Source organism: Phaethon aethereus (genome assembly GCF_964289735.1).
Source record: "Phaethon aethereus genome assembly, chromosome: 10".
NCBI lineage: Eukaryota > Metazoa > Chordata > Aves > Phaethontiformes > Phaethontidae > Phaethon > Phaethon aethereus.
The window spans coordinates 1,286,762-1,341,556 of NC_138586.1; the positions used below are offsets into that span (position 1 = coordinate 1,286,762).

Here is a 54,795-nt window from a genome sequence, read left to right on the forward strand (position 1 = left end):
TGGTCAGAGCAATAAAAATCACCATTACCAGAAATAACATGTCAGGCAAGATGAGAGCTTTGTGCAGTACGATATTCCAACCAATGTAGTTCTTACGGGAAGCAAGCAAGCTACAGTAAAATAGTAGGTGCTGACCGACAACGGCCACAGCAAAGGTTTCTTCCCCTCAGAAAGGGAATGATTAAAACCCTGTTTATGCTGAGATGTTCAGAATGGGATCTGCCCCTTCAAAGGTGGAACACAAAATTAGGAAGTCACCTCTTCTTGATTTGGGTTATTTTTTTAATAGAAGTAGGCTCCTGCAGAAACAAAGGCACATGCTTCCTTACAAAGAGAGGTCTAGCATGCCTTTCTCAGGTTTCCTTCTGATGCCTCAGTAAGAAGCCAAACCACCCACCTATCATGAAGGGAATAACAAAATTAGCTTCAATGATTCAAGAGATGGTGGCAGAACTCCTTTTTGACATGAGTCTCTCTTGTATAGAAAAAAGCCAAACCACAGAGAGGAATCAGTCATGAGAAGTATTTCATTAACCAGTCTGCAGCTATGAGAAAGGTGGCTGCTATCACCAGAGCAACAAAACAGAGGACAAGGGTGGAGAGAGAAGACGAAGGAATGCTGATGTGCTGGGCTGGGATTGAAGAGGGCACAGCAGGGTGTTTATTCATAGTCCATAGGGTTCAGCAGCTGTTTCAAAACAAGAAGTCACATCAAAGAAAAGAACTGTTAGCACAGCTCCTACGTGAGTTTCTTTTCAACCCAGATAAAGTCGTCTTGACAATGGTGAGGAGGAGGGGGGACTTCGGGAAAACTCCCTGTTCCAGAGGATTAGTGAAATTTGCTTCAGTGTTCATGTTAAGATGTCAAAGCAATCACAAATATCAAGTAGAAAAAAAAAAAAATCCATCTAGGACTTCTCAGGCCTTAGCCCGGCGTAGGTGGGGGTAGCTCTGCAGAGTCCTGTCTATTGCTTCATCCAAGCTCACCACTGGTTTGTAGCCCATGTCTCTTTTGGCCCGTTCACAGCTATAGTAGTGAAACGTTCCAGCGAGCGCTACCCGCATAGGGGTAAAAGTGGGCTTGATGGTGACCAGTGGAGTTAGCAGCCACAGCACTAGAGACAGGAATAGGGCCAGGTAATACGCCAGCCAGTAGGGAATATGGTACTTGGGAGGATCATAGTTCAAGCCAGTCAAGATACGGGACATGAAAGCCCAAAAAGGAACTGGTTCATCATTTGTGATATGAAATGCCTGAAAGAGAGGAAGACAAAAAGCCAGATGATAAAGTCATTAGAGTTTTCACAAATTTGTCCCTGTGATGGCCCATCTCATGCTCATGCTGAGGAGACTGACATCCCTGACTTGGCTGAGAACACATTTTCGTGAGAAACTGCTCTGCACCAACCACCTCTGTCTGAAAAGTGATGAACCCCTTCTCTGCTAAGAAAGCCAGTACTTCTGACACGCCAGAGGTTAACGCTACTCATAAATGGTCAAACAAACTGAATGACACAACACAACGCAAACACATTAAAGCATCCTAGCTGTAAGTACAGTGCGTGCCCAGAGCATGGTGGTGCCATGAAAATCTATAAAAGTTTCTCCTGTTCTGAACTCTATCATAAAGGCTAAATAACTATGTTTCTTATGCATGCATCTTGGCTGCCCACAATTCTGCCTGGATTTCCTTCCACAAGGAGTTTTATAGCATGAAGTTAAAGTATATTCATACATCTCAGCCCATGCGGTTGCACACAATGGTGACCAGATGGGCAACCATTCATTATACCCACAGACAGGAAAAAATTGACCCATTTGTGTGTGCTAGTTCCACTCATCTGCAAGATAGATGTTCAGCACAGACAAAAGTCAGCATGAACTACAGAGCAGGCACATGAAGCCAAGCGAGGCTTACTGATGAAGTTCAGCTAGGGGACACCCACTTCGCTCCCCTCGCTAGCTCCTTTCTTACCTTCCCACACAGGGGAGAGTCTTTCTGAAGATTTTCTGCAGCTAGGATGTGTCCATGGACCGCGTTTTCCACATAGGTGAAATCTACCAAGTTCTTTCCATCCCTGCACAGACAAAAGGAAGAAGTTTAGCCTGAAGGCAAGTTAGGCTGAAAACCTGCTTGTGGCAAAAAGAAGGGCTTTCACACAAGATAAATTTATTCCAAGTTTCCTCTTCTCCCACGCTGTTGTGCTGCAACTTCAGGCTATACCCTGTCAGAGAGATGAAATCCCTACATCTTATTTTGGAGACAGAGGAAAGGATGTTACTGTCACAGCTCTTGTCCAGGCCCTCAAAGTTTACATTCCTGCAACAGTACCATTTTTAAATCTCACAAGTTACCAGATTTCTAGGTGTTGCAGATCCTACAGGTCTCAGAATCAGCAGTGTGATCCACAGAAGCAGAACAAATAGAAACAGAGTGGTAACTAGCACAAAGAAAGTCATTTAAGGACAAGCTTTCAATTATGAATTTCTTGGCTCATGAAATTCTAACTTACTCCCTCAATGAGCCAACTTCAGCCCTAGCTGAAACAGATTTAACCCACTGTGTTAAATCTATTTCTACACAGGTACAGAAAACGAAAATGAATCTGCATACCACTTTCAAGAGCCCAGCTAAATCAAACAGTTTGTTACAAAACTACCACCATGCTCATTGGGCCCTAAAAACAGTATTGCTGCAATCCAACATTCTGAGAAAGAATCATTTTCATTTCCTACAGTCGTGGATGAATGGCTATTTTATTTGCTTTCTTGGAAAGGATATACAGGTCTGTATAGTGGTAGGAAAAACATGCATGCCTCATTTGAGTTGAGCTAGAAGAGAATGCAGACTTGCACAAAGTGCAAACCTTGAGTTTGCATAGGTTTGCTGCTCACAGATCAGTTTGAGATATCAATTCAGAAGTGAACTGCAACAAAGAATAAGAACAAAAAAAACCCCCCCAAAAACCACAACACTAAAAACCCCACAACACTATTCCATTTTTTCCTTCTACCCCAAGCACATAGTTACATGTGCACATGTACACACAAACCAGCTCCTTGCATGTAATAATTATTATAAATTAAAGAGCATATTTCTTTTCAAGAGCCTAATCCAACCAATAAAAATATCCTTAGTAGTAGCTTGAACTATTTCTTCCTCTAAAATTTCAGTGGTCCACTAGAAGCTCTGCAAGGCTCCATAACAAGGCAAGTATCTTTGTCTTATAATCAGAAATATTAAAACACTACCATATAAGCTTTTTAATTGCAAGAACTTCAAATACCAGAAATGTGTATTAATTAAATTAACAGCAAGTAATCTGAGCTCTCTCATATTTAAAAGGGCAGCTCTTTAGCTTGAGCTGTCTTTGCATTGTCTATGTCAGCTTTCCCTACTAATATTCTTTTTGCATTATGAACACTTACCATCTGAGTGCATGAGTCCCTAACACAGAAGGAGTTTTTAAAAAAGAATCCTGGATCACAAGTGAAAAATTAAAGAAACGTACTTTTTTCCATGCCACAACATTACTACTGATTTAATATTATTCCCTTCCAAAAGGACTTTGTAGGTTCAGCATCAATTTTAACAAAAGCTATAAAATGACTGAGCCTTGCTCACCCAATTATGAACTTCATTTTGCCACTCTTAGCTGCTTGGATGAGGATGGGAACCAGCTGAGGGTCTCTAGGACCAAATATTCCATGGGGACGAATAGCAGTAGTGAAGAAATTGTTGCCTGGGTCGTTTGCACTGAGCACTTCCTGTAGGGGAAAAAAATAACAAAATCAGGAGAGAAAGGCTGAGAAGAAAAGTGCAGCTTCATAATATATTCCAAGATCATCACTAAAGGAGGTGGGCATTCCCCCAGTTCCTTGGGAAGACATCAGTGGAAGAACTACTGTTCACCACATCTTACAAATGATCCTTCCTTTGTTCCCATCTCTTCTCCCACTTCTCTTTAATGATAAAACCAGACAAAAATCTGTTTTCATTATCGAACACTTGATGAATTGACAGGCAAGGAAACAGAACTCTCTGCCTCTCTCATTTAACACCACAGAAACCAGAGGAACTTTGGAAGTTCCTTCACTCCATGAATTCTTTGTGGACATGTTGGAGAAAAGGAGGACACTAAGCAATTCAATCTCTGTCTCTCTCATCAATCAACAGAAGATTTCCACCATGGGCCTTACCGATCTCATTCAGAAAGTGTGTGATCCCATTTTCCCAGCAGCACCAACTGCTAAGCAGATTTCCTAAGGCATCTTTGAAGATTTATTTCTATTGGGAGTTTCCAAACAATGTGTTCTACTAATTTTTAACAGCTGCCAGATTTTCTATTAAAAATCCAAGAATAACACATACAAATAAGCACTGAATACTTCCACTGTTTCACCCAAAACAAAGACATAGTTACAAGCATATTGGGCTAGACTTGATTGCTACTCATAAGCTTCCACTTTATTAGTCCACTTTACTGCAAAGTGGTTATGCTTGCGAATGAACAGACGTTTTTATGCTGTGTTTTCAAGTAAGCTCTTTTCAAGGAACAGAAGAAAAATTCTTAAAATACTCGACTTTGGGGGACACACTGTCAGCTTCAGTATTGAAGCAAGTCTAAATACTTCCTGCACAAAAAGCGTACATTCTTTTCACGACTGAAATGCAAGCCACTGAAAAAAGTTTAAAAAAATGTTTGCTTTGATTTAAAACATGGTCATACCATATTTAAACAACAAATACTGCACCATTAAGTACCTGAAATAGAACTGGTGACCTGCAAATGTCCGAAGGAGCAGACATTCAGATGTAGGGAAATTTTTAGATCTTTTTTTAACAATATTCTCAGTATATGGCCAATAGCATTAGCTTACAACATGTTATTAGGCTGACGTGCCCCTAAACTCAGTCCACATCTTCATCTCATCTCCTTCCCCAGTGACTTGTTCACAATCCCAACTGTAACTTCAGGCTGCAAATCAGGTAAATGTGGTTCTGAAACAGCCTTCCAGTAGGAGCAGAGAAGGCGAAAAACTCCCCTCAACTGCTCTTAAAGTTGGATCAGGTAAGAAATGGGATTATCACACGGCTCTTGCAATGAAAGCAACATCTCTGCCAGTTCTTTTATTCTTTATCTAGAAACAATCTCTGTAGTGTAACACACTATTTCACTCAACTTCACTGGTAATTTACATCACAGCTTTATTTTATTCTCTTTTTATTAAGTGAATATACTACTTGGGAGTTTCACCAGCCAAGGAAGACATAACTGACTACTTATGTACCTGGACTGCTAGATAGCTGCTAGGAAAGCATCCCCTGGACCAAGCCACCAGCACGCCTAAGGAAAAGGACATGGTTCACTTGTGAGAGACACAGCCGCAGCCACCTGCCATACTTCTCTGTAACAGCACAAATGAATCCACAGCTCACTAGCCTCCACACTGAGAGTAAGAGGGCTAAAATCTGACAGATTGTTCAGAAAAGAAGGGAATTTTCTATTTCAGTTATACTCTGAAAACTGGCAGGCATTGCTACATATGCATGATTCTGCACAGATTTTCTTTTCAACTGTAAGAACAAGGTATTTCTTTTTAATGAAAAAGAGATTATGGAGAACAACAGAGATCTGTTCAGTCTTGAAGAATCTGTTGTGTCCTGTAGGGCATGCCCTACTTTTAGAAGGGCAGTTTAAGCATCAAAAATAACAATGTTAACCATGTGATGACAGATACCTTCTCCTGTAGGATCTTCGTCTCTGTGTAATAGTCGATAGGTTTTTTTGCATAAGGGAGGTCTTCTGATCCATTTTTTATGTCTGTGCCCTCAAAAACTACACTGGCACTGCTAGTTAACACCAGTTTCTACAATAGATGTGAAACAAAAGAGTTGTTTAAAGCCCAAGACAAAAGCATCATTATATATGAAGGCTGAGTAAAGACAATAATAATATTTAATCAACTGATTCTACAGATAATAAACTAAGTCTGGAAGAACATGGAACATCTGAAAGCGCCGGTAAGAGAATTTCCACTCTTTTAATTGACTCTGTCACATTGTTTAGGTGCTACCTAAAGGAGATTAAAACATCCATGGCAGGCAGTCAAGGGGAAAACATCTCCAAGGAAATCAGAGTGCCCACTTAGCTTGGCACATTTTAGCACTTAACAGTCAATGAGTGTTTTTAAGATATATTTGCTCATCTTTATGATAACAATATCATGGTAGCTTAAACCAAAACAGAATTCTTATCTAGGATGTTTTTGTTGGATAAAAACATACACTAGTGAATTCAAAACAGGAAGTCAGTGATATATTTGAGTAATCAGAAACATCTGGTTTTAAACAAGATCTACACTGTAATAGAATGATGACTAGATCCAACAAGTTCCAACAAGACTTAACTCCTTGCTCTGACAGAATCCAGACTAAGCCTGAAGGTAAACACCACGTGGCCCATTTCCTACAACAGCTTATTACATGAGGAGGCAAAAAAAAAACCCAACAAACAACAGACTGCGGGGCTGGGAGTCCTATGTTCAGAATTAAATTATGTCTATTACATTATCACTTCTGTATTTGTACATGGACATGGCGCAAAATGCATGCTTTGGAGGCAACATCTCTGCCCAGAATAAGTAAGGGATCTTGACATGCATTGCACTTGAAAATTTGCTAAGAATTTAAATGAAAACTCATGTGATATCAAAAGAAAATAAGGAGAAAAAAAATCAATCACAACCTTGCCTGAACAGCAGCCTGGCTTCCTCTGGCTATTGCTTTTGTGGGCAAATGGCTTTCTAAACCAAATTATACTGAGATTATGGCACAAGTGTGTTCCTTGTCATTATACGTCAAAGAATTCACATAGGTAATAGATGCCATGAATACTTCCACTGCGGGAAAAGCTATCTTTAGAGCAGTCCCCTTATTAAAGCATGAAAGAATCCACTTGTCAATTGTGGTTCTCCTGTGGGTGATTCCCAGACGTCTAGTGGGACACAGATTTTAATGGATGCTTTTCCTGCAGTCAGGAAGATTGCAGCGTGTAGGTTTTCCATGGCAAACATGGACTGAGCTTACAGCAGATGCTAAACAGGACATCACAGAGTCTCTCTCTCCCACTAATTTTCAGAATTCAGAACAAGAAGGAATTCAGTAACCCCGAGACCTTTGCCCCTCTACCAGACTAGACTGAAATTGGTCCATGCTGCAATTGTTATAAAGTCACATCAGCGTCTTAGAGTCTCCATGTGCTTTTCTACGCTTACCTGCACTCCAGCTTCTTTGCAGGCTTCAATGACTGCTTTGGTTCCCATAAAATTCACCTTATAAAACAGTTCCCTGTTGTCACTTGAAGGTGCTGGTGATGCACAATGAAATGCCACTGACGCACCTTGTAAAGCTGGGAGCAAAGCCTAGAAGATACATCGTATGAGACAGCAATGAAGCAACAGCAATCATGCCTACTCAGGAAAAAAAAAAAGGAAGGAAACAAAAACACAGGTCTTTCTCTCGTGGGAACAAACCCATTACATTTCAAGCCATGTTTCTTCCATAAAGGTGAGCAACTGGAATAGGATTAGCATCCAGGATCTTCACAATGTCCTCTCCTTCTTGCTAGGCAAAAAATGCACTAGATCATCTTTTCTTTCCAGAGAGGAACCTGGGAACGTTCTGAGACCTGGAGGCTATCTAGACTTAACTACTTGCAATAGTCTCAAGCAGGTATGAGACTCCAACTACCTAGAGATAGGAGTTAGAGAACTCATCAAGCAGCAGGTTTAACAGCCATCAGTACCCCATGGCACTGTCTGTTTGAGATTACTGTCATAAAGCTGAGACATGATACTTTATACCGGTGGGGAGACGTCTCTTCACATTGCATACAAATGTTTTTGCCAAGGCTCACATGCATGACTGAATTAAGGCAAGAGGTCTTAGCGTGCCTTAACGGGGAGGAATAATGCATTCTGCCATTCTGATGCAGCTGAGGTTAGCTAGGAGAGCACCCACATGCAATTACCAACAGTGGCTGTAATTAGACTGTATATCTGAGCTAACAGTAATGCAAATCATAACACAGAAACAAGTCCTGTTCTTTTCAGCTTCAAGCAGATGTCAAGTATATTTCTTTAAATAGTCTAGATGAGGGTTCCACAGAAAACTGCTTAGGCTACAGACTTCACAGGGAAAGGCTGGGGGGCATACCTACATACCCTTTTACAACCTGTGCAATGCCTTCAGGTGTTTTAGTGCTTCAGGCAAGGCTCGGTGAGCTGTTTGAATGAACATTTATTTAAACAGACATCCTTTCTATCTACCCAAGTCATGTACTGTTGTTAGTCTGTACCTCTTTGTCACACAGGTCTCCCAGGAAGAACTGCACTCTGTCATTGTCAAACCTCTTCTGAATATCAAACACGTTGACCGCATAACCCTTCTCCAGGAGCTGCTCCACCATGTGCTGGCCTAAGAATCCTGACCCGCCGATCACCGTGCATTTCTTCCCAGCCTGCAGAGACAGGGAGAAAAGCACTTCAGCAAGCAGACATACACCAACAAACTGCGCAAGTAAATTGATCTGAACTTCCCAAGATCTTAATGTGCTGCAATTTTGCACAACTAGTCAGTAGCTAGTTTAATTGTAGGAGTCGAAGTTCAGATATCAAAAGAGTCTTCAATATGTCTGTGCTATCACAGTAACTTTAATTTAAGTTCAGACATGCTAATGGTCCACACAGCTCACATGCTGGTTTGCATTTTGGTAGGAGTCTGCCTCATAACCAAGTGGCTCATGTATTAGGGAAGAAAAAGAGGACTGCCTCAGACAAACTCTGCCCTGATGGTAAAGCAAACAGAATTAGCTTCAGCCAGATAATTCAGATATTTCAGAATACTAAAACTGTCACCGTTCGCAAGATCAAAACCATTTTCAGAGCATGTGAAACTTAGGCTTCTCCAAGACAAGAAAACAATCAGGTAAAGGCAAGGATTATCCTTTTTAGTTAGTCATTAGTTCTTCCTTTCTTTTTTTAAGCTTTTTAAAATCAATGGCTAGAGTCACTAATTAACAGATTCCAGTCCGGTCACTCGTCTAACTGGACTGAGACGGAAGAACTTACCGCCAGCATAGAACATAGAAGCAACGAGTCTGAGGAAGCTTTTGTACAAAGAATGCTCTGTCCTGGTTGGAAATAGATCTGCTCCTTATTATTGCTACACAAAACCCCACCTCTGCAGTTATATTATCGAGCTGAAGGCAATTTTAACCCAGTGAAACCACACAAAGACGACAATTGTTCAGAAGTTTCTAAATGCTACATCCTTAAACAAGGGCTCTACTGCAAAATGTCAATTATCCACAACAGAAATTAGAATAGTTCACTAAAGTTGCTCAGTTACACTAAAGCATAAACAGTTATTTAGAATGGTGCATGCAAAGTACAGTCTGATTGAAATAATTCTTAAAAAAGTTCTAATGGGTTGTCCCAGTGGTCTATTTGGTTTTGATAGTTGCAAGAGAACAGATGATATAGAAAGTATATGCGAGCCTAAGGACTCTCTGCAGTTCACTCTGCTTATATTCCCCCACTACAACAGGTTTGCGTTTGCTTTACTCGTCACCTTCCTGATTCTCTAACCTCCACCACATCCCTCCCCTCTGCACCATCCTCTCCTCGTTGAGGGGTCCAGCCTTTTCAGCTGCTCATAAGGCAGTTGCTCCGTTTCATTGATATTTTTACTTGCTTTCCCCTGTGTCCTTTCTCATTCCAGTGTTTTCTTCATAAAATGAGAGCACACGAACTGCACGCTGCACTTAGATGTGCTGAACCAAAGTTTTACAGCGGCAGAATGACGCCCTCTGCCTGGCTCTAAATATCAGAATCATTTTCTACCAGTACAGATGAGCTAGTCCAGGTTTTTCTGTATGATATTTTCCACTTGCCCAAGTAAAGGACAATATTCTAATTGGTGCTGAGAAGCAGCCTATTTAAATAATCTTTAGTGCACATTTATAATATGTAATCTAGTACACACACCTCTTGGGAAAGTACTAAATGAACCAACTCAATGACCAGAATCAGCACAATGGCAGCTAACAGTGTGGCACCTGGATTAATTAGCCATTTTAAAAAGTGTAGGGAGAAAGCCAGGCTACCCATGATTATATTGACTTTAGGATACGAATTACTACCTATCTAGTGTTGTGCTGTGAAGATAAAACAGCTTGTTCATGTTCTCTAATATGATGCTACACTGGCTGGGGGGTTTTTTTGGTATCTTTGTTTCCTAAATAGCTGAGATTCACTGGTTTTCCATAAGCTTCATATGAATTAATGAGAAAATAGTTCAGAAGGTAGAAATTTCTCTATAAACAAGAATCACGGGTAACGCAACAGAACAGCTTAATAAATTGTACTCCTGACAGTAACGTCCAAACATCTCTCTGAGCTAAGCAAAATGTTACTCTCTCCATATTCTAAGCTCCTGTATTCAATGCAGTAATTGTAGAAAGAGGTTACAATGGTCTAGTAGATCTCAGGGACCTCAACTGGGCCTTTATCTGCACTACACCATAGAATAATGTTATAAGGCATGTAGAAATGACACTGGAGTAACTAAATCTCCAGATCAATTGATTTGGCAGCACTGGCAAACCAGTGGTGTTCTGGGGGGGTGGTGGAGCATTCTTGGATTTCTTTGGAACTAAGAGCAGCAAATGATTCCTTGGAAAAACCATGTTTCCCCCACCAGTATCTCTAGAGTTAGTATTAACGTGGGAACAGTCTCATGTCTTCCCAAGTAGTCTTCAGAAGAAAGATCTATGAGAATATGTTTCTGCAAGACAAATCATGAAGCATCATTTAAGTCCTCAACTTACCGATCTGAGGCGTATGGCCATTTTTCAGATGATTCACTACCAACCTGCTTCCTTTAAAAAAGGAGAATATTATTTTATTCACCATACAATACTTCACTTAAGCATGCCATTAACACAAACCAAATTCTTTAAACACATTCCTAGTTACAGAAATTAAGGTCTGAAGCCATTATGCTAAAGCAGAAGCATGAAAAGAGTGAGCACATTCTTTCTGCCCTGCTGAACAAAAAAGCAGTACAAGAGTAACAGTGACATCAAATAGCCTTCTCAAAGGCATAATTTTAACATAATAACATACCCTCGATAACAAAGGCAGCACCTTATTTTTGCTAGTATTAGCTTCATGCACTTCCTTTAAGTGTGAATATTTACACTCCAAATAACATGAACACAATTGCAGGTTTTGGCAATGCCCTCTTCAAAAATATAGTTGCTCAAGTGTGTTACGATAAATAAAACTGAAGTTCAAGCATTTCAGCAGCACCATGCCTGCCTGGTCCACAGCAGCAGACAAGCACAGAAGAAATGCTGGCACTCACTGGTGCCCATCAGCAAAAAAAGGGGAGCCAGTGGTGAGATTTGCAAAGTTTTGATATCACAGGCTGCTGACGTCACTTATTTCATTAGAATATGCTCCTTCTCCCAGCAACAGCAAACACAATTCCCAACTCAGCTGGGATCCTACTGTGTGGGGTACAATTGAAAGACAGAAGACAATTTGCCTGTTCAGATCTATTTCCAACATAACGACAAGCTGCACACAAAGACTTCTGATGGCTTTACGGTCACTTTAAACCACCACTGTGATAAACTACTGCTTTAGAGGCTGATTTCATTCTCCTACTCATGCACTGGGATGGATCAAGGTTATGACTAACTGAAAATTAATAATTTCCTGCCTGGCTTGGTTTTCAGCCAAGGCAGCTCTCCCACCCATCTCACTTCACAAACACTAGTGCCAACACAACTGGATGAGATCCAGGAACAGCTACACCGATGTTGCTATAAAATGATCGCAATACCATGCCTCACACAAGCAAATACATCTCTTGGGCTGGCTCACTCTGCAGGCTACACAGTTAGGCACTCTTCGTTTTTTATTTTTTGGAAAAGTCCTTCAAAATAGCAAAGAAAAGGCCAAAAAAAAAAAAAAGCAAGCAGTACTGGTGCCTGTCCAGCCAGCAACATCAAGCTGGTTTGAAAATATGGGCACAGGGTGATCCATGCTCCAGCTGCTCCTCTTCTACCCTCATGTCTGCCTTAACACAGCCCTTATCCCTCTCCAAAAAGCAATTTATGAACTGCTCTGTCTCCAGTTTCCCTCCAGCTCTTTCAGCCTCCCCACCGCTTCTCCCTTCAGCCGCCCTCCACACACCTACAGGTTCTCCCACCCCCAGCTCTCCTCACGGGCCACCACAGCCTGCCCCCCCTCACCCCACCCCGCAGCCTCCCACAGACCCCAGCCGCCCACTCCACACACCCCACAACCTACCCTCAACCCCACATAACCCCTCAACCCCACATAACCCCACATCGCCTCACACCCCTCAGCCTCCCCCACCCCTGCCCCTCCTCACTCACCGCACCTGCGACGCCCTCCGCAGCCCGCCCTCAACCCCGGCACGGCTATGGCTCCGCCCCCGCCTCGATCGCGTCCCTCCCGTCCCGCCCGCCCACCAATCGGCGCGGACGGTTCCAGCAGACCCCGCCTATTCCGTCGGCTCCCGCCGCTTCTCCTCCCGCACTCCCTGGGCTGAGTATCGCGCTAGCCGGACATCGCTCGCTGATTGGTCCGCGGGCTCCTCCTTTCGGCCAATCGCGTTCATGGAAGGAGGAGCGGCTCTTGGATCCGCCCCAGCCACGTGTTGGCCAATAGCTTTCGCCTAAGCTCCTCCTGCGCCCGGCTCTCCATCAAATAGGAGTGAGGGTTGCCATAGCAGCGGCGTAGGGGCATTAGCCAATGGGAAAGGACAGTATTGAGTCTCGGCCTGCCAGGACTGAACTGCCGGGATGGTGAGTGCGGCCCGGCCCGGCCCTGACCTGCCGTGCCTGGTGTGGCCCAGTGCAGCGGGGCGCCTCTCTCACCGGCGGCGGGAGGGGACCTCGGGCCCTGCGCCGCCTCTCCCCGGCGTCCCGGCGCCACGGTCGCGGGGCTGCGGGGAAGGCCCCTGTCAGCCCGGAGCGGCGCAGGGACTGCGGTGTGGTCTGGGGGCTGAGGCGGCGGTGCGTGGCCGCAGCGGCGGCCTGATCCTTCTTTGCTCTTGTGTTGCTGTGCCAAGGCCTCCAGCTTTAAGAAGCCCTCGCTAGGAGCCGCGTCCCAGAGGAAGAAAGCGAGTGCCAAGCTGGAGCTCAGTGAGGAGCAGAAGCAGGAGATCCGAGAGGCTTTCGACCTGTTTGACACAGACGGCACTGGGAACATAGATGTTAAGGAGCTAAAGGTAAGAATTTTCCTAGTTCTACTAAGATTTTCTCGGTTCCACTGAGGTTATAAAGTAATAGGGGCAGAAACGCCTAAATGACTTTAAGCAGGAAAGGAAAGATTTATTTCCCCTCCAGCATAAAACCTTGTCAACAGGTACATTTTGCTTTTTCATTATAGCTTTTTACTGCTGTTATCAGGTCTCTTTAGGGCTGGGCTGGCCAAAATCCACTGTATTTTCTGTACTGTATCCTTTTCTCTTAAAAAAACATCAAAAAGGAGTTGTGTGTGTTAAAAAAGTGTGTGGGGGGGTCCCCTTCTTCTGTGTTGCTGACCATCGCATGCTTTGCAAATTAGGTTACCCAAGCTATGGAATACACCAATGTTACTCATTTTCATGCTTTCAGCTATTGCAGAACATTTTTGGTCCCTCCCCACCCCTGTCCTTTGGGAACAATAGTAATCAGTAAACTAGGACTTTTTTTGCTTTCAGAATTTGCCCTTCCTATTTGCTAGCTGGATGTCTGTATTACTTAAGACCATAGGGAGGAGACCTGATTTCAAACTTGCTGCTTGTCCCTTTACCAAAGGAGGAAAAATTAAAGCGTGTAGGCGTGCATGCATGTTTCTGAAAGTGAAGGCATCCTTGGATATGCTGTTTATAGGAGTGTTGAGTGAAAGGCACACAGTGTTTGAATTATGTTTTGCCAACACTCAACATAGATTTTTGCCACCAGAATGAAAAATTAACTAATTTAAGTTCCCTGTGGTCTATCACCTTAACACCTTCCATGTTTGTGCCATCAGATCATGTTGTTAGAGTTCGGTAGAGTTGCAGGTATGATGGAAACTTCTTTCATGGAGGCACTTGTCTTGAAATTATTTTGTTGGGACATTTCAGGGTCTTCCATTTAGCCATCTTGCTTGCAACAGGGCCTGAAATAAGCTTTTTAAAATTTTATTTATTATTCAGTGTCTTGTTTCTCATTACGAAGGGAACACTAGTGGCAATTCCCTTAACAAGAATGGAATAACATTCAATTTTCCAGTAGCCTTGGAAATTGCTATCCACAGTATTGCATGACAGTTTGGGATTTTTCCTTCAAAATATTAATCAATGGGACTCTTTTATGCTCTTAGTGCCCATCACAAGAATTTTAAAAAATATATACCAAAATAGGTATACTAAGACTTTATAAAAAGTCCAGATTTTCTCAGGCAAAACATCTCTCCCAGGATTCTGTTACGTAGCCTTACCCTCCAAATTCTTGCCAGTTCTGAGCTGGGGCTGGTGGATGCAGTGGTAAGAATGTGTTTAGGAAATTTCTGAATTAACTGAAGGACAGCTCCAGAATGTGACTGGTTGCATTCCTGTTTTCTGCGTCTTGATGTGCCCTTGCGTGAAGAGAAGCATTGCTCTAAGTCTGCCCCTTACCTTGCTGTTTCCCTTGAGATACAGAGTACATGTTTTAACATGATATGGCATAAAGTTCAACTTTCCTACCCCCCTGTGGTTTTGTTTATAGTTTTGTATGATTTATACTTTTTTTTTTCCTGTCCTTACAGGTGGCCATGAGAGCACTAGGGTTTGAACCTAAAAAAGAAGAGATCAAGAAAATGATATCAGATATCGATAAGGAAGGAACAGGAAAAATCAGCTTCAGTGACTTCTTGGTAGTAATGACACAGAAAATGGTATATAAATTTTAAAAGTCAAACTGAAAGCAGCTTTGAAAGTGGCTGAGTACCTTTCATCTCCTTTTGGTTTTAGTGGTAGATGAAAGCACTATTTTAATCTTAACAACAAAACATGTAAAAGTTGGAATTGCAAGACAGGGACTAGCCTATCTTATTTTTCAAAGTAAGGTTGAAATAATTATGTCATTAACAAGTTTCTTAATCAGTTTTGTGTGTGTGTGAGAAAAGGGAAAAACTGAAATCAAGATTTTTATCACAGTTTAAAACCAGCTCTGGCCTGCAGAAAGCTGTCGCGAATATTGGTATGTTACATGGATGACTGTGTAGCAATGCACTGTATTTTCTTTTCTTGAGTTTTAAGATATTAACTGTTGAGAATTCTGGTTTTAAAGCTCTTAACACATGTTGAGTAAAGCCAGATATTTAACAGTGGAAGATCCTGATACTGGAATCCCATCTAGCTAGCTGTGAAAGACAAAAAATTCCCTGAAACCCTGAGGTTCAGGAGGCATGGCTGTATCTCTGTCTACCTCCAGCTTTTGTACATATACTTCCGGCTGGCTGGGCTTCTTTACATTTGCTCTTAAGAGAGTTTCTCAGTCCATCTAGTGTTTGTCTTTCACAACTTTATTTTGAGCGTTACCTACAACATAACCACTACTTTTTTTTCCTTAAACTTATGCTTACTTCTTTAAGGCTGAAAAAGATTCCAAAGAGGAGATTCTCAAAGCTTTCAAACTCTTTGATGACGATGAAACTGGCAAAATCTCTTTCAAAAACCTCAAACGTGTCGCCAAAGAACTGGGGGAAAATCTCACAGATGAAGAGCTGCAGGTTTGTACCTGGTATATGAAACCACATCATTCACAAATACTCACTCTCTGCCTCTGTGTGTAGTGAACACAGAAGGATCCAGATTACACTGTGCCCATTGAATAGGAAGGTAACCACAGAATGTTCATGTATTACTCGGTTTTGTATTTACATTTGTTTAAAACCTATGTAAATAGTCACAGCCTAATTCTCCTTCTGTCTGGAGAGCTGGCCACCTCCGACTGGTCTGCTAAGCACTAAAGCTATCAATAAGAATAAGGAATGGGAATCTCTGTCTCAGCGGGGGAGGAAACCCTCTCAGGGTCAGTTTTTAGGTAAAGGCAGCAGTCTCTCAGTTTTAGGCACTGTCCTCTAGCGTCCTGTGGGAACTTTACACTTGAACTGTTAGGAAAACCTGCCCTCTCTCTCCTGGCAGAAATGGAAGAGCTTCTGTCAATTTGTGATTGGGAAATGGATTCTGAGACTGTTGAAATTGTGTCAGTGGAGTTGTAGTTTTATGGAGTTATGGTGACGTAAAAGGAACAACTCTGCTTCAAGCACTTTATTTCTTCCAGAACAGTTCCTATAATACAACATTTGCTATACAGATTTTTGTATAAATATATATATAAAAACATATCAGTGTCTAGTTTAGTAAATATTTTGTAGCGTAGTAGGTCTGATGTGGAGCTAACACTGTGCCCTCCAATACAATTTACCAAAAAGTGGTTCTAATTCTAAATTGATCTAATAATTCTAATACTAGTCTAATCTGCATCTAATTTCTGAATACAAATATCTTTCAGGAAATGATTGATGAAGCAGACAGAGATGGGGATGGAGAAGTGAACGAGCAGGAATTCTTGCGGATCATGAAGAAGACCAGCCTTTACTGAAACAGAATTTTATTTATTTTTGCACATGTGTATGTATGTTTGGTAGGTGCCTCAATTTTTTACAGTCTTTTATTTCTTTTGAGACAGCAGAAAATATAGGTCAATATTTTTTTTATGTGGATGATCTTAAACTTGTGTTTGTGAACAGTTACCAACCACTAACCTGTTTATATGTAGCAACGTGGTTGCTTGTTTGTGCTCGTAAGAGGGTCACATACTCTGTTTTCGATACACAAATCACATTTTTCAGCGACAGTATTCAGATCCTTTTCTGACTAAAAAACATGTGTCAAATGGTTATGGTTTGGTAAAGAGAATTCTCAAAACCAGATGGTGTAAATCTGCTTCCCCTCACTTGAAGTTTTTGGTTTAAAGTCTTAGTTTGGGCACAGCTATAGTGAACTCTTCATTTGACATATTTGCAGGAATTGGCTTTTTATACTGTCTTATGGTGGTTATCCCCTCCCCTAAAAATTAGTACGTTCTTTAAACTGAAAAAAAAGTAAGTACGTACACTGCTGCAACTTAACTTGCTGCTATTCAGTTCACACGTTTAAAGAAATCTCTTTGCAAAAGAAGAGGAAGGTTACCTGTGCTGCTGATGAATGCTCTGTATGTTTGCAGTGGCTGCAAATATAAGACGGTATTTAAAATAAAGTGTCTCATTTTAAGCCATCGGAGTTGTGGAAAGACATATACAAAATGACAAACAAGTCTGCTGGTACAGCGTGCCCTCTGATCTGCTGACAAATAACAAAACAGTTCATCCAGGTACTTGAAGAGTTTCAACTTTTTAAGTTTTAACTGTCAAGTCTTCAAAAGGGCCCGAGTTACTAAATGGCTCACTGTAGAGACAGCAGCTACAGCAGAGTCTGTCTTTGAAGCGGCATCCATCGAGGCAAGAGCATAACTGAAGGAGGGCTTTTGCCTTGTGTTGGAAGGAAACAAGCTCCTGTGCCCTTCTGCTACTTCTGTTTGTTCCACTCATCCCTCTGGTATCCTCTCTGTCTAGTCTTGGGCAACGGAAGGACAGATTCCTTCTTTCCAGAAATCTTAACATCATCCTGACTCAAAATCTAATTTATTCGTCTACTTTTCACAGACTCAGTATCAGCTTTTTCATTTAATTGACCTCCACAACCCATAAACACGGGGAAGAAATCTAAGCTTGAACTAAACATGAAAGCAAACAATAATTGAATTAGGGCTGTGTCACTGCAGAATTCCTGTAAGACTTTTTCTGTCTTTGAAAATGTGGTTTATACCAGTGTAGTGTGTAAATCAGAAGGGGAGGGAATGTAAATCAAAAGGGGAGGGAAGTCTTGCGGTCTCTTGTGCCCCCATATGGTAAAGTACCCCCATTACAGGAAACTGTGAAAAGTACAGATTTCTAATTTTAACATGAGACCTACATAGAGGAATATGTAGATGAGAAGCAGTACATCAAAAACTGGTTATTTAATTTATCATCTGAGGTTAATTTAGCAAATGCATTTGTTCTCAGAAAGAACATTCAGCTCGTCACAAGACGTCAGATACCCGGGCAGGATAGTTGAGATTTTAGCTTTGAAGGCCTCGCCACAAGTTCCAGATTTCAAATACAGGACAGCGATCCAGACGCGCGTCATGGTCCCTCTCTGACTGAGATCCAGTGCAGTTTAGGGGAGACAGAGCAGAAAGGTACACAAGTTCTGATGGCTGAAGCGTGGAGTTTGGCAAGACTTGCGTGTCTTGGTGCACCGCAGACAAGAAACGACAGTAGTGGTGTATGGGGCCGCGTGCTCCTGTACAAGCATCAGTAGCTGGTAGAGCTGATTGTGGTTTTCAGTTCTCTACTAATTGGAAAGCTCTGCTTGGGGTTTTTCCAAAGGATGGGGGACTTGAAAGATGTCCCTGTATCACTGAAGACGTAGTAAGCTCTGATGATGGCCCTTCCCGGTGTGTGCTGGCTGAGGGGCTAGCAGATTCCACATTCTTTATGTTTATCTTACTCCCTTGCCAAATGCATTTGCAGTTGCATGAGGTTTGAACACCACTTGTGTTCCTAACCTTTCATTTGGGATGGGCTGCTTGGCCTGAGCGCGTGAGGCAGGGGCTGCTAGTCTCACTTAAAAACCCAGCTCGTTCTCTGGGGCCAGGGTCCCGGTCCCTGTCCCCCCACCGGCCCATCTGAGGGAGCCGGACCTCTCTCCCCCAGGCTTCCAGCAATGAGAGAGGTGCTGCCGGGGACAGCTCGCTGACGCAGGAACCAGCACCGCGTTCCCAGTCAGCGAAGAGCAGAGGCAAGAACGGCAAAAGTGCTTTGAGTTGTTCGATGCGATGGCTTGGGCCTAAAAGATGTCAGTGACTTAAAGGCAAGAAGCTGTAAAACATCATGTTTACTGGTGAAAACAAAGGCTGTGAGGTTTAGTGACTCCTTGCTTGTCATCCTTCCTTCCCTCCCTCCTGCCTCCCCCATGAAGCCCCACACAGCTCCGTTGCTTCTTTCACATGCCTCTGGGCTATGGAGAAGAAAACCTGGTCAGTAGTGAGAACCTCTGGTCACAGTGAACTTTTAGGAGGTGGAGTGAAGTCGTTCTACCACTCTCATCTAGAGGCCTTCTACTTTCCTACCCTGGTTGTGAATGTCCTCTGTCAGCTTTTCATCAGTGCTCCAAGACAATGTTAACTTGTGCTGCAGGGACTTTGTGTAGGCAGGCCTGAAAGAAGGCATGGATGTGCAGCATATCCTTCATAACCCATTTCATATGTGGAAAATCATATTACTGCGGTACTGCTGTTGTACTACTGTGCCTGCAGTGGGAGTTTATAACAGCGTGTGGAGCTTCTCGTCCCTCTGCTGCTGATTGAACTCAGCCCAGATCAGTAGGAGGTTTCGGTCCTTTTTCTGTGATTCTGCGAAGTAAATCTCGGGAGTCTCCTACCCTATCTTTCTTCACAGTGACCCCACCCTCAAGCAGTTGAGGAGGAGTGACATTTTGCAGGGAAAACTCTCTAGCAACTCCTGTCCTCTGACAGCCTTTACAAACACAGTGCAAGTTTGAGTAGCTGAAGAGTGTTCAGTCTGCTGCTCCTTAGGATGTGCTTTCACAGCCTGAGTAACCCAGATGAGAAGGCCGGATCCCCTCAGGCTGGTTAGAAATGACACCATTGCTTTGTGACCACAGTTGCACTTCGAACTTGAATTACTGTGGTCAAACAGAAATGCCCGGCAGTAAACATAAATGTTGGAAACGGGGCTAATCATTTACAAGCACCTGACAAACACCACTGCAGAGCAGCAACAGAGCAATGGTGTTTGCCACCTGTTGCTTTTGGACGCTTGCTGTGCTAACAGACTTGGCTGCCTGAACACCGACTCGTTATGCAGCCGTCAGTGGTGTGAGGTTTGTGCCAACTTACTAGCCAGGCACCCCTAAGAGGGATCGAAGCTTTCCTTCTTGGCCCTTGCTCACAGCTCTTTGCTGCTAATTTTTCAAGGCCTCGTACTACTGATGTGAGACAGCTACAGAACCCTGTTCTCTAGAGACAAAATGGTGGATAAATAGCTGTTGATGAAAAGGTGGGTTTTTTTCACCACTTTCGTGTGCCTGCTTGTTTCAAACAGACATCGGTCTGCTTTCCTTTTGGCAGATCACTGTAAGGACTCTGGGCTGTGAATTGGGGAAAGAGATGAAGAGAATCTTCTCTGAATTCAGCAAAGAAGGATCAGGGAAGCTGACCTTTAAGTTGTTTCTGCAGGTGATGACTCAGAAAATGGTATGTGAGCCTAGCTGGTCACAAAGAGTAAAATTCTGCTTGCCTAACTTAATGATGCAGGTAGCCACAGTAGATTGGGTCACTCTGGTTCTCTGCAGGGAGAAACAGGAGTGTTTCAGGAGTTTCATCTGAGCTATTTTAGAGATCTACCTTCAGGTGAATTGTCCTTACCCCTTCTGTCTTTTTCCATGAGCTATAGAGGGAGCAGGATGCCTACTTCAGATAGGCAGCTGCATCCCAGCAGACAACTCCTTCCCATCCCGGAGTGCCCTGAGCACACCCAGCACCCAGGAACCCCCACTTCCCTTCCCTAAAGTTCGAGATTAATTCAAATTCTTCAGCCAGTCCCTGGAATTCTCCCTATTGTATTTACATTCCATAGCTTTTCAGTCTATCTGATAAATCCATCAAAACACTCTTAATCTCAGAAAGTCCTGTGTAACTCTCGAAAGTTAGTGCTTATGGCAGAAGCTTCTGTACCTTTTCTGAATACCTGCACCGTGCAAAAGACCGGAGTGGAAGGGCTTGGGAATGATTACTTTCCGTAAGGTAGTGAAAAGCTTAAGCTGTGGCTTCCCCTTCAGAAGTAACAGTAGGGGAGAAAACTGCGCAGCTCTGAGGCCTGGTCTCCCATAGATTTGTGATTCTGTCCTAATTAAATGCTAATTCAGACTGCACGTTACTGTCTGGTTGGGATACTCTCCACAGTTCTTTACAGGGGATTGTCAAAGGACCAAGGGAACAGTGGACTTTTTGTGCTAGCAAACATTTCCCTCCTCTTCCTGGCAGCTACTGTCCCAAAACTGGTTGGTGCTTTATGTCTTGGAGGCGTTTATACCTTTGCAAAAGGTTATGGAAGGTGGACAACAGTGAGAAAATGATTGGTAGGAGAATCAGTGGGAAAAAGTAACATAGAAAAGTGACTGGATAAGCTACATTTTTATTAGAAACCTGGGTAGAATTGCTGTATTATTGCTGCTCTGGGCTGTTCTGTTACTGCCAGATGGGCTTGAACCCCTCTTTGCAGCTCCACTGTGGCATGTGGATAAATTTCTTCCCACTCTGTCCACCAGTGTAGTCTCAAAGGATCTTGCCATGTTGGTGAGAGTGCAAAAATACACCAGTGTCTTGAAAAGGATGTAAAAAGCCTGAAGAGTTTGCTGAGAAGAGCCTCAGAAAATAGTTATTGGCTTAGAAAATGTCTTGCACTGAGAGAATTAAACAGCTCAGTTTGTAATGATTATATGATACTACCTGTATAATAAGAACCTATATAAGAAGACATACCAGCTACCATCAAAAAAGCTCTTGAACCTAATGGAGACAAACCTGACAGCATCCAGGGGCTGCAAATAACTATAAGAGAGAAGTAAGGCATGGCTTATCCTCAATGATGTTGGTTAACCATGAGAACGAGCTATCAAATACTACGGCAGTGTCTTCAGGTCAAAACTGAATCCTCTCAGCAGGCTTGCTTCAGCCCAATGTAAGTTGCTGTGCTCTTTACAGCTCCTGCAGAGTGGTCAGATTATGCAGACAAATGGTTCCCTCTGGCCTTAAGAACCTGTGCCTGGCCTGTTACCTGAACAACTGTGCCTGATACCAGGTTATTTTTAGTGCCTTCTGTTTGCCAGACTTTGCTATCGCCTAGCCAGTTCACAGCTTGCCATTCAGGTTTCATCTAGATGGGTATCTTGTCTGTCCCTGTTGCAATGAATTCTTGCTTTCAGGTTGTTTCTAGGAATTTTTCTAGAGACTGGAAGGGACTGGAAATTGCATCACTTTCTCAGTGATGCCTAGACCCTGGCCTGGACTCTTTCTGCCTAGGAGCAGTATGGAAGGCTGCTTCCAAAATACTCCATGATATCGTAACAGGTCTTCTGTTAACACAAGGGAGGAGTTTAACCTCTTCCCATTAGACCTGGACACTTAATGTTGGTTTAATTCTGCTTTCACCGATGTCATATTCATGCCCAAGTCTGGGTTCTGACAAATACTAGCAAAACAAGTGGGCTTAGTTGCTGGTGACTTCTTCCTGTATCGTTTTCCCCACTAACTGGCCAACCAATAGCACTAAAAGCATGTCCTAGCCCAGAGTAAAAGGCAAAAATGAAAGCAGATTTCAGCCCATGTAGAAAGTGCCAGGTTTTATTCAGTAGCAGAACTGCGTTGCCACTAATTCGTCTGTTCTGCGAGGTGGAGGTGTGTGGGGAGCTCTGAAGTACTGGCAAAGATGGATGTCTAAGGAATCTCAGGAAGGGTTCAATTCCTGTTGACACATGATGTGCACGTGTCAGGTCAGCCCAGTCATGGCTCACATGACCCAGGCAACTCCTCAGCTACTCAGAACCAAGACAGCGACTGTATTTGAGCCCTGTGGAAACCTGGCTTTTGCATGCCAGCTGAGTGCATGCCCGCTTTCCAAATACTGACAGTTTGCTGTCAGTAAGTGCTGTGTCCTTGGCAGAACACGACAACGCTTCCATTGCTCTGGAGTTCTCCCTCCTCAGCAGCCAGCAGTGGTCCAGTGAGGGGAGAGAACTCCATTTGAGTAGCAGTTTGCCTGTTGACATGGGTGTAAAAGGGGAAGAACGTTATCCAAAGCTCAGTGCCTGTACTCCAGAGGAGGTGGATTCTGTGGCTTTGTGGCACTCACGCAAGTCTGACCACTTCTCTGACCATTTTTCCAATGCCATCATAGATCTCATGAATGGGGGCATTGCACATGAAGGCGCTGGTGGTCACCAGCTTGTTCTTCACATCCACATGAACTTCAGTGACGTGTTTATTCACATGCTTGCAACCAAGCTCCTTCATGGTCTCAGCAGTCTTTGCATAAGGCCATCTACAAGAAGAAAAGAGAATAAACCCTGTGTGGGGAAGCTGTCATTACAAAGAGCGATTTGACAAAGGCCTAGAGTGAGAAGTTGGTTGATTACAGAGAGATGGATAGTCCCTACTGTCTGCTCAGTAGCATCCGAATCTTTTCCTGTCAGAGGGGTTTCTCCTGGACTATAGAACCAGGAAAACCTCCAGATTACAGTGAGTTAAAAATCTGAAGTAAAGCCAAAATAAGACCTTGATGTTCCACTATTGATGTTCCACTACTCAACTCTGCCTATTCCAGACTTTGTGTTTAGGTTTGGCTGGGGCGGGGGGTCACCAGCTTCCTACAAGTGACATTACTTCCTAGCTACATATATTGGGAAGGCAAATATAAGACTGTATTTAAATAAAATGTCTTATTTTAAGCCATCGGAGTTGTGGAAAGAAGTATACAAAAATACAAAGCCACTGGTACAGCGTGCCCTCTAATCTGCTGACAAATAACAAAACAGTTCATCCAGGTACTTGAAGAGTTTCAACTTTTTAAGTTTTAACTGTCAAGTCTTCAAAAGGGCCCGAGTTACTAAATGGCTCACTGTAGAGACAGCAGCTACAGCAGAGTCTGTCTTTGAAGCGGCATCCATCGAGGCAAGAGCATAACTGAAGGAGGGCTTTTGCCTTGTGTTGGAAGGAAACAAGCTCCCGTGCCCTTCTGCTACTTCTGTTTGTTCCACTCATCCCTCTGGTATCCTCCCTGTCTAGTCTTGGGCAAGGGAAGGACAGATTCCTTCTTTCCAGAAATCTTAACATCATCCTGACTCAAAATCTAATTTATTCCTTTGCGATTCTTGCAGTCTCTTGTGCCCCCGTATGGTAAAGTACCCCCGCTACAGAAAACAGTAAAACGTAAAATCAGATTTCTAATTTTAACATGAGACATATGTAGAGGAATATATAAATAACAAGTGGTACATCAAAAACTCTGATTATTTATAACCTATCTATAGGCCAAGGTTAATTTAATAAATACATGATGTGGATCATTTGTTCTGAGAAATAACATTCGACTCATCGCGAGACTTTAGATATCTGGGCAGGATAGATGAGAGAGTGCTACGAACACTGGGGAGGCATTGCTGATTCCGTGATGTTCATGGTGTGATTTTATATCAGCACTCCAAGGTTACTTACTTCTCACACTCTGTGTCATGACCCACAGTCAGCTCGCAACCTGGGAAGATTTTGGCTGCCAGCACTGGGGAAATGCAGCATAGGCCAATGGGTTTTTTGGCAGCATGGAATGCCTTCAGGACTTCCTCCACCTCTTTGGAGATGATACAGTTCTTGCCTTGGGTGGCCCAAGTGCTCAGATTTTTAGCCACTCCGAAGCCACCTGAGAAAAGAGCAACAGATTAGACAGGAAGATTAGTATTCCGGGGCAGGATTTTTTCAGGTATTACTTAGTAGAATGCTAAAATGGATTTGGTAGATGGCAGCATTTGTCCGATGTTGATAAAAGAATTAGACAAGCTGAACCTTTGGGAGCTGACTGCCAGGGATGAGACATCAAAGTACCTTTCTTGCTTCCATACAGAACTGAAGCGGAGAGGTATCAATGCTCTGTTGGGTACGGTGTTTCACCCATAAGGTCCTTTCTGAATTATGGTGGAACATGCTGACAAGTTTTCACTTGTCTTAATCCTTGCTCCAGGACTAATCCATCCCCACTGAAATCACTTGGTCATACTTTCACTAAAGATGAATTGCCAGATTGACCAACCTTTCTGCTCTTGAGTCACCCCCTTTCTGTCCCAGCCTCGTCTTCTCCTGATAAGGAGGTAGGCACATCAGTGAGGGAGGGGATTATTTTATATCCAGTAAAAAAAATCTCAGTAGGTGGCACAGAGGATAATTCAAATGGCAGTTATCTGCCCTGTCCTCTTGGGATAAGCTTCTGCATTGCCATGTTCTCTTTTAATATAAGTCCAAGCTATCATGCCAATGCCACCACAGATGGAAGATGTCTGTCCTTCCAGTCCCTGCTTCCAGCCTGTCTTCTTCCCCAGTGGCGCTGCCCAGTTCCTCTCCAGCCTGTGACTGCCATGTCATTCAAGGCTTATGGCATATCTAGGCTGTCCCCGAGACTTTGGCATGCAGACCCTGCATGCCATCCTACCTGGTATGATTAGGGCATCCAGCCCCTTGACATCCAGCTTAGCTAGATCCTTGATGTTGCCTCTGGCTATTCTGGCACTTTCAACTAGCACATTGCGCTTCTCCTGAGTTGGCTGTCCCTTCACGTGGTCCACCACATGCATCTGGTCAACATCGGGAGCATAAACCTCTGCCTGGGGAGGGAGGGGAAAGGTCTATTATCCTTCAGTCATGTATCCTAAGCATGTTAAAGATCAGAGGTAGTGAATGAAAATGCCTGAGTCATTTTGTTAGGAAAGAACTTTGCTGGTGAATGCAGTGACCTTCAGGCTCACCTGTATCTGATACTGGCATCAGGAAGGTTATTGTCTTAGGGAGGAGAAAGAAAGAAAGAAGGGTTCTTTTTAGCTTCCTCACAGGAGCGTTTACCCTGACCTTAAAGGAATAAGGGTGATGTTAGGGGAAAGCAAAGAACCTAGCCCACACTGCTTGTTTGGGGGCCTGAAGTGCTGGAGAGGGAGTGGTGACTCCTTTCCTTCCTAGGAAAATGAGGTGTCCCGAGAGTCATTGGTGAAGCCGTTTCTTAGAGGTTTCCATCCGCATCCCAAGCACCGTCACTGGGGCAGGCCCAGCCCTGCCCCAGCTGCCCCCACAGAGCCAGTGGGGCACCCTATGGGTGCTGACTATCCAGCAAGCTGTGTCAAACCGCATGCCTCCCTCAAAGGCAGGACTTTGAGTTTCTTCTCCCCCACCACTTTTCCCAAAACCAGAGTATTTCTTTTTCTGGAAAATTTCTCCCCTTCCTTCAGACTGTTTCAAACTCACATGCAGTAATTAAGAGTGGAGGATTGCAAACAGATGGGCAATAGATTTGGGGACTCTACAAGCTTTGTCCTGGGCCCCACAATTTAAGAAGGATGTGAAGGTACTGGCAGGTGTCCAGAAGAGGGCAACAAAGCTGGTGACAGGGCTGGAAGGAATGTTCTGTGAGGAGCGGCTGAGGACTTCGGGTTTGTCTACCTTGGAGAAAAGGAGGCTGAGGGGCAACCTCATTGCTCTCTAGAGCTTCCCGAGGAGGGGAAGGGGAGAGGGAGGTGCTGAGCTCTTCTGCCTGGGATCCAGTGATAGGACGCGTGAGAATGGTTCAAAGCTGTGTCAGGGGAGGTTTAGACTAGGCATTAGGAAGCATTTCTTTACTGAGGGGGTGGTCAAACACTGCAACAGGCTTCCTAGAGAGGTGGTCGATGCCCCAAGCCTGGCAGTGTTTAAGTGGCATTTGGACAATGCCCTTAATAGCATGCTCTAACTCTTGGTCAGCCCTGAAGTGGTCAGGCAGTTGGACTAGATGATCATTGCAGGTGCCTTCCAATGGAAATAGTCTATGCTATGCTTTCTTTGTTTCCTTAGACAAGCACGACCAAAAAATAAAAGGAAGGGTTTGAAATAATGCCCGAGTTTACTCCACTAGAGGTCCATGCCGATCAAGGAATGAGCATAGGGCACTGCTCCGAGCCTGCCAGTTTACGGCATGGCAGGAGGGAATTGACTGCAGTAGCTCCAGAAGAAAAGGCAAAATTATAGACAGGGGAGAAAAGGTTTGGATAAGTCTCAGCTTTAAGCCAAACAGAGAATACACACTTTGAAGGCTTTGGAATTGAGTGGGCTGGCTCTGCAGCACATGTACATCACCACTGTGCCTTTGTATCTAATAGAGCAATTCTGATTCCCAGGAGAACGGCTCTGACCCAGATTTGTGGGTGGTTCAGAGCTGAGGGTAATGTTACATAGGGCTTCTCTCCCTCCTCTTCCAGTCTTGCGGAGTGCCTGTTGTGACTAATGGCATATTAAAGCAGCTGCTTGAGGGTCGCCTGTTTTATACCTATTCAAGTTCAACTCAGAAGAACTTGTCTATTTTCAGTTCTAATCTTCGGGGTTTTGCAAAGATGAATTTAAAACAGCCAAAAACAATAGTGATCTTTTAAACGAAAAACCAAAGCAGAAAAGAGGAAGCACAAGCCAAAAAGAATAGAGAATGCATTCAGGAAAGTTTGTTTCAGAGTTTGGATACACTCAACACAGAACACCAAGCCAACCCTCCCGTACAGCAAAGCGCTAGAGCAAAGCAGAGACCAGGGAGTTCTCCACGCTCGCTGTAGCAGCTCCTATGCTGTGTCATTTGCTTTGACTCCAGTCACTTACGCTTTGTGATTACCCTCACAGCAATGGGGAGCTTGTGATTTGTCCGGCAAGCTGCAAAGCTCCTCAGAGATGAGTACCTTCTGCAAGAGAGAGACCTTGAAAAGCAGAGCAGGGCAAAAGGAGCCAGAGATGGGGCAGCAGCCTGCCGGAGTGTCTCTTACCTGTGCCCCCTCCCTGCTGAGATGCACCAGCACAGCAGAAGACTCATGGATTTCACTCCCGTCGTACACCCCACAGCCAGCCAGCACGACAGCCACTCTCTTTCCCATGGCCACAACCAGAGCAGGAGGATTCCCTAGAGAGCCCCAAATTGCTGTGCATCTCTGTTCACTGCCTGGAGCCTTTTATAGCACGATCCCTCCCCCAGGAGCAGGTGGGGCCAGGAGGGTTGGGCTGAATTTCTTACTGGCAAGAAGGCTTTATTTCCAGTGCCACAGGCAGGGCACGTAAATATTATTTGTTTCCTCAACTGACTGCTCCCTTGCAGATCTTCTTCCCAGCATGTTGTCTCCAAAGCATCCCCCAGCTGACGTGACCTGTTCAACAGAGCAGCTGTGTTTTTCCTTCTCAGCTGTCGATTTTCCATTCTGTTTAGGACTAAAGTACCAAAGTCTTTGCACTTAAGATGGTATCAAAGGGAGCCTGCCCAGAGCAAGTATTCAAGCCAGTGCATTGCTCTCTTCTTCATCGACAGCACCATCTCTCCGTTTGCCCGGAAAGTGGTAGCAGGAATTGGCAGAGCCCTGACCTCCGTAGGGGCACATGGCAGCAAGAGTCACAGCATGTGATGGGGAAACTCCCTTGCTCATGCAAAGACTTGTTCTTCCTTGCCCTTGATATGCTCACACCTGAGATGATTATGTCCCTCTCTCTTTCAGCTTTGCACTGTTGAAACAACTGTGGCCTGTCGAGGCTGTCTTGCCATTCTTCAGAGAACAAAAAACTTCATGCAACATGGTTGAAGAATGTTTTTCAGGGGTTATTTATATGAAATTTTCCTTGGGTCTCTATTGTATTTGGAAGAAACATGAAGTACATCCTGTGTATAATGAAATAGTGTTTTGGCAAGTTCATTAGTCATAGCAGGCATGAGGGAGATACTTATTGCTAATGCATGTGAATTCATTTATTGCATGAATCTCTTAAAACTAGTGATATCGGGCACCACATACTCCTGGCTGCTACCTGTACAAGCAGGAACAAAAAGCACGTGAGAAGGGACTTGTAGTCCGGGTAATCTAGCACAGGCTTTTTCTTTCAGTTACTTTTATTACCCAGAACAGAAATTAAACTGTGAGATATGTGTGGAAAACACCCAAAGCCTTTTCACTGCTGTTTGTTTTGGTATCTAAGGTATTTTAACTGTGGTTTAGAAATGTATTATTTCCTCTTTCATGAAAAAACAGCTAAATCATGCTGCAACTTGAACAGATAGATAGTTTCTTCCTCCTTCAACTGGGTAGAGAGCAGTCCCGTTAATGATGGCACCAAGATAGCCAGAGGCTGATGATTTAAACAAACTTACTGCCTGCTGCAAACCACATCATTTAACTCTGCCTGTGGCAAACTGAGCTGGTTCCCCTTACTGATATAATTGGTTAGGTGTAACTGGACAAACCAGGCTTCTTCCAGTGCTTGCTTCCTCATGTAATAATGTCTATCTCAATAGATATACTGAACCTAAAGATCTATCTGCTATAATCACATTCTTGATAAATAATACTTTTCAGCTGAGTTATTCCATTCTGTGTGGCGACGTTTTCCATCAAAGCTCTGTTAGCTCTCGCAGGACAATTGTCTGCCTAATTCCCACTTGACGTGTGACCCAACATGATTCCAAGGCCAGTGTCCACTGCTTTCTGCAGCCTCTCCTCCACTGGTAAAGATCTTTATGCCTGATCTCCATGGGAAGCTGTAGGAAGCTGTGAATTGGTCCTTCATGTCACCTTTGGAATACAGCAGCGACCGTGGCAATGGCTGATACTCGCTCACTGCCTGCACAGTTCTCCTGGAAAGCCAGCAAAGCTCCTCTAGATTTATCCTCACACTGATGGTCTCCAAGCTGTATGGTTGCATTGAAACCTCACTCATGACAACCACTTCGGAGAAGATCCCCATGAGTGTGCGCAGAGAGGCTGGCTTAGGTAGATGTGGAGTGACACATGGGCAGAAGTCACCTTTAAGGGAATGGCATTGAATCTGCCCTGGGTTTGCCCAGCACAGGACAGTGGTGCCAGGCATTCATAGCTGTGACAGGGACAAACAGCAGGACCATGGCCAGTGTTAGGAGAAATAACTGGTCCCCAAGGAGCTCCTGGGCTTGCAAAGTACTTGTTTGCTCCAGCAAGATGGAGTCTTTAAAGAACCTTAATTTTAACTGGTGTAATTTCCTCACTGGCAGTAGCAAAAAGACAGTAATAGTAATAAACCCTCAGCATTATTTTTCAAATGTCTTTTTTAACAAGGGTTAATCAACAGTAAAATTAACAGGCCCCTGGAGGGAGCTACCAGCAGCCCACGCTGACTCACAGACTGATATTTATTGCAGCAAGGAGCTCGTTTGCATTTCCTCCCGCATGCAGAAAGGAACACTAACAGAAGATGTTTGTAGGGAAAAGGGGTGGAGAGCAGGGAGGAACGCAGGCCAGTGGCCTTGGTTTGGTTATAAAGAGCTAGGGAGGAAAGAGAGGCAGCATTTCAGCCTGCATCTGGGTCTTCAGCAGACTCTGCAATGGCAGACAGAAAAGCTGAGTCACTGCATTCCTCCATAGGGCTCTTGGGCATTTCCGCAGGTAGGGATCAAGTCTTCTTGGCATGGGAGGATGGGGTTGGGACTAGCTTTCATGGACAACCCCCTTTCAAAGGGGGCTAAGGAGTCTGTTCACTCTGAATCTTCTCTGCCTGGGTAAAGCTTTTAGATCCAGAGATCCCTGTGCCTGTTTCAGCAGCCAAAAAAATATTTGTCTTGGCTTTAAAGTGCTGGCCTGAACTTTTGTACTCGATCCATCCTGGGTGGGAAGTAAATCAAAACTTTTTGGTAGTCATTTTCATAAATTATCTTTATTTGGATGCACTTCCCTCTCTTTTCCTTTTCTAGCTGTTCTTCCTGCAGCTCTGTTTTCTCTGTTCACTCCCATTCATTTGCTGCTTCTTTGCATTTCATCTTTCTGAGTGCTGCCCCTTTTCATTTTTAGGCTAGTTTTCTGTAGGGACAAGGCTTATGTGATCATCTGTAGAGCGTGAGTGCGTCTGTCTGCCTTTTGCGTAACTGGAATCAGAGAGCTGATTTTTACCTTCATCTGACAACAGGGGAGCACTTTCAAACATGATTATGTTCAAGTTTCTTAAAACTAGGCACCCAGAAAGAGGTGAGACCTTGGACACAAACCAAGGGTTACAACACTCCCTCATCTGCTTAGATTTCAATATTTTCAGATCTTGTACTGCTATTTTTTCTCTATTCCCTGCTTTTGCCACTGTGGTTCTCTCCTGGTTTTTTGGGCAAAGTTTACAAGCTCTTTCTTTTTTTCCACCTCCCTTGTCACACACAGGATCACTCTTACTGGCAGTGCATTTCTACAGTTTACCCAGAGCAGCCCCTCTGATCCCCAGCACAGCTCTAGGAGTCCTTCTGTTGATTTTATCATCTCTTTTGGCGTACACAGGTAAGACTCAGAGGATGGCCAGCTTCAAGGCCTCCCCCTTCTATAGCTTTGCATGTATTTGGTCTGCTTTGCCAACAGGTTTATACAAACCGTGGCAGCCTTGCCAGACCACTGATTCATTCTCCTAGAGGAATATGGCAGCACAGCAATTTTTTCCTATATAGGCAACCAAAGAAATCAATGTTAGTTTTGAACAAATCCTTTCCCGGGATCTCTGAGAGTTTTAACAGACTGAATACATGATTTCTCTAAAAATGGTTCCCAGGCTTTCTGGGAATACTTTAGGCATCCGTGGATTGAAATGTCATGTTGATGTGTAAATGCCAAGAGATCTACTTATCTGAGAGAAAAAATCACTGGCTATAACAAGTCCACACTTTTTAGAATGAATGCCGAGTTATTTCTGCTTTTGAATTGGGAGCGATGAGGACATGAAAATCCAAGATTTGATGCTGGTGTTTTTTCCTCTACAAAGCAGCCAGCTTGGGAGAGACACTACATTTTTTAACACATAAAACATAAGTCCACCTCTTCTCTCAGTCAGTGGTGGCACAAAGCGTTAGTACAAAGCACTTAGAAGCAGCTGTATTGATGGGACCATATGGATTGGACTGCTGGGCAGGTGATGTTTCACAGTTGATGGGAATCAACAGCCTCCTACCAAAAGCAGGAATTTCTGTGCTCCCTTGTTCCAAGAGATGCATACTTGTGTGATTACAGTCCTCTGTAGCCTGAGGACTCATTCAGCAGAGCTCTTGCTTCCCTTCCCAACTTGAGTCTGGCTCACAAAGCTCTGTCAGTCTGGGGAAGAAATGAAGCATAGGTCCATTACAAAGCTCCAGCTTGGAAGGAAACTTTCAGTTCTATCCATGTTGATCAGTATCCTCACAACGTGAGGTGAGAAAGCGTAGCAGTAAAAATAAGGTACTTTGTGATATTGTTTGGGGGTAGTAGGTGGGTTCTGTTCAACTTGAAGTATTCTAAATCAAGGTTGTCTTTGTCATTTTGGGGATCAGGATACTGAAGAGGATAGTTCTGGAGAAGGAATGAGTTTTGCAATTCCTATGCTTCTGTCTTCTGAGAAGGCCCAGTTATTTATGGGGATCCAGAAGGTTGTATGACACTTGTGGTTCAAACATTGGACCTGACAGCTTACAGTACGAACAAAACAAACCACCAGGCAACCCAAAAGAAAGAGGTGTCAGGACTTGATTTGCATTAATATGTTATGGTCTTATTATTGAGTCTTGTAGGAAACATGAGGAAGATAAGGCAATGGCTTGCTGAAGCTTGACTTCCTTAGGGCAAACTGCATGCTGGGCCTGGTACAGTACTTAGCTGAAGGAACTCAAGTACTTTGAGCTCACCTCAGGCATTTTGATGAACACAAATTGTTGTGCTGATGGAGTCTTTACGGTCGTGTCTACACCGTGTAATGGGGCATGGTACAGACCTACCCAAACTCGTGGTAGCTCTGTCTAGCATCATGCAGGACCTGTGCAGCTCCGTGCCAGCATAATGATCATGCTTTCAACACACCATGTGCCTATAGCACAGCTGCCTGTCCTAACTACCACTTTCTATAATCTGCTGTCTCGAAGTCACAGTTCTGTTTTCATTGTCATTTCTTTCACAGGAATTTGGAGAAGCCTAAGAAATGCCTCCCTGTTCTTGCCTCTCTGCCTAACCATCTCAGTGTTCTGGTGTGGCTATGGAGTGGTCTTCATCCTGGGAGGGCAAGGAGTTTTGAATGACACTGGTGATTTCCGCAATGCCTTGGTGCCTGGCCTAGTCACATTTACTTTGGCACTACTCATCATTGCAGTGGTGGCCTTCCTTTGCAGAGAGGTCATCCTAGCTATGATTGCTTCTGCTGTCTCGCTTGCCAGTGCTCATGAAGTTGCCATGCGTTATAGCATAGCTTTTGGTTCCTCTGCTGTGGCTTGCAATTATATGATTGTCTGTTTGGTTGGTGGTTATTTTGCTCTGGGAAGGATTCTCTATTTCCTAACCAAAGAGGAAATTGCCCTCCCTGGCACAGATCTGGCCAAGAAAAAGACCCAAGAACGGATCCAGTTCACCAGTGGCAGCATGAATCATTTTGCAGTCACTGGTCTGATCCTGAACATGCTGTCTGCCAGTGTCTTTGGCTGTAGACTCCTGGGAGTCACTGGCAAACTATTTGTCGGTCAAGTGCCCTGGCTGTGGGCAGCTGGGATCTACCAGATTGGCATCTGCATTTTATCATACCGTGCAATGGATGTACTAATGGCTACATTCTTTGGTTTCACTTCCATCCTGAAATTTGCTGGAGGCTATTGCCTTCTGCACCCAATCTGGCAAGCAGAGGAGCCATCTTTCCCTACTCCATTCCTGGTGGTTTTCTCAATTCTTTTTGTTGTCTTGGCTCTTTTTCTCACTCTTAAGAGCCCAGTGGATGGCTTGTATTTGCTATTTTATGTGGCCTATTGCGTTGCATTAGCTTCCCGTCCCAAGGGATTTTTTGAAGGTGGACCCCAAGGTGTGGATGTGGCCATCTTTGTGGCCTCTGCCTTGATGACTCTAATTCACCTGTACAATGTGAAAGCAAGTGCCAAGATCCCAACAGGGAAGGGTGCTGTGAAGGCCCTACTTGCTCGCACCAGTTTTCTGAAGCTTCGTGAAGGGGCAGATCTTCATGCTCCCTACCTGGGGTATTCCAAGTACGCAGATGCAGAAGTACTTGGCTATGCATGCAGTGTCCTCGCTTCTTTTGCTCTAACAATGACAGGGGACCCACAGGCTCCACTTGCTACTGTTGTAATTCCATGGGTAGTGGTAGCTGGTGGGATCCTTAAGCTTCTAGGTGGCTCGGTGGCCTTTGCCCGGGGTAAAACCTTGGAGAGCAGTGCCTTCATTCTCTATGCTGTCATGTGGATCATCTGGGGCTTGACAAGATATGGTGGTCTCTATGGCACTACCAGAAGCTTCCACACAGCAGTAGGCATCATTGCGTTCATGCTCTTTAATGGCTTCATTGTCTTCTGCACACTGTTCTTAAACATCGCCTGGTTCTTCTACTCCCTCACTTTCTTGCTCATCGCCATCAGCTTCTTGCTGGATGCCATCCATGCTCTTCCTGCTGGCTATGACATTGCTGCCACTCTCATCTTTGGTCTGGTCAGCTTTTACTGCTTCCTGTCTGCCCTTTTCAACAGCACCTTTGAGGGTTCCTGCTTACCAATGGGTAGGCCCATTGTGCAGCTTAGTGGTGTGGGGGGAGGAATGACCAAGTGCCTTCACCTGCCTGCCAGAAAAGCTTCCTCAGTCAAGAGAATTGCAGGTAAGGGAAATACATAGGGCACAATGTGGGGGTGGAGGGTAAATTCTGTGAGGTTTTGTAGCAGAACATTATTAAACGAACAATTTTCCCATCCAGATGTGGAAACCATGATAATCTGATGACATTTGGACGAAGTGGGTCAAGTTACAAGAGTCATTAGAAGCTAAATACAGTATGGGGGAAATAGGACCAGTTCCTTGATAGGAGCTTTGTTTAGCAGTGAATTTGCTGCTGTCTATCCTGTATCATATCCCTGTCTGCTCATCCAATCTGAGATACCTGAATCCTCCAGGCTGGGGCTACCACTGAAAGCTTTGTACAGAGAAAGCAGGGCAAATGCATGGTGCTTGCTCTCTCCACAGGGCTGAATGACTTCTGGCCCTGATGAACGTGGCCCAGAACTTCCCTAAGTGCCAGATCTCCTCTTGGATGAATGCTAGAAAATGCACTGTCAGAGGAAATGCTTTGTTAGTTGGGAAAAGGAGATGAGAGCATCGAATTGGCTGTTTTTTCTGTGACTGCTCTTCCGTGAATTACAGCCCCTCACTACTAGTCACTCAAGGAGTTCTGCCCTGTTCACATGCCAACAGATATCCTGAAGAATGGAGGGACTTGTGGCATCCCCACAGATACTGTCTATGTGCTTGTGGCAGCCTGTAACCGGCCTGATGCTGTGGAGAAAGCTCACCAGTAAGTATGCCCAGTGAGGGCTTCCTTGGAGAGTCTAAAGAAGCCTCTAGGACCTACAGCTGCTACTGAGTACTGGCTACAGCAACCATTGAGAGCAATAAGACACATAGCTTAGCCATCATGGGAACAGCGTGGTGATAAGCCTGGGGGAGAAGATCTGAATGAGGAAAGGAGACAGTTGAGCTGGATTTGTCTTCTAGGATATTGAAAGCTCCTAGCAGGTAATGGAGCCAGGTAGCTTGAATAACACAAGGAAACCCAAAGAAGTGACAAATGGGGCAGGACATTATAGTACATATTGTCACAACCAAAACCCCTCTTGTGTTTAACAGAGGCCTCTAGCTGTGCTTTTGTAAGCAGCCAGGACCCCTCATATATATGGGATTTCCTCAGAACTTGTACAATTGGAACTTCTATCCATTACTACACAAGAAACTAAAACTTTGATTTGTAGTAGGCATTCCTGATTGGGAATAGTCATTAATGACCCTTCCTGTCAGGTCATCTGTTGAACAGTCCTACTTTTACTACAGACTGTTGACCTGGGGCAGAGCCTACACACCTTGTCGTAACTCTAGGCCTCGCCAACACAATTTCCTTTTCAGCTTGAAAATAAATCCCCATCTTATTTCCAGGCTCATTTTTCTTGTCTCCTTTTCAGGTCCAAGCGCCAAGCTCAGGATCGCCCCATGTCACTCTGGATTTCTAGCCTAAAGCAACTGGAACCTGCAAAGCATTTGTTCATTCCCCTCCTTTGGGACTTCATGGAGGCTGCCTGGCCATCTCCTATTAGCTTGGTGGTTCCCAGAGGTGAGAAAAGGCTGTTACTTCCAAGCTCTCTGGAGACCTTTGGCTTTGAAACTCCAACTTTAAGTCACACATCGCTGCAACGCCACGTGCTGCATGGCGATATTTCTGGTAAGATCATTGTGTTTGGGCTGATGTACATCTGTAAGTGCCGTGTGACTCTTCCTTGTGCAGGTGAATGGGTGGACTTCCTGGGAATGAAGGACTCAGCTAAATACGTCGGTACCCCTCAGAGCATTGCCATCCGCATCCCCGACTGCTCTGTCACCACACACCTCATCGACTTGGTGAGTGGCCAGAGCACTCTCATCCCAGCAGCAGTGGCAACCAGACCTTGCCATTGCACCATCTAAGGAGCAGGCTTGGTGTCAGTCACTAGCACCCAGTTCCTCTGGCCTGCGGGAGGGGAGAAGGATAGTGAGAGGCTGGAGCACTCTGTCAGCCCTTGGCATGTCACCTCACCTCTCTTTTTTCTTTTCTCAGTGAAGTGAGGATCCAAGCATGTTCAGACAGGTTTGGGGAGTGAAATGTGCTAAAATTAATAACTCCCACAAGAAAAATATCATTAAGAAGAGGTGGGGTATCCAGGCAGCTGGTAGCTGATTTTATTGCAGAAAAGAGGGTAAAAGGAATAACCAACAGGTCAGAACATCAGAAAAGATTTAGGTAACAGACACTTTGTCTGATTTCCTGCATAGAACATTTTTGTTGCAAGCACAGGCTTAACTGAAGCCAGAATTACTTCAGAAGGTCGCGAATGTGGCCAGAGGAACTGTGATACCCTGCACGTTCTGCTCATTTCTAGGACAGACATTGTAGGTCTTTGGTAATTGCTGTTGCTGGAACAAAATGTTCTTTCCTGATCCACATCAGTAAACCCCAGTTCAGCAGGGTGTTAGTCACTTCTACACGGATTTGGTGGAACTGTAGTTGCCTACAAAGTAGGTGTCTTTACCTGGGTGAGTCACACTGAGTTCTCTTTAGAGACTCACGAGTGAACTTCAGAATTTGTCATCTGTTTTATACAGCAAAACCTGCTCAGAGCTTTTATTCACATTTTTCTGTCACCAGGTTGGCCCCATTGTGGTCACGTCAGCTAACCCAACGGGAGAGGCAGACACAACACACCACAACCAAGTGTATGCCAAGCTGGGAGACAAGGTAACTGGGGCTCTGTGTCTTTTCATTCCAGCTGGTCCCAAAAGATGTTTGGGGTGGAAGAACGCAACCACTTTGTTTCCAGTAAGCAAATCAATAGATGATAACAAGAATCTGGGAAAGCATCTCATTAAAAAAATCTCATGGACACTCCTCATGTTGGTGTCATAATGAAAGAACAGTGTAAAATACAGAACTTGGTGGGAAACCAAAATTCTTCTGATCTGTACAGTATAGTTATGGCTTGGCAATGTGAGTTAGCTCATCTTCCAACACAGAATGATATAAGCAACAAAAAAATACTTCTTTGCTTACAAGCAATAAGACCACTGATGTCTGAATGCACCAGGGCTCCAGCTGGTGTTGAGCTGTCAGAACACAGGGAATTCCCATCTAAAGCTGAACTGGTCTAAAACTGTCACCAAAGCTCTAAAATATTCCTGGCTTTTAGAACTTTCCTAAGTAAAATGAAAGTACAATGGTCATGCCCATTCAAATGGCTGTCTTTCATTTCACTGCTAAAGCCTGAGTGTACTACATTTTGTATATTCGTGGCAGCATATGTGAGGGCAGTTTTAAACAAAAGGGGGTACAAATCGTCTACCTCTAACTCCTCAAAAATCTGGTTTTCTACACATTTGCTTTGTGGACAGGTCTTCTTCAAAGCTCCTCAGCTGATGTAAACCTGTCTTTGCTGTACTGCTGACCTACACCCCATAGAACTCTCTCTCTTTGCTTTTATTAACTTCATTCATTACAGATTTAACCCTTAGTGTCAATACAGTGGGGTAGGAAGGAGCAGAGTTGCCTTTGATAATAATTACCTACTGTTGAGAAGCGGAAACTGCCCTCCCTCTTCCCAAGTGCCTGAGGGAAACTTGCTGTGAACATCTGTTGCTCTTCAGGTGGATGCAGTTCTTTGTGATGGGCCTTCTCCAGAGAACATTGCCTCCACCGTTGTGGATTGCACCAAAATCGACAGTGGAAACATAGGATTCTTCAGAGTTGGTATCATCCCCAAGTCTCAGGTAAAATTAATGTTGATTTTATTTCTCCATTAAGCAGGTGTCAAACTCAGGGTTTCCTAGTTCCATGAGGAGCTGAAGAAATGTGTGATAGCATGAGGAGTTATCACAGGGTAGTGAGAAAGAGCAGAAAAACAGACCTCCATGTTGCCTATGTCCTGATCCTGCCTCTGGACCACCATTGCACCTCTCTGTGCTAAGCACATTGCTGGGGAACGTGCGGGGTGAGACTGATTAATCTGCAAAAAGAGCTCTGAGATCCAAGGTCATGGACCTCCATGAGGCAGGCTCTCCATTTACACCTATCCAGAGACCTCTGAGCAGACAGAAATGCTTAGTGTAATCCCAAAGCTGAGCCCAGACATGCAGCTTGAAAGAGAATAGGGCATTCTTTCAATATCTGGAGAAGAAATTAGTGCTTTCCCCTAATTACTAACCCACTCACAACTGTGTTTACTAATTCCAGGTGCTGCAGATACTGGAGCAGGTGCAGAAGAAACACACATTGATTCCAAAGAGTGGCACTTGCACCACAAAAGGCCAGGAAGAACATCTGAATCATAGCCATGCTGTGCCCAATGGGGTGGGCATGGCTGCCTCGGAAGAGACAGTGCCGGTGCAGTCCTCCGATGATGGCTGCGAGAATCACACTCGCCTCTGACTCCCGTGCAGGTCAAGCAGTTATGTGCTCACTAGGAAGGTGTTTGCTGGAAAATGACATATTGGGGAATGGGAGAGGTTTCTCAGCTGCAGGGGTGACTTACTCATCTTTCTATGGATACTGCTAAAATATCCCAGTGCAGAGCTGACTTACAAACCACAGTCACCCAGAAGTAAAATTTTCATTTATGGAGACCGCCAGCTTTCACTGAAGATCAGACACGACCAAAGAAAGTGTTATATTGGTGCCAGACTGGCCCCGGAGTAACAGAGGTTTTTTCCTTTCAGTGGGTGTTAATATCTTCAGTTTGGGGCATAGAGTAACGTGACATGTTTCATAATGACGTGTTGGGGGAAAAACACTGCACGAAACTTGAAATGGGAGCGGGAGAAGGGAAGATGTGTTCAGGTATTGCGCTGGTGAATATGGTGGACTTTCTAAAATGGGTGAGGCAAAGCATGGCCTTGGGAGCTGGGGCTATCTTCTGACATGTCTTCTCAAAATGGAGGTCACAGAACCCAACGCTAAAAAGAAATGCCATTATCTGAGATGCCATTTTCTGTATTTCACAGTCAGTGTGACAGTGGAATTATCATTTTCATTACTCCAGCAATATCTCCTTAGAAGTGCTGGAGCATTATGGAAGACCGTCTCTTCCCATGTTATCTTACAGAGAGTATGAATTTCAGGAGATTCATCTGCACTGCGTTTGAGGATGCTAAAAGCTGGTCTCTTGCCTTATAGAATAATTGTACATATCTCATGGTACGTTTCCTCCAGAGTGCAAATTTAGTGCAGAGTGGTAGCTGCTGACCAGGAGGAGGTGAAAAGAAGTTTCAAACCAATGTGAGGAGTTTTCCTTGGCAAAGACTGCATGGCTGTGCAGTTAGTGGCTTGTTTAGCCTCTGAAAACAGTTGATCTTATTCTTACCTGACTCAGGTGCAAGGTGCTGATCAAACTCCAGCTGAAACCAATGAATTGATTCATTGATTTCACCTGAAGTTCTGCTGGAACTTAAGCGTAAATGCTGTGCAGTCAGAGGAGTTCAACCTCTCTGAACTATGGCAAAACCAGGTCTTCTCAGCTTGTTCTTACAAAACTGGCTCTCTTCCTGCAGAGAAAGAAAATGCCAGGTAATTGAGTTTGTTAAATAATTTTGCTGGTCTACTTACTGTATCTCTTTGGAGTTTATTAAAACTGATTTTTAGAAAGCAATAAAATGTTTTCAATAAACAGTCATATGTCACGCAAGACTGTGCTGTCATTTAGTGGCAAGTACCTGGAAGAAAACCTTGTGGGTTGAAGGGTTATGGATTTCAGCATGTCAGGGTTCCTGGCCATGCACGAAGGATCTTGCAAAGGAATCAAATTGCATCACTTTCCAGGGTGGGGAAGAGGAGGGAAAGAGAAGATGACTCTCAACATCAACCCCCTGGTGCCAGCTCCCTTGCTGAGGAGTGCTAATGAGCTCATAAACACCAGGGCTGAATTTTGCCCCTTTCCTTAATTCAGTAAAAAAAAATCAACACTATAAACACTGAAAGAAATATTAATCTGGAGAGGTGCTGAAGCATCACAAAGAGAAACAGCCCTGGCTTGCCCTGGCTTAAATATACCAGGGATGATGCTGCCCTGTGCTGCGAGTAACGATACATTTTAGTGTGCCACAAGTTAAATGTGGTTTAAAAAGCTCCATTCTTCCCAGCACGCCTCTCCTGGGTCCATTTTTCCTCTTTCACTCTCTCCTTGTGGTGCTTCTTTCTTACAGAAGGTTTTGACTGCAGTGTCAGGACACTGGGAGAACATGCAGGGGAACCATTTCTCACTTTGCTGAGCGAGGTGCAAGACAGGGAGGTATTTCATTGAAGTTCAGTCCCTGTTTTACCCCACCTGCAGTCCTCCTGTGTACAAGCAAACTGGAAAGACATAGTTTAGGGAGGAGGAGATTTAAATGGGATATTTCAGTTTAATCGAGGCAAAAAAAATTCTAATATTTCCAGAGTTTTCCCAGCATTCAAGATGGAGAAAAACACTTTTAAAGAGAAATAGAGAGAGAAGAAAAGCCTCTGTTTTAAGCGGCAAATCCAAAACACTTCAGTATGAAACTGTTGAGACAAACGTTTGAACTTTTTTCAGCATATTTTCTGAAAAATCACAGAGCAAATCCATTTTGAGGTATTGACAAGAATTTATCAAATATTTTCATCACTCTAAAAATGTAGGTTTTGGTCAAAAATGGTTGCCCAGCTCTCCTCAGAGGAGACTCTGAGGAGCACCTTCCAGTGCTGTTCCTCTCCTGTCCTGCTTAGTGGGAAAGAATTGCTCCATTGCAGTGTACCCCATGAGAAGGTCAGAAGGGGACTTGGGGTCCTCAAACCTCTATCACAGGAAGGGTCTGAGTTACTGAGGAAGAAACTTCTTCTTCTGAGAAAGGCCAATTTTGGTTGCATTGTCAATGGCTGAAAGGTCACCTTGGGAGACAAAATAATTTCATGAATGGGCCTCTTTGTGACATAGCCAATGCTTTATTCCCACTGGGGTTGAAAACAACCCAGGAAGAAGGGCTGTCCCACCTTGATTTTGCCCTTTGTGGAGTCCAGACATCCATGTCAATGGAAAGAAGAAAAAAAAAAAAAGAGAATGGAAAATAAAGAAGTGTATTTTCCAGTCGCAGGAAAAAACCAGCTCATCCTTCTGAGAATAGAGCTGTGCCATAGGAACAGGAACTGACTCAACGACATCTTCGAGGATGCGTGTTGGTATAGTGGGTGGACCTGATACTAGAGTGGGTAGAGTGGTTCAGAGAGGAAGGGCGGCATCACAACCACCTCTTGAGTGTAACCAGCCGAGCAGAAGCCTTGAGACGTGCGCAGAGTCACGAATGCCTCTTGACCACCTCCAACTTAAAGAGATGCCGGGAACTGGGGGCTCTGTAGGGACAAGACTCCTCTTTGGCTCCTGCCCCTGAAATGTGCAAGTCAAAGTCTGCCTATAGCTTGGGATGGGACATGAGGTGGAGGAAAAGGCAGAAGCAAAGTCCTGCTTAACTGGGTGGTGAACAGTCAAAGCAAAGCCCTTTGATCTTGGCACTGTTGAGGGCACAGCATCTGAAAACAAACCCGCAGTGATTTTATGTCACACTCGCCTTTCTGCATTCTTCCTGGCACTCCTCCCTGTAACATCAAGGGCCTAGGGTTATTACTACAAAACGAGCAGATAATCTGGTTTGTCGCTTTTTGGAGAAATACCGAGAACAACAAAGAAACAGCATATTTCAAAATCCTGGGCCAGATCTTCAGCTGCTCCACAAAATACAGCCCGGGTTTACATACCTGATAGCTGAGTTGTGGTGCCCAGCCAAGAGCTGGACATCCGCTAATGATCTAGAGCCATCTGGGAGTCCCCGGCGTTCTCGCCAACTGTAACTGCATTTACGGAGCAGCCCTGAGCTGAGGTTCAGAATAAACCAGAACAGAGAGAGCCCGGTGACAGCAGCCGGGCGCTTCACCAACTCTGTTTAAGTTGTCTTTTGCTGCATGTCTCCCTTGTTGTAATTCACAGCGCACCTGAGGTTGTCTGGTGTGGAACAGCAGTAGAGAATTTATCTACCTAGGGAATAAAATCAATTGTCTAAAAAATCTTGTGGGGAAAAAGCAGCGGTCTGGAAATTGAGCTTCTCGAGTCATAACAAGAATTAACGGGATTAACTTCCAGTTCTGACTCCATCATATTCTTCCTTTCTGCCCCAACTAGAAAAGCATCTGGTGGCTCCAAGACTTTCATCTCCTCTTTATGCACAGCACTGTCACAGCTGGGGCTGGGGAAGGAAAGGCTCTGTAGTAGCTGCATCTTTGGGCAGGGACCTGGGGGGTTTATCAGACCACTGTATTCCCCGGCACCTTTTCCGTGGTTGCTGACATCTCGCTGCCAACGGATCTCAGTTAATACCCAACCACGTGTGTGAGGGCTCGTGTGCAGCTCGGTGGCTCCGTGGTGTTTGTCTGCGACCTCTGATGGAGGTGATCCTGCCCCTCCAGCTCTGTTGGTGTAGATGCCTAACCCAGCAGTTCTCCGTTTAGATCCAGTCCGCATCGGTGGGGCGTGAAGGTGCGCGACAACCAGGCACGGGATCCAGCCCTCCGTACTGGTTCCTCTCTTGGTACTCAAGGGATCCCACAGCAGCACTGCCGTGGGTCCCCAACTTCTCAGCCCCATGGACCGGATGGAGGAAGATAGGCAGAAAGTGCTACAGAGCAGTCAGTGCAAGGGGTCATGTTGGGGGGCTGGATGGGGAGGTCTATCCTGTACGTCCAGTTCAGCACTGCCTCTGGCCATGGTTCAGCAGCCGCAATAAATACCTCAACTGAAAAGCCCATGCCCAAAGTCTCAGAAGTGTTAGTTCTTGTGAGAATCACCTTTTCATTCCTTCCTGAAAAACACAAAGAGAAGATCTTACCTGTCTTATTATCTCTTCCTAGATACCAAAAAATCAGGAATTACAACAAATTCTTCTGCTCTGGCCATCAGATGGATGTCAGGGTTCAGACAGTTATCCTGAGATGATAGATATATGTCTCAGCGGCTGCGGAACAGAGACACGGCAGTCCCTTCAGGACCAACCGTGCCCAGGCACCTTTGAGGAACCTCACATTCTCCACGCACTGCTGCAGAAGCAGAAAATTCTTTGACCATCTCTCAAGGTAGCCTGTCTTGGCTCTATGCAGCTCTCAGAGGAGCAGGGGTTGTAGGATCTCATCCTGAACTTAGAGACGTTCTCTACCTGAGCACCTCCATTCTCAGACCCTATTTTTCATATTATTCACCCAGAAGGAAGTAACATGGATAATGAGATGTTTATTGCCAATTTCAGTAAACAGCCAGCCCTGAATTCCTTCTCTGACATAACACCAATTACAGGAGATACTAGAACAACCTTCTTCCTTTGACCTGACTGCTGGTTCACACCAAACAATTGCTCTTTTATCTGCTGAATTAATGACGGATGCATATAACCAGTTCCTCACCGATACGGGTTCCACTATGACCTTGTGTGGTCAGTGACAACACCCTAAATTAGCAGGATGTGCCCAGATTTCCTTTCAGTGCACTATTCTTAAGAACCTGGAGGATGGGTAAGTACCTGTAGCTCTGACTCTGCCCCTGACCAATCTCACCTTATCTCCTCAAAATTCCCCTAAGTAAGTCCCCTAACTGCCTCTGGCATCCTTTCCCCTGCAGCCTTGCTAAGGACTGTGTCCTCCCATGTTCTAGGTTATCAGATCTTGCATGACCCAAGGGGTACCACAGCCCCCATCCTCCTTCTTACCATGCCCTACAATTGCTCCAGGCCCTCCTTGCCTGCGGCGGCCGGCAGCTGTGTCCACTTGCAAAATAAACCGAGTCCTAATTGGTAATACAAGAGTCTCTCATGGGAAGTAGAAATGGCAGCAGAGGTGGAGGAGGAATAAGGAAGAGCAGACATGGCAACTTGCTACAGTTCCAGGCATGAAGAAGAAACCAAATCCAGTAGGCAGCAATGACCATGACCGCTGGGACACAGGATATGGCTTGCTTCTCCTCGGCCACAGGAAGAGCTGAGATGGGGTTTCCACAGACATAATTAATGATGATGTTCTCCATCTCGCTTCCAAGCTCTAGCTCTCCAAAGACACAACAAAGTGTGCGTCGAAGGAAGCTAAAGGCCTTTTCCATGTCTCTTCAGAGCTAAACTTCTGATAGGAAACACAGCAGCTTTGGGGGTGTTCGTCACCGAAGACCGGCTTTACACAGCAGCTCTTGGATCCTTTGAGGTTGCCTACAGGTTTTGGTGACTTTCTGAACTTTTTGGATGTGGTTTTCCCAGAACAGTACAATTCATTCCATCTGTTGAGGAAGTGAGTCCCACCAGATCTCTGGCGGAAGGGCAAGAGTCAGGTAGGAGGGTGCATGCATGTGTACAACAAACACCAGAGAGCGGTTACTTTTTCCTGATACTCTGCACAAAGTTATGTTTAAAATGTGCATTGATAAAATGCAGATTCATGGAGTTATGACATCATTGCCTCCAGGAAGATGCTCTTTCCTGACTCATAAAATTATCTGACAGATAAAATGAAGTCAGTGCGAAAAACAAGAAGAAGGAAGGAGATGGGTATGGGCAGAGCAGAACTGAAGCCAGACAGCACAACTCTGGACATGGGTCACCTCCAGGAAGGGAGTAACCATCTCTCAGTACCTGCTTTGCTTTCCTGGCTTCGGAATTTCTTATTTTCAGACTAAACCATGGTTGGTGAAAGCTACCAGCTGAGAGTCCAGGAGAGTGGACACGCTGGTTTTCTGTGCTGAGACAGAGATGGAACTTCAGTGCTCTGGGAAGCTGAACTGACCAAATCTTGCTTTCCTGAGAAAGGAGGCACTGCAGAGGCATTGGAGACTTGGTGGTGTGTGCGCGTGTGCTGTCACTCTCCAGGGGTTGGAGGTTGCACACGCAAGTGTGCAAGTGGGCTGCTCCTCTCTGCCAGACCTGGTGCCCCATCCTTGAAAACTATTTCATTAGAACTCAGCTCACTTCTCGGCAAACACTAGGACGGCAAAGGGGCGCAAAATGAAGAAACCCATCCGCAGAAGAGGTTTAGGGACAAACATGACAGGGTTTACGTCCTTCAACCCCAGCTCTGTTAGAAACCAAAGGCCCGGTTGCTCATTGCTGGTTCCCATTTGGAAATGAGCCTTCAGCAATAGATAGCATCTCCTAACGGAAAACACAGCAAGAGGGGTTAAATATCAGCAACAGCCCTAATGAAAGGACCCTGTGTTTAGAGAGCTTGAATAAAGGAATTGAAGGCTCCCGTTGTTGACCTAAGGTGTGTTTGTTCCCCTCTAACCTTGCAGAAACACTGGCAGGGGCGGTCCAGACCTGGGGAGTTTGCTTTGAGTCCCTGGGAAGAATTGTGGGTACGCGACCACGCAGATGTTGCTCCAGCCCCCAACCTTCTTGTGCTGAATTTGTGGGAGATGGAGACCGGTTACGTTTGTGGAGTCTCGACATGGCGCTGCTCATTCACATGGGGGTTGGTGGCTAAGCCATTTTCCAGGTTAAGTTGTCGTGGTAACTGTTTGGATGAATTCTGTCTTATATTTGGCTAAATTGGCAGAATCGACAACCTGATGTACAGACCAAAACCCTGATTTTCCAATCAATCACTGCAATGCTCTTAAGTGCTTTCCTCAACGGCTGAGACACCCCAGACTTGATTTACCTGCCAGACAGCAGCAGTGCAAGGCGAGAGCTGCTGCTGCTGCCAAAATGCTCACTCTGCAACGTCCCAGGAGCCCACAGCCCCCACAGGTAACTTTTCCAACCGGGTCAAAACTTGCCTCGATTTACCAAACCCTGGGCCGTTTGGTGTGTGCGCTGATCATAGCAGGCGGGGAACTCCACATCGTTCCCTTGAGCTGAACTGTCCTGTGCCACCAACACGGGGACGATCTAACGCAGACCCACAACGCAGAGGTGACAAGGCAAGAAGGGACCTTCTGCTTTTTGTTTGTTCCAGCAGTGTATGGCCAATATTAAAAAAAAACTCATTTTCTTGGAAAGGTCAAGTAGTTTTTCAAATATTAAAACATGAGAGAAGTCCCAGGTTGTGGGACTTCGCCACATGCTTAAAGTTAAGCCTCTGCTGGGTGGTGGTGGAGCTCAGCTGGCACTTAAATGCATTTATTGAATAAGTGCCTTATTGTACCGGGGCTTGCAGAAGGTGAAACAACTCTTTGCGCTGCACTAACAGCCTGGCGGTAGCGGTGGCCTCCTCTCCTTGTTTCTCTAATACAGCTACCTCATCCATTTATCTGTACGTTTAAACTAAATGTTCCGTGCCAGCATCCGCAGCTGGGATGCAGATATACCGGCAGCACAAGAGCCACGGGTAACTCTGTCCCCGTCAAGCAGTCGGATTTTCTTGCACTGACTTCTTGATGACTTTGGTCTGCGCCTTTTTGGGTCCGGGCCAGAGAGGATGGCGGTATCTTAAAACTTCCCCAGAAACCCCCACCGTAATCTTCAGCCCTCCCGGTCTCTTGTGGTTTCCTGCTCCGCTCCCCGCGGGTGCTCCTGGCCCCGGCACTGCGGTGCTGCTGGCGGCCGCCGGGCGCGCTGACCGGCCCGATCCGTGCTGGGCTGCGCGTCTGATCCGTCCCCGCGGAGGACACGCGGCCGCGGCGCAGCGCGGAGGGGGGTGCCCGCTCCCCAAACCAGGCGGAGCTCGGCCCTGGGGAGAAGGGGTGGCAGCGGGGTTCCGCTCCTCGCCGGCGGCGCGGGCAGCGGGGCAGGAGGGACGGCGCTTCGCGGGGGTTGCGGGGACGTGCTGTCCGCCTTCGGCGAGCGGAGGGAGCCGGCGTCGGCCCCCGGGGAGGAGCGGGGGCTCCCGGCACGCAGACCGGTCGTGGAGGTGCCGCCCCGGCCGACGGCTCGGCGCGGCAGAATACGCGCTTGTGCGCGGGAGAAGGGCCCCGGTGCGCGTGGAAGCTGGTTTAGCTGTCCCGAGGTACGTGCCGGGAGGAGAGCGTGGCTTAATTCCACTTACAGGTGCTGGCACCGGCTGGGAAACCACGGGAGGCTGGGAATACCCGGCTGTGCCCCAGCGGAGCGAACAGGGACAGCCCTCGGCCCGGGGCGGAGGGTGCAAGTGGATTTGCAGGGTCAGAAGGCTGCAGGGTGAAGGGGAGCCTGTGCTCGGCCCCCAGGACCGGCTGCCAAGGAGTTTTAGCGGGGAGTTTGGGGAACCTGCTTGAATGAAATAATATCCATCACCCGGAGCCAGAGTAAAAGCTGCTATTTATGGTGACTGCTGAGTGTGAACGAAAGAGCGGGCTGCGCCTCGCGGAGGATCAGAAGGACAACAACCCCAGTGCCAAAGCAAGCTGGGCACGGTTAAAACTGGAGTTACTGTTTACATGTTGGTAGTGGAGCGTGGGAGGAATCCAGCCCCAGAAGCTCCCAGGTTTGGCTGCTCGGGTCCCGGAGCAGTGGCGGGTGAGCAGGGGGGGAGCGCGCTCCTGCCCAGAGGTGTAGAGGGGAGCTGTGGCTTCGGGGAGAAGTCCCTGAGCAAGGCAGAAAGACACTCCAAAACAACGATAAGGAAGAAGAGAAGGGAAGGGGCTTGCCCCTTGAGTGGTGGGAGCTGGTACCACGGCTGTGCCGAGGGAGCAGCCTCCCTGCCCAGAGCAGGAGGGAGGAGAAGGAACAACTGTGGGGAACTGGCAGAGATCTGCCACTTGGACACTGTCTCCAGGCCAGGAAAAAACATTACGGAAAACCTCCCAATCTGTAATGCACATCTCAGTGTTTTGAAGCCAGTCTCTTGCCTGTGGGCCCTAACTCATTGTTTCCTTGGTTGAGGTTTGCCTTTATTAAGAGACAATTTCCCTTGTCCCTGTCTCCCCCGGGGTCTTGTTTGCTTTGGGGGAGAGGAAGGTTCTGTTCCCTGCTCTTGGCAGAAAACTCCCTCCCCGCCGCGCCGTGCAGGTCCACGTACTCGGGGACCGGCGCAGCCGGGGGCCACCCGACTCGCTGCAGCTCCCAGCCTGGCCACGGACCCACAGCAGCCTCTGCATGTGGCGAGGAGCCGGATGCCCCGAGACCAGCAGGAATGGCTGCCAAGAAGCCAGAGAAGGACAGGGGCTGGGTTACTTGCTGTAAGCTCTCTGTCAGCATTGCGCCTTCCAGTATTTATTCCTTCCTCCAGCGTTTAGCCATGGAGCCTTGCAATTTTTGGAGGATGAATAGCACGGTGGAAATCCAATGAAACTCAAAGCCTTTTCCTTATGTTCCAAAAAGAGGATTTATTTAGTGGATTTTAGCAGTCTAAAATACACAGATCTGAGTGTCATGGAAGGGGATATACAAGCAGGCGTGACATTCACAGTTCAAGGCGTTTAGGAAACACAGGCGCTCTGGGAATGCCTGCAATAACGCACCGGCTCCTGATCCTGCTGGCACTCTGTGGGCACGTCTCCCGGCGGTTTCAGGCACTTACTGGAGATAAACAATAAAAGGCCGCAGAAAGCTCCCAGGAGAGACGCTGAGTGGGGAAGTGTTGCCGTTTCCCAAGGAGGCAAGTGCTTGATTAGAGAAGGTACGGCTTTCACAAGGCCATGTGCTCCAGTGAGGCATGGGATGCCTCATGTCTTCTAGTGAGACCAGATGCTGTTCCTTTGCTCGGGGAAAGTTTTCTCCGGTTTCAGACTGCTCTGTTCTTCACGCTTTCAAACATCTGCATCACCTTGACTGCTGGTATGCAGCCTTCTCGCACGATGGTGATGCCACCTTCCCAGAGAAAGAATGAGAAAGTTAGGACAACCCCCAAAGGGTGAAAGAAAGGGACGGGGATATAAAGGAACGTCTTGGACCAGTGAAGCCATCCAAATGCTCAGGACATCCAGATAACAAAGCTGTATAGCAAGAGGACCAGAACCTTTGTCAGAAAGCAAAAACACCCACCAACACTGACCCCACAGTTTGTTCAAGAGTTTAGTTTTCCACTAGAGAATCCCACTCAAATGACAGCCCAGATCCAACCAACGACACCTCAGTTTGTGCTGTTACATCATTGTGGATGAGCTCCTGTAACACCTTCATTCTGGTGGTCTACAAGGAGTATACACCCTTCCTTTCAGAAGCATCCACCCTCCCACTTGAAGCATTTTTTTCTCTTATAAGGCAGGTTTTGCTTGCACAACTGTGTTTCTCCTCACTGCCTTGTTCTCTGTCAACACAGAGTTCCTCCGAGGACATCTTTTGTTTGTTCCTCTTCATCAACATGTTTGCAAACGTCCGGGCACTCAAGAACTGTTACTCTTGGAGCACACTGTGCTGCCAGATTGATACTATTGAAAGGAATGGAAACATCCCAGGAAAATGCAATTGCTGCCATAGAAAGGGTGGTTCTCACACTCACTTTCATCAATCTTTGTGCAGTTGACCACAGTTGATGCCACCACCTCATCAGATTCTCCATCACAGAGAACACCCTCCAGCTTATGGCCAAGACGCCTGTAGGGAAAAAAACAAAACACAACCCAACCAACAAAACTACACAGGACTTCATATTACACTGTGCTGAATTTCCCCTCAACGCAGGGCATCAAATCGTGATCTACACACCACTTAAACTTGCTGGTGGTGCCAGTGACAGAAATGCCAGTGAACGGGCTACTCACGAGATGACCATGTCGTGGTGTGTGCTGTCAACCTCCCCACTAGGATTCGCAGATGTGATTGCCAGGGGTCCCGTCATGTCAATGAGGTGCACCAGGACAGTCAGGTCGGGCACTCTGATCATGATACTGTCTTGAGTCCCCACTCTGCTGTAGCCTGCTCCAACCCCTTGGAAGACAGACAGAGGGTGTTGGCAGAGGCACGACTGGCACAATACCTGGCATGGCGTCAGAGGGAGACCTCCTGCTTTCTTTGCCAGTGACCCTGCTCCTCATCCCAAACAAATTTGCAAGTCTCTCTATGTAAAAGTTTCTTGATCAGAAATCCACCCGAGCAGCTGTAAGATTTTGGGACTAACTTCCAAAAGGAAAAGATTAATGGCTGAAGATCAGCATAGCTGCCTTCATTGGATCTGCCTATATCACAGAGCCTAATTTCTTGTGATCATTGCCTACGCTCCCACCCTCTGTGGCACACCTCTGCCTGTCAGGCATGCCCAACTGCTACTGCTTCTCCAGTCTTTAATATTTTCATTGATTCCCAGGTTTGAGCGTGAATCATACTGCTGCTTGGTGTTTTGACTTTGCCCATATGGTAGGAAGGAAGAGGTGATGCGAAGGGATGCCCATAGGAACCGCCCCCTCCCCCCCCCCGGGACCTCTCATCTCTCTTAGGTGCTCCACCCAGGGGTTGCTCATTCCTAGCTAACAGCTATGGGCTGGAAGAGGTGACCCTCCCAGGCTGATGAGCCTCCCTTCCTTTGAGTCTGACTGGGTTAAAGAAATCATCATGCTGGCTCATGCTGTTAATGAGTCATTCCAGCTCATTAACACCCTCTGCTAAATATTTACCAAGGCACGTAAGAGCTCCAGAGATGATTTCTCAGGATAAAATGAACAGAATCTCTCCCCACTGACATCCAAAAGGGTGCGTGGATTGCGGACCTGATGTGTTGAAAACACGGAAGAGGGAGAGAAGGGCTGTCCTGTTCATCTCACCTAACTTCTTCAGCCACTCTCCTTTCTTGATAATGCAGCCGATGCCACCAGGGTAAACATTTTCCATGAATTCCCAAAGCAGCGGGCTGATGGGGGGAGCAGCGGCTCGCAACTGGTCCAGGTTGGAAATAAAGATACAGATGGGCTTCTCTTGAGGCCTGTCCTACACAAACCAGGAAGAGAGGAAAGGAAAAATAGATTAAGAGAGAAAGTTTGTGTTGAGAAGATCGAAGCCCACTGGCACCCTAGTTTATGTGCTTCCCGGGGACCAGGAGCTCCAAGCAAGCAAGGTGCTACCTCTGCACAAAACGCTGAGCGCAGGAGGGGTCTGCGTGCTGTGGCTGATGCCACAGCTCAGATCTGCATGTGCAGATTGAAGAAGAGAAAGAACAGCGGTCTGCTCTTGGGCTCTTGGCAGGATGCATCCGAATCCCCTGCTTTAGACACGACCAACAGAGAGACGGCGAGGCGAGGCTCGTCATCAGCGCTTTTAACATCTTGTACACCAGGGGCCTGATTTTCTTTTAACTTATGCTGACGTAAATCAAGGTCAAACCCACCAATTCGCAACAGGATGAGGCAAGGAGAGCCTAACCCCCTGGAAACCAACATCTACATGACCACTTCTTCAGTTCTTCGGTGCTTTGAAACAAGCTTGCTGTAAAATGGACAGTGATATGGAGGAAAAATAAAAAGAGCTCACAAAGCGGTGTCATTTCAGTCCTCAACTGACATCAGTTTCAGTGGGGCCAAATGACTAAGGAACTGGGCATGTATTTACATTCTGTTTATATTATCTCATCGACAGGGAAGGTTAGCATTGGCACCAGGGCAGGACAGAAAAGACTGCCTTTGTTGCTGATGTTCACACTAAGTGCCAGCTGAGATAGTCTGTTATGCTTATTTCTCCAGGCTAGCCAGGAAATTGCCTCATGGAGAACAGATGAGGCCAGGCTGCAAAAGTTGTATTGAAGGTGCAAACTTTGGGTCTGATTCCAGCACTGAATGTCTCCAAAAGTCTGGGGGAATTTAGACCTGGGATTCTGATTCAGCACTTTGTAAGACAGAGAGGACAAACACAGGTTTGGACCCACTTGTGACAAGAGCTGGGGCCGTTCCAGTTTGGGTGTGTGCTTTGCTCCCCCAGTGAAGCAGGACGTAGCTGTCTAATTCCCAGTGCCTGATGCCCAGAGCAGAGGGTGCTTTACCCCAGGCTGCTCAGCTCAGAAGATGGTCCGTGACCTTTTGGTATGGCTGCTCATCAACTCTATCCACGGTCAAATTCTGAGTCATGGGACAACTTGAAACAAGGGGCTCCCATCTCTGCTTCTGTACATAACTCATCTATAGCACCTAAGCAGGAGCCAAGAAATAGGACGACAGCCTTGTGTTCGCACCTTGATTCTGTAGACTTTCTCGATGGCTTGAGGGTGTTTGCAGGAGGCTGCCAAAGCATACACCGTGTCTGTCGGGACCCCACAGACCGCCCCTGTGTTCAGCAAGTCAGCAATGGTCCTCAAGCCACTCGTACAGTGGGACTTGGGGCAGAGGCAGGGCGGAGGATCTTTGGTGTCCTTCGTAGAGCTCTCAACCTGGCAGCAATCAGGAGGCAACAAATCCATTTCAGCGGGAATAAGCAAACATATGAAACACCGGGTCGGACGCAGCCCGCCCAAATGCAGGTATCTCCCTGTGCCATGCTCCTTTGATAGTCAAAGGGCAGAGGCAGCACTTCTAGGGATGCTTCACCTAAAGCAGGTGAGATGAATTATAAGGCAGCAGTGATTCTCTCTGTTCTAGTATTAAAGAGACTCGCTCGGGTGCACACATTTGAACTGCTGATGCCGAAAATTACAGGAGATGAATCCCACCCAGCACAGTGACTGGTTCCTGGAGAAATAACCGCTCTCCAAAATTAACTAAGGAAACTGCTGGGGAATCTTAAATCCAGACCAATTTGAGTGAGATCAAGATTCAAGAGTTTTCTTATGAGTCTCCGTGGTTAGAAACGCTGATTTAATGAAAATGTTTCTCTGTAGCAGGAATTAGAGTTGTCAGATCAATCAACCCAGTTAGGTGGAACTGCCTTGGTCAGACATACAAGATGGTAGAAAAAGTTGAAGGTTAACAGATAAAGTGGGGAGCTCTTGCTACTCGCTTTGGGAAACTTGTAATTCCCTAATTCCCTGCCCCCAAGGTTATGGCCTTTATAGCTTCAGTCTGACAACAATTCTTGCATTGGAGATGGCTAATTTCACAGGACCCCATGGGGATAGGCATTCTGGAGCGAGGTAGGAATTTTGTAAATGTCCCTACCCTTTCTCCAAGTTTCCATACGTGTTATGGATAATGGAAGAGAGTTTGTTTTCAGCTCATAGCTCCCTACAGAAATGCTGTGACTGGGATTTCAGATGGCACTAAGGAACTCAAAGGAAGGGCATTCAATGGAAATTTGAACTCCGCTAGGTAAGACCAAAGACCCCAGGATACCCATCCCGACCAGGAAAGCTACACCATCATGCAAAAAATCTCTTACTGTGAACAGAGCAGGTCCCATCATCATGAGATCCTTCCCAAACATGCTGTTTGCAAGTGATGCTGTTGCTCCATAGAAGCAGATGATGCTGAGGATGCTTAGCATCACAACTGGAAAAACAAAAACCAAAAAAACAGAGAGTTAAAGGCAGGAAGGGTGATGACAAAGTTTTATTTTCTCCTATGTCTCATGACTTCCCAGCATTGCAAACTTACTTCAGTCTTTCCTGTCGTGCAACATTTGCAGTCCAGCGTATTGTGGGTCTAAAAATTCAAGGCATTCCTAGGCTTGCCTACCTGTGCATCTTTTGCCATATGGCTTATTTTTTTCCCTGGTGGAAAAGCTTCTACAAAGCATGTTGCTAAAACACTCTACGTAATTACAAATGAAATTCTCACTTGCTGCAAAGCCAAAGCTTCAACAGAACTACAGCCATTCACACCGATGGTACCTTTAGTTCATCACAAATCTTAGCTCACTGAGCAACTACTAGAAAGTAGGACTGTACAGAACCTCGGGAGATTGTCCTGATTCAGCAGTATCAGCCACGCCTAAATGTTTATTAAAAAGTTCAAGGACGTGGGGATGATATGAGGGAAGGTTTCCTCCTCCAGTCATGGAGCCGAAAGGTTTGGCGTCTGTAGCTTGCACACCCACCAGTCTTCTAGGGAAAGATGACACACTCTTCTGCTTGCTTTTTTCCATATTGAGCTTATGCAGAACATTGCTCCCCAACCAAGGACCCACTCTCTGCACTCTACAGGTGAAGAATTGAGGACCAAGTTCACCTAAAACTCACTTTCAAATGGCAAAGGGAGGTTCTCCAAGGTAAAGAGCAGAAAACAAATGGTCAAGAGCTCCATTGCAAGGGTCATGCAGAGAAGCACCACGTTAAAAGAGGAAGCTGTGAAAAGAAATACAAACAAGAGTGACTCACATCAGAGAATGGCCCATAAAAATGTATGTGATACAGCAGAAGAGTTCCTAAATCAACTTAATCTTATGTGGTTAAACTGAGCAGTCCATGATCAGACTTCCCTGTTCATGGAGGAACAGAG

The 54,795-nt window shown here is 45.6% G+C and overlaps 3 protein-coding genes across 3 annotated transcripts; 1 reads left to right on the forward strand and 2 right to left on the reverse strand.

The window, feature by feature from the left end:
- Nucleotides 1–419: 419 nt before the first annotated feature.
- Nucleotides 420–10,913, reverse strand: NSDHL (NAD(P) dependent 3-beta-hydroxysteroid dehydrogenase NSDHL; the record flags this gene model as incomplete). The annotated part of the gene is made up of 7 exons (XM_082004321.1): nt 420–1,254; nt 1,976–2,078; nt 3,626–3,768; nt 5,743–5,871; nt 7,279–7,425; nt 8,361–8,522; nt 10,893–10,913. The coding sequence occupies 7 exons, from the start codon at nt 10,911–10,913 to the stop codon at nt 919–921; spliced, it is 1,041 nt and encodes a 346-aa protein (XP_081860447.1). The 3' UTR covers nt 420–918.
- Nucleotides 10,914–12,902: 1,989 nt separating this feature from the next.
- On the forward strand, nt 12,903–16,821 carry CETN2 (centrin 2; the record flags this gene model as incomplete). Its single annotated transcript, XM_082004162.1, has 5 exons — nt 12,903–12,944; nt 13,172–13,330; nt 14,878–15,006; nt 15,706–15,843; nt 16,629–16,821. The coding sequence occupies 5 exons, from the start codon at nt 12,903–12,905 to the stop codon at nt 16,716–16,718; spliced, it is 558 nt and encodes a 185-aa protein (XP_081860288.1). The 3' UTR covers nt 16,719–16,821.
- A 6,308-nt stretch (nt 16,822–23,129) lies between these two features.
- On the reverse strand, nt 23,130–27,925 carry LOC309408435 (glutamine amidotransferase-like class 1 domain-containing protein 3, mitochondrial; the record flags this gene model as incomplete). The annotated part of the gene is made up of 4 exons (XM_082004255.1): nt 23,130–23,322; nt 24,495–24,696; nt 25,480–25,651; nt 27,818–27,925. 4 exons carry the CDS (start codon nt 27,923–27,925, stop codon nt 23,130–23,132), a joined length of 675 nt encoding a protein of 224 aa, XP_081860381.1.
- Between the last annotated feature and the right edge of the window lie 26,870 nt (nt 27,926–54,795).